Source organism: Carcharodon carcharias, chromosome 30 (genome assembly GCF_017639515.1).
Source record: "Carcharodon carcharias isolate sCarCar2 chromosome 30, sCarCar2.pri, whole genome shotgun sequence".
NCBI classification, from domain to species: domain Eukaryota; kingdom Metazoa; phylum Chordata; class Chondrichthyes; order Lamniformes; family Lamnidae; genus Carcharodon; species Carcharodon carcharias.
In genome coordinates this window covers 12,948,848-13,012,490 of record NC_054496.1, presented here as the reverse complement: position 1 = coordinate 13,012,490, position 63,643 = coordinate 12,948,848, and the positions used below count along the sequence as shown (strand labels likewise).

Genomic DNA, 63,643 nt, shown 5'->3' with positions numbered 1-63,643 from the left:
GATAACATACCAAGACCTTTGTCCCTCTTCTACTTCCCTTTAAGGTCCCTTTAAATTTTCCTTGTACACTTACATTTTAAGCTGCCTTTTTGCACCTGGAACTATCCGTAATTATACTGAGTTGGCAATCATAGTTCTGGCGAGATTTGCACCAGCTCTTAATGATTCAGAATGGGCGCTTTAGCACACGACAATCTGTCCCAGTATCCATCTTAATCAGTTGACACCAAAGCCAGCAGAATTACATTTAACTAATCTGTTTCTCCTCCACTCAGCATCACTCCTGTAATCACCTTGTCTTTATAAGTGAGCTGATTGTATTTTTTTTCCATGTATATTCCATTGGACAGACTGGGGCGTGTTATTCCAATAGATTGTCATTCCAATTTTTAATTCTGTAGCTGCGCCCTCGTGTGGTTGGCTTACCTTCTAACCAACTTCCACCACCAACACCCCCACCACCCCCAAACAGTATATATATCACCACACTTTTGCGTCTCTTTAGTTCTGAAGAAGTCATACGGACTCGAAACGTTAACTCTGTCTTTCTCTCCACAGATGCTGTCAGACCTTTTCCAGCAATTTTTGTTTTTGTTTCAGATTTCCAGCATCCCCCAGTATTTTGCTTTTACCTTGATATTGGAGCTGGGCTGCTGGTCTGATATTGGGTGGGGTGGGGTTATTGTTAACATATCACGAGGCGAAAAGTTCACAACTTCTGAAACACCGATACAGAAAAGGACACGAGTGTTTGGCACATCTCAGAGATGACTTACTTTACCACCTCATTCGGGATCATAACACATGGTGCTGTAAGTTTCTCAGCTCCACTGCTGAACACAATGGTCGGGAATGTAATGAGGACCTCTCTTTAAAAACATACACACCATTACAACTACTCTCAACCAAGCTGCAGATCATTCCACTGTGATTTTGATATCCCACACTCCTAGCTCCATCGAGGCCTCATTTGCCTTCCGTTATATTAAGGGTCTCAAGATACCGATTTGGTGGTTTGTGAGCTCAGTAACACAAAAGCTGTTTACAACACTTTTATTCAGTATCAAGGATGGCCAAAAGAAAAGATCGTTCAGCACCTGAAGCATGGTTCTTTGGGTAGTGACTGTGGACAGTACAATGTAACGACGGCAGGTGCAAATGAACGGGTTGGAGAGCAAACTAAAGAATAAAGAATAGGCGAAATACAGTGAATGATACGAGACCAGAATGAAGGGAACACAACAAATTGATGCTTTCGACTACACTCTTTATGCACGCCCCTGGGTTTTTTTAAAAGGATACAGTATATAGCATACAACAGTGCGCGCTAACGTGTCTCCCAGGCTGTGCTGAGTTACCTAATGATTATTCTGCATTCAATCACAACCTCCTTAGCGAGAAATGGCTCTCATGATACCCATCTGGGTGAACTCTTACTGGAAAGTGCAGCTTTGTGGACAGCCGATAACAGAAAGGTGAACTGCCCATTAAAAGTAGGGATTTTTTATCTGCCTTCCTTCTCTTACTCATTCTTGGTTGGAAGTAGTTATGCACGTAACACCTAAGGTTGGCAGGGATGTTAGCAGGGATCACTGGAGTGGGATCAGCAGCTTGAATCCCTAGTTGATTGCCATCAACCTCAGCGCCCGATCGCTGTCAGATCAGCCAACTCAGTGGGGAAGAAATCGGGAGCCTTTGACCCATTTGAGCTGAGTTCACACACTGCCTCTTTACCCACTGGGACATCGGGGAACCTCAGGCAAAGGTCTTGGGTCGTGGGGCCAGACTGGATAAAAAGCCGTTAAAATTATTTCATGGAGCCTAGGTGTCAATGACAATGTCAACAGGTATTGCCCACCCTTAACTGCTCTTTGAGGGCAGTTCTGTGGGTCTGGAATCACACGTTCCCTAAAGGGCATTGGTGAACCAGATGGGTTTTTAATGACAATCAATTCATGATCACCACTGAGACTAGCTTTCAATTCCAGAATTTATTAATTGAATTTAAATTCCACCAGCTGCCAGGGTGGGATTTGAAACCTAGGCCTCTGGTTTACTGATATTACCACTACGCCACCCTCTCTCCATAAAACTAGAGGCAATCAATTTCCAACAATAAAACGCAAAGTGGAGTGCCGTTATCAGCTCTTCCTCTCAACTCCACAACTTTCATTACTCATCAAAAACACAACCGTTGGCACACTTATCATGCAACAGGGAGTGCACCACTCCAAAACAAATGAAATTAGATTCATGAAAGTGCAAATTGTGATCCATACTATTGAAACCAACTGTGCAGTACTGTCACAAGTTTAAAAGCACTGTGGCAGATTTATATGTGGCACAAGGCAGTGCTCATTGAAAGCTCAATATACCGCGTAGGGGGAGGGAAAAGTCTATTCTATTAAGTCATTGTTCATCTTTTTGCAGAAAGGTATTTTTGTGCATCAAATGTAAATTCCAGCATCAAATTAGCTAACATCATTAAATGAATTCACGTTAAGCGTTAATTTAGTTGGTGGTCCAATGCTGCACGTAAAACATCCAAAAGTACCAGTTATTCGTTAAATATAAACAGCTACAAGTCAAAGTTTGTGCAGTGGTGAGGGGACGTTGCAGATTGGAAAGTGCTTGTGAATTTCGGATTTCCAGGCAGAAGAATCCGGCATTGTGACTGGCTTTTTTTTTTATTTTTTAAGACTGCTTTGCATGCAAAACATATAGCATGGCACTGCAAAATGTCACTGATACATTAGATACTAGACATGTACACCAATGGTTATGTGACACAACCATCAGCTGTTTTGTAAATTGTAGGCAAGTACTGGATTTTAAAAGGCAAACGCTTAAATATCAGCAAAAGTTCAATAGCCAAATGAATGAACCGGGTACTGCCTTTACTCAAAACCAAATGACGGCGTTCCAGAACGTTCCTTTTTCCCCACACCTCCCCAAAACTTGGTTAAAGATCTTTTATGGCCGTGCAGTGACACTGAATACTGAAGAGTTGGCAGCGATGTTGAGCTAAGTTAAACTGTTACATTCTAGAAGTAAATGTTCAGGAATGCCAAAATGTTCCGGGGCAAGGAGGGAGTGGTGGAGAAAACCACACTTATGTCTGTGAATTACAAGGGAAAAGTGATCTTTAATTATCTATCATCAGATTGGAATACCAGCACCAAATGAAATCCCAAGTTACCCAAAATTCAAATTAGTCAGTGAGTGTGAATGACAGTCTAAATTCTTCACAGCCAATGGCTTGCTCAGATTTCACTTGGGTAAAACGGCATTGATTCTGGATAAAGGAAGGTTTGAATTTATTCTGTGGCTGGTGTTTCCATGATATATTTTACATTTGTCTCACCACCTTACCCGCCAAAGCTAAAAGGTCCAATTGTTAAAGCTGTCAAGAGATTGAGAATCAGTTCATCCAAGTTTTGGCCTAAATATCCATGCATAAGGAGCAATGGGAAACAATGTATCCTCAGGGTGTACAGCATGGCCAAGCCAGTCACAGATTTGTCCATTTATTACAAACTTCCAGAACCCCTCATTGATTCAATTCAATTAACTACTGCTGTTTGCACATAATCAGGAAGTTCAGATTCAATTCCAATCCCACACACAATGTTTATAAAAAAAAGCTTTTTCTCTTCTCCCACATGAACTTACATAGCGCCTTTAGCCTCAGAACATTCAAAATCGATTCATAGCGAATTTGCAAACTGTAAAGCCCTTCTACACAAGAGATAACTGATCAAATAACCCAAACCAACACAAAAAACAGATTAAGAGTTGGACAGCACATCAGAGCTCCCCTGCTCTTCCTTTACAAGTGCCTTGGGATCCGACACACTCACGCGAGTAGACATTTAACGTCTCACTCAAAAAATGGCACCTCTGACAGTGCAGCAGTTCTTCGATCTAAACTGAATTCTGTGCAGTTGTGTGCTCAAGTACCTTGAGAGATGCTTTAGCCTACAACTTGACTCAGGTGAAAGTGTCACCCATTGAGTTAAAAGACTGACACTCAAGGTGTTGAAAATTTGGGTTTTAATTCCATTGGATTTTGACACCCTCCAGTAACTCTCCCAAATTGCTATTCACAAACCAGTCTGGATAGCAAGGAGCAGACTATTCAACTACCAATGCATCATATTATATCTGAACCCCATACATACAAAACAGGAATGGGAAAAGTGCCAAATTTCCTCCTCCCTAACACAGGAAGAGCTGAAGGGAACTGTAGTGCTCTAACCTGGCCATGAAGAGCTAATTCAGCAAAGCCACAGGATTCATGACATTGCTCAGCTATTCATCACTGAACTATTTAGGGGGTGAATGACATGGTTTCATTTGATAGTGGGTACTTTTTGGTCCCTTTATTTCAAGTTAAGATTGAAAACAAAAAAACTTAGCTTTTAAAACAAAGTTGTTAGTGTTTCTTCGGTCTGCCTTCCATCCAGAGAGTGCCAACTCCTGTAGTGGCAGGTTTCTAGAAACACTAGCAAGACATATCATCATAACAAGATATCATCCAAGTGGTCATTCTTCATGTGAATGCATACAGCAAACCCTGGCTACTTGACCATGAGAGGTATTGCTAACACTCTCAGTAAACACCCAAATGTGTGCATCTCTCAGTGGAGGCAGTTAAGACAGCGATCAGAAGCAGGAGCCCTAGATGATTTTTCAGCTTCCCAGCCCCATGTACCAAACAATACTGTACATCTGAAATCACCTAATAAAGCATAGACCAGAATGAACTTTCTGGCTTTGATGGCTCAGTCCCATCGAGTTATCAGGGGAGAGTCTGCTTCTAATGTCAGATCCTTAAACAGCACATTGGAGAGAAAAGGTGAATGACAACTCAATCTCCAAATCAGTCAGTCCCTCCCCCAAACTAAATGAACTAGTAGAAAAAATATCAGGTGGGTTACACTGTGCCTGGGAATACCTCACATCTGCAAGCAATTGGCCAGAAAGGGTGGTGAAGATCTGGGATAAACAAAGGCACACCCAGAAAGACTGAACTGGGAGGGGGACAATTCAAAGAGGGGAAATTTAAATATCAGTCAAAATTACTAATTTGTTAAATTCAAGGAAACATCTAATATTCTACAATCTAGTTCTATTCTATTTTATCTATTTTTGTCCCATTTAAGATCCATTTCATTCCACATCCAAATGTCTATAAGTGTAACTGATATTACAGATAAATCCTATATAAGTCAGGTGTTTGCAGTAACAGTCCTATGGAGATCCAGCATGAACCTGCAGTTTGAACTACACTTCAGGCTAAAGTGAGAGCTCTGCCTGACTGAAAAAAAGACAGGAACCGTATAGCCGCCTGCTTTGCAATTTGTAAGATACAGCCAGCGTCGAGCTTCTAGTTCTTCCCTCTTCATCCCGACTACTGTCAGCAGTATGCAGCCACTACCATTGCCCAGGGGTTCTACCGAATCAACTCTTCTGCTTTCCCCATTTCACCTCTCTGTAATCTGAGGAAGAGGTGCTCTTTTCACTGCTCTGATAAATCTTTAACAGTTTTGAACCAACTCATTCTATCTTGACTTAAGCGGTCATATAGACCATTCCAGCGTCCAGTAGGCTGTGGATGTTGCCACCCACACAGGCTTAGTGGTCACTAATGGGAAAGGAAAATTCAAGCATTAGACAAAAAGCGGGGTGTCTCTCGCTAGCACTGCTGGAAGATAAGCAATACCAACAAGGTTAAAACCTAGCTGGGTAGGTTGCAACAAGAACTTTGTCATAATGTTCCACTGAATACATTTGAGGTAGTTTTAAGAACTTGAGAAACATTTCCTAGTCCGGTCCCATTTTCTGTGCTCACTTTAGCCACCTGCATCCACACTGCCCATTCCCACTTTCTGTTGGGGCAATCCCACTCATTGAGCCACTTGTTGGCTGTCCCATCAGAAAACCCACTCAAGAGGTACAGCAGTGGTCACATTTGCAGCTTTGTCCCTCTGGATAGACTCATCCCAAGGAAGAAGCTCAGGCCAGTCAAGGCTACGATTCAAATCATTGGTCTCCAGCATTAGTGCTGTAGCCAAAAGACCACTAGAAACAAGTCCTACTACTGTGCCTCTTACAGTTCGGTTCTTAATGCTAGTAATGTAATACTTCTGATCAAAAACAAATACCTCACCAGCACCAGTCAGGCACTGGGATCCTCCCAACACTGAAATGTTGGGAGGCATCTGACCAGCCAGAGATCAAGCTAGCTGCTCCCTATGTTTTAGCCAGCTCGGCCAACACATGCCAAGAGGCCAGCAGAATGTACAATATTGGATACAAGTTTCAAAATTGGCTACGATTTTGTAGCTAATAACTGGAGGCACAAAAGAGCAAATATGCATGGAGTTCTTTTTTACTGACAATTGGAGCTATATCGTGCATGTTATAAAAAATAAAGATGAAAAGTGCCTGGCTACCAGGTTCTATGTTGAAAACAGGATGTGGGATATAACTCTACAGAAACTGTACACTATAAATCACCCTTTGAACGTGGACAGGATTTCAATATTGAAAATTAAACAATGCATTGGATTTTTGTTTGCAAGTGTTGTTTTCAAACCACAAATCCAAATAAATATGTATTTCAGGCGGTCAAAAGAAAAAAATTCTCATACTGGCTGTACAGTGAGGGCAATGGGTGGAGGACTTGATCTTAACGATTGTAAAATATAATACAGTTCTTGGCTGCATGAGCACGCAAATACGGCTATTTAACAAGAGGCCGAGTTTTGTCGTCGTCGCTGCACTGATGTGCTTTGTATTTCTTCACCTCTGCCATGTATTTGGCCCACGCATCTCCTCCACGCGCCTCAGCCTGAAAAGAGAATGGGAAAAAAAGATAGATTGAACTGGGAGTTTAACAGAAGCTGCACTGAGGCAACTGCAGGACTGAACTTATAGTACTATAGACTGGGGTTCAGGATTCTAAACCAGGTGCAATGCCAGAAGGAATTTGTTGGCTGTTTGAACAGACCAAACTGTTTTGATTTTGTTTTCCCTGTTTTCCTGAAGGCACTGACTTGCTACAGTCATGGTCTTTGGTACCTCATCCAAGAAGGCATTCCCAAGCCTACCTTGGGAAGACCCAAAGGTATTTGTTAGTGGAGCACCAATAGTTGATCTGCCCTCAGCCAGTGGTGACCAGGCTAACAGCAATAATCCTTGGCTGAGATTAGGAAACAGAAAACAAGTATTCACCAGTTCAAAAATGTTGAAATACTTTTAATACTTAAAAACTTTATTAAGGTTCAATAGTATACTGAAGAACAGACAAACAAGGATTGTGTTTAATTCTGGGCACTGGATTTTAGGGGGGGATGTCAAAGCCTTAAGGAGACTGCAGAAGAGGGTCATTAAAATGATAACCTGGACTGAGGGACTTCAATTATGTGCACAGACTGCAGAAGTTGGATTTTTCTTAGAAAAGGTTAAGAGGACATTCAATAGAAATGTTCAAAATGATTAATTGTTTTGATAAGAGTAAATAAGAGAAATTGTTACCACTGGAAGGAGAACCAGGAAAATATTTAAGGAGATTAGCAAAAGAACTAGGGGTGACATGAGAAAACCTTTCAAAAAATCACAGCAAATTACAATGATTTGGAATGCACTACTTGCAGGGCTAGTGGAAGCAGATTCAATACATCTTTCTGAGGGGAGTTGGGTAACTACTTCAAGGGAAAAGTGTTGCTGGGCTATAGGGAAAAAGCAAATAGTGAGTCTAGCTGGATAGCTCTACCAAAGAACCAACACAGGCACAATGGGCAAATAGTCTCTCTTGTGTTGCATCATTCTATAAAGTGAAAATATTTAAGCAAACGAGTACAAGGATTGCGGACAGCTTAACGACCATAAAATTTAGCGACAGGGCAGCCTCAGAGGCTGCACGGAGACTGTGTCTCCTTTTAAGTGATAACGTGTTGGAAGAGACTAGCCGGCTTCCATTGACATGATTACAGTCAAATGCTTTATGAACACACAAAGCAGTACATGCACGCACAGTTTGAGACAATTCAGGGTAGACTGCACAGAAAGTATCACCTTACCTCTTCTTCAGCCTTGTGTTTCTTGGCTACCATTCCCGTCTTGAGGGCTAGCTTTGCCCCACCTCGCCGCTTTCCCACCTGGGGTAAGGGACAGAAGACTGCAACCATTACACGAGCGCTTGGAGCTGCAATGTCAATGCTGCCCACTATGTAATAAAACAGGGATCCTGAAATTAGACCTCATTCCACAACAGAATGCATCTCCCACGTCAACGTCTCAATGCACTTCTAACATACAGTACACAAGCTACTGTGAGCGGAGGTAGGCCATTCCTTATACTCCCCTATAAGGCAAAAGTGACAGTGTGGGTGTTATCATTTTATAAACCACCAATAGCTCTTTAAATCTTTTCGGTACTGAATTAGCCAGAGACTTAGTGTGAATATTTGCAAACTCATCAAGATATCACTAACAGTTTTCTTGCAACAAGAGCTAGGTTGCAAATTGAATTTTGCGTTGCAATTTTAAATATTTCTCAGAGATAAGAGTGAAAACAGATCTAGTGGCATTACCTACATACATAATTATGAATAAGCAATGCTGTAAATCAGATGGTTTTGAATCTTCTCTTCTAAAAGAATCTTAACCTAGAAACACGGAATTAAACAGAAAGGGGGTTTAACAGCTTTACAGCCACTCAAAGCTTTTCTATTGGATAAGTTCTTTCAACTTTAGAAAAAAATCTTAAGTTTACTTCAGTACAGATGCACATAATTACATTGCACACCTCTTCTGACACTCAGTGCAAGTGGAACTAAATTCACTCGTGCAGAGTTTAAAAGGCTTTTCTGCCACTGCTATGCTTTGTGGCCATTACTTATGGAATTTCCGACTGCAATTTCCCACTAACAAGCAGGTTCAAAATACTTCAACCCGAGGATCTGCATGTTTGACTCAGTGAGTTTACAAACTGATACCTCTTGGATTCTGCACCATTGCAGCTCCATTTATTCAGCTGGGGACCCCTGATGAAAATGTAAAATCAAGAATATGGTCATCGATCAAGCGGACTGATCACCAAATTCCATATGTAGGTGCACTAGTTTTTAATTTTGCTAACCTTGTAACAAAAATGATCACAGAATGGTCATTTTTCTTTTCCTCCAAGAGTGATCTCAGGAGCTTCTGTTCAAAACAATCCCAAATGCTTTGAAAGTCAGAGCTAATTTCAAATCCACGCTCAAAAGTTATAAATGGGAAGCATGGCCTGGAGCGTGCTGTGTTTAGATCACAGCACATAATATCAGTGGCAGGTCTGTACTACAACGATCACACCCTGACTGCTCACCAGTTTCAGGGCTTGAAATAAAGGCTGCAGAATAACTAGCAGCAGAAAAGCCTCTGCTCTGCCAACACGCTAGAACACAGCAATGAGGTCTGAATGATTATTAATAATGGGTCGAGCTACCTCTAACCGATGAGTCAGATGTCAATGTGACCAAATATTTGAAAACAAAACTCTGCATGTCTTGCATGACTAGATGCTCATGTCAGAAAGGAATTCAATAAGGAGTCAAAAGTTCCACTTTATAAGACACCAATGCAGCTCAGATGAAGGGTACACCCTGAATTAATAATAAAAACTTTCTTCTCCAGATGCTAACTGAGCTGCTGGTCATTCCCAGCTTTTATTTCAGATTTTCATTTACTTTTTAACAGGACTGTACTTCACTTTACCCAAGGAAAGCACTAATATTTAGAAAGTAATGGATAAGACCAACTAATTGAAGCCATGCTTGGTAAAACACTTTAAACCTGTTTTGCAATCTGCTGAAGACTCAGTTAGCATCAAGGATTTGTAGATCAAATGCAACATTGAATCACTGCTTCACTATCATATACAGCACCAGTAACATTTCCATTGGGAAATAAAGCTGCCCAAGTCCTCACATTATAGGGCTGCAACAATTATAAGCCTGGCTGTTACTATTTTAACAAGAACTATTCCCTTGTTTTGTATCCTCATGAATACCATAGAAGCCAACTGCCTCATGGATAGCTACAATGCACCAGGCTTTAGTATAATCTTTACATTAGATACCTGCAGAAGAATTATCAGATACATTCCCAAACTTATTTTAAGTCTATGTAATAAGTATTTGGTCTCTGTCTAGCTGACATCATGAACACAGTGTAATATTTTGAGTTAATTAAGATCACATTTTCAATAACTAAATTTAATCCTGTTTTCTTGTAATTAGTGTGGACAAAACAAACCAAATACTATTAGATCATCTCGTCCCATTAAATGCACTTTTTATGAACAGAGCAATGATGTGTTGCTGCTCAGAAACAAAAGTCATATGGTTTCATACATCACATCACCTGGCTAAGCTAACAGATAACAGCCCCAAAATAAGTCCAACATTCATATTAAGGCATGACAGCTTCTTGAAACTGTAAAATATATAAGGGGACTGAGACACTAACATATTGCTATCTTTCTGAACTAGGTACCAGCAGTAATTTTCTGGTTTTAATTTTTTTTGTAAAATATAGAATTGAAAGCATACACAGCCAGATCTAGCAATATTTGTTTATCTTTCTGATCTGAAATGTCTTCTAGTAGTTGTATGATTTGGTAGCTGGGATAAGAGAGACAGGTTTATTTATGTAAACACCTGGGGCTAGTACCTCTATGTTGCTCTCCCACAATGCAAACTAATGCAACATTGAGTGTTTATTCCAGAAGAGAAGTCTGCTTCTGAAAACCTTAAAAATAGTTTTATGCTCTGAAGATGAATCGTCCAACATCGTAATTTAAGCCGAAATTCCTGGGATATAATACAATAGTTAACAGCCTGAATGTATACAGTTCTACTCCAGGTAAACCTTTGAAGGAATCTTTTGACCCAAGATTTAAAATCTTAATAAAGACATAGAATCTTGCCAGCAACCAAAAGGGTAGCTGTAAGAACTGAAATTACAAAAGTCATTCCCTCACATACACCAGCAGTCTCAACAGAACCAGAATTGGGACAAAACTGGAACTATAATCACCGTTTCTTCACAGCCACTGGGTCAAAATCCTGGAACTCCCCTCCAAATAAGTGTACCTACATCACAGGCTGTGGAAGTTCAATGGCAATTAGGGATAGGTAATAAATGCAGGCCTAGCCAGCGACATCCACATCCCATGAGAAATATGAAAAAAAGTCTTCTTATACGTGATTTCCAGTGACTTTTAATCTTTAATTGATGACACTCCACCTGCTCCAGAAACTAATATCCATTCTTATTTGTTCCTCAATCAACTGTGATACTGTTGTTCACTCCCAAAGTCAACGAATGGCCAGGGTGTGACACTGCCAGTGTGAAAGAAAGTGAAGGAAAAAAAGAGCTGCATTTACATTAGGCTAACATCAGTGCAAAGTGGCTGTGACCCCCCAAGCTGAAGTTAAACTGTGCTGTGTAAACTGGGCATTGTAGCCTGAACTTAGTCCAAAACAAAACAGGGCAAACACTCTTAATTGAAGCTATGCCCATCCAAGTTATTTTACTTTTCTCCATCCTACCCCACCCCTCCACCAGCATGCTGACAGGGATGTAGAAGTTTGCAGGGAAACATACATTACTTAGTATTTTTGTAACAACTTTTGAATTATTGTATTAAAAAATATTACTGAGAAATTGCTGGAGTCGGCATCGAGCCATACCAGATCAGGCATTACAGATACTTGAAGAATAAAGCTCTCTTTAGTCTGTATCAATCTATTCAGTTCAAATGTCCAAAGATATTCTATGGCACAGGTTATGACATCTTTTCATTTCGTACACTAGCCTTTCAGAGCCAGATTGCCAAGTAGTGCTTTTTGGAACTGGATTGAGACTGCTCTAAATCATTTCCCATAGGATCCTAAACATCCAGCAGGCAGGAGAGGCTTTTACCCTGTCAGTGTGGGCCAGATTTGAACCCAGGCCTCAAAGATGAAAATCATTCAATCCATTGGGCCACTAACAAAAAAGTACTTTCTACAGAAAAAGAGAAATTTTAGGAAGCCATGTGTAGACTTCTATTGAAACTATGGGGTCATGTTAAACAGAATGCTAGTTATGTCAAACATGCACTTCTATAACAAGAGTGATTAACCATTTTTGATCAAAAAATGAAAGAAATGGAGGAAAAGTCTGACAAACAGCATAAAAGGGAATTTTCAGATTTGCAACTAAGGTACTCCAAATGTGGAACTGTGTTACATTCTCACTCTAATCATAATGACAGTCGTACCAGAAGCATCAGAAAACAGTGTGCTTACAAGCTTCTCTAACAGTAATTATAGTTTAAATGTTTTATATAGGATACAGGCAGGATGTGTCCACATTTTCTAAATATTTAAAATACCAAGTAGCTTTAATAAGTTGTGGGGCCAGGGAGATTGGGACATGTACTCAGAGACAGCCCTACAGTAAGTACCTAAGGACAATTTGACACAGCAATGGCGTTACATTCCTCCTAAATGGAGCCTCACTCACAGCGTTTCTTAATGGTGAGAGTAGTGCTGTGGAGGGACAATGGGATTTAGGCACCCATGTACACTAGTCACTGGTGCACAGGTACAAAAAAAATAGAAAGGCCAATAACACTTTGGCTTTTATCTTAAGGGAGCTGGAATTCAGAACTGAGGAAGTGGTGCTTAGAAGGTAGACCAATTGTATGAACTTGGCTTGTATTTCCGTGAAAATTGATGGGTAATCTAATCTAGGGTTTTAAATGAGATTCAATAGATACAGAAACTATTTCCTCCATTGCGGAAATCCAGGCAAAGAGGACACAATCTTAAAATCAGAGCTAGACCATTTAGGCATGAAGTCAGGGAGCATTTCTTTCACACAAAGGATAGTGGAAGCCCGTCTCACTCCAATAAAAGGAAATGGATGCCAGGTTAATTGAAATGGAGTGAGAGATTTTTGTTAGGCAAGTGTATCGAGGGATATGGAGCAAAGGAAGGGAAATGGAGCTGGGGTTCAGATTAGCCTTGATATAACTAAACGGTGGAACAGGCTCAAGAGACTCCTGTTCTTATGATAACAGGGTAGATGCTAAGATGGTGGTCTCATAGCAAGCAGTCAACCATTTAGGGATTAAATGAGAATTTTCTTCACTCAAAAGGGCTGTGAATCTTTGGAGTTCTCTACACCAGAGGGTTGTGGATGCTCCATCGTTGAATTTATTCACGACAGGAATCCGATGAATTTTTGGGTACCAAATCAATCAAGAGATGTGCAGATAGCTCAGAAAGGCAGAGCTCAAGTAGGTCAGGCATAAACTTGTTGAATGGCGGAGCAGATTTGAAGGAGAAAGTGGTCTACTCCAGCTCCTATTTAAGTTCTCCAAGTTCAGTAACTCTGTATTTACACTGCAACTTTAAGGATGATAAAGTTTAAACTTAATGATAGATTGCAGAAGTCTTAGCATCCATAGCAAGAGAAGAAACCAATAGAGAAATGTGTTTGCTTTAGAAAACAAGGTCATATTTAAAAATGACCAACAATTTTTAACTTTAGTGAGACAGTTCCTGCTCCCGCTGCGAAAATGTTCCTCAAACAGAACAATTCTCTGTAAACTCAGTCCGACAAAGAGGAAAGAACAATTGAAAATTTTATGAGAACCCATTAGAAAAGGTCCCCATTGAATGGGAGTATGTCAAGACAATTTAAACATTGATATCAAAAAACAAAACATGCTGGAAATGCACACGTCAACCAGCAGCTCAAGGGGAAAAGAATATTTGTATGTATGTGTTATAAACCTTTATTTTTGGCATCATTGCCACTGTGTGGTGCCCAGAATTGGAGATGACATTCCAAGCTGAGGTCATACCAGTAACTTCAAAATTTCTACATTTGTGCACTCCATGTCTCTATTTATAAAGCCCAGGGCCAACTACGCTTTTTAAAAACAGCTTCATCTTGTCCTGTCACCTTCAAAGATGCGTGCATGTGAATCACCAGTTTTTACTATTCCTGTATCTCTATAAAAATTAAGAGCACTTCATTTATATTGCCTCTCCTTACCCACTAAATGCAAGGTTTAATATTTATCTGGAAGACAGTGTAGCACTGAGGTATCAGCCTGGAATACTTGCTCAAGTCTCTGAAGTAGGGCTCAAAGTCCCAAGCTCCTGACTCAGGAGGCAAGAGCACTACCCACTGAGCAACAGCTGGCACCATGCCAATCCATCAGTCCAGAGGAGCATCACACCTTTATCCTTCCAGGTGCTGACTGACCCTGTATTTCCAGCATTTGTGACTTTTATTTCAGGCTTACAAACCTTTGGCTGAGATTTTTGCTTTGAAAGAAAAATTCAGGGCTGGATTTAAAATGCTCTGGCGATCACGTGAAACTGCATTTTTGCTTTTTTTATATAAAAGGAGCTGTATTGCTTCTACAATTGATGAATGAAGGAATCAAAATGTAAATTCAGGCAAGATAGTGGATAACTGTTTTTGGGGGGGTGGTGGTGGTGGTGGGTTGGGGGGAGGGGGGGTGAAGAGGGGGAATGAACTAACAGCATCTTCCAATTTCCCAGCCCTGCTCATTAACCAGGAGGCAAATTGAGAGCAAAATCTCTCGCTCTTACAATATTCAGCACGCTTTTCTTCCTGTCGCTCTGGGCCTCATTACTTTGCTCCTGGCCAGCGGCCACACTCCTCTTGCCTCCATTGTCTATATCCCCGCCGCTCGGCGCGGCTCCCCCTTCACTCCTCAGCTTCTGCTCTTCCATCTTCTTCTTGAAAAGCGCCATGAAGCTACCATCGTTGGCGAAGGCGTTCACCCCTTTGCTCTCCGAGCCGCCGCCACCGTCCGCGTCGCCCGCCTCGGAGCTTCCAGAAACTTCGCGGCTCCTCCGCCTGTCCGCCATCTTGGGGAACAGAAGCCGCCGAGGCTTCTGGGAGATAGCCACCTCAACAAATCTCTTTCTTTGAATGCGCGCTAAACAAGACAGAGGACGGCTCCGACCCATTACTGTCAAAAAATAAAAACTTTGATATGCTGGCTGGGCAAAAGTTTTGGCGGTAATTAAACGTGAAAAAAGGTTGGCCAACAGAAAGGCGCAAAGCATGACGGATCTTTAAACAGTGCTGCATCAAAAATAGATTTTAATTACTTAAAAAATGAACAGTTTAATTTTAATAATCGTGGAGCGTAAAGTTATTTATTTTAAAATAGGATTTTGATTATATTGTAGCCTAACCAATTGGAACGTACTTTACTGACCAGGCCCGCACCAATCAGCGTTGACGATGGAGAGGGGTCGTGGTGTGAGGAATGCTTGTAATGTAAAGTAAAACCCTGTCGGCCGATGTTCCTTCCCGGCTGTCACTGGCACTAAAAGTTGTTAGATGTTCAGGACGGTTGTCTTTTTTAAATTATCGATAAATAAATAGAAAGGGAGGAAGTTCGAGGCCCGCCCCCTCCCCTCCTTCACGTGATTCTATCGGAGATGGCGGCGGCGGCGGCGGCGGCGGCGATGGACGAGGAGTTTGAGGATGCCATAGACGTGGAGCCTCTGGAGCCCACCCTGGCTAACATCATCGAGCAGAAGTCCCTCAAGTGGATCTTTGTGGGTGGGAAAGGAGGGGTGGGCAAAACCACCTGCAGGTAAAAGCAGGGAGGGAGCTACCCCAACATTTTATTCACATTTTTTTTCCTTCCCAGTAGTGTTTTATTCATGGAACACGTTCGCATCCCCATAGATTGAATTGCACTTCAACTTGCATCTAAGGAAAAATCATATATGTTCGGGTTAAAAACATGCAAGCGTGTAACAGTCATGTAGTGAGAAAAAGAGCTGAACGAATTCAGCTGGGAACTGTTGGATGGGTTATAGGAAGGGTAGTGTTGAATTGAGATTGTATTACAATTACAAACTAATACACTATCCTACAGTACAGGCAATGGCGTACATATAAATGTCATTTTTCATATTATGTTGAACATAGAAAATAGGAGTAGGTTTGGACTCTATATTCTCTTGATCCTACTCTGTCCTTCAGTTTGATCATGTCTGATCTTCTATATCAACTTTACTTTCCAACCCTTGGTTCCCTTAAGAATTCAAAAATCTATCAACCTCAGTCTTGTATATGCTCAAGGACTGAGAATCCATTGCTCTCAAGGTTCCAAAGATTCACCACCCTATGAGTGAGGAAATTTCTCCTCAGTCTTAAATGATTCACCCCTTATCCTGAGGCTGTAGCTCCTAGTTCTGCACACTCCAGCACAACTTCTCAGCATCTAACTTGTTGAGCCCCCTAAGTAACTTGCACATTTCAGTGTAGTCACATTTCATTCTACTCAACCTGCCCACATGGTTCAACCCTCATCCTGAGAATTGATCTACTGAACCTGTGTTGTTATTTGGGTACAGACACCAAAACTGTACAACTCCATGTTTTGCCTCACTAAAGCCCTGTACAATTTCAGCGAGACTTCCTTATCCTTGTATACTCCTTTTATCTCCTTGCATTAAATATCCTATTTGTCTTCCCAACTGCTGAAAATTGTGGCAAAATTTAATTGGATTATTTTTAAAGTTTTTTTTTTTGAGCGAGTTTCATTTGATAGGATGTATTTTTTTAAAAAACCTTATCCCTTAGTTTTTCCTGTTAAAGGGTTGCTTTGCCAAATCTGAATTGGGAAAAATTGCTTGACCTAACATCTTGTTTTTGTTATTAATGGTGAACTTCATAAGGAAAATGATGGGGATTGTGTAAAATGTTCACTTTCAAAGCTTATCAGTGCTTGTGCTATTTTCAAAGCTTTTCAATGGTTGTGCTGGTTGCCAGATTTGAGGAATAACAGCTTCATTTTCTCTTAGATGGTGATTTGATAGCAAAAGGGGACCAGGGCCATTTGTTGCAGTGTTCGCTGAGGTACTGAGGATTATTGGAGCTAGTGTCATTGGCTGCAAAAGTGAGTCAGAGGCTGGGAGTTTTGTGGATAGTAACTCGCCTCCTGACTCCCCAAAGCCTATATGCATCTACGAGGCACAAGTCAGCAGTGTGATGGAATACTCTCCACTTTCTTGGATGAGTGCAGTTGCAGCAACACTCAAGAAGCTCAACACCATCCAGGATAAGGCAACCCAATTGATTGCCGCCTCATCCACAAACATTCCCTCCACCACAGCTAACAGTGGTAGAATTGTGTACCATCTACAAGTTGGGGCTCCTTTGACAGATCCTTGCAAACCTGCGACCCCTACCACCTAGAAGGACAAGGCCAGCAGATATGTGGGAACAGCACCACCTGAAAGCTCCCCTCCAAGTCTCACACCATCCTGACTTGGAACTATATCACTTCCTTCACTGTTGCTGGGTCAAAATCCTGGAACTCTCTTCCTAACAGCATTGTGGGTGCTACACCACATGGACTGCAATGGCTCAAGAAGGCAGCTTACCACCACTTTCTCAAGGGCAATTAGGGATGGGCAATAAGTGCTGGCCTAGCCAGCAATGCCCACACCCCATGAATGAATATATATTTTTTAAAATCACGCCTGATCCTTTTCTCTTGTGTTCCATTATTGCACCAAAATCACTCAGTATAGAGTGTTGTCTCTATTCAATCTTGCAAGCTACATGTGCTGTGGGAAGAAAGGAAGAAATATATGAGGACCTCTCTCAGATCTTGCTCCAATGATCATTTTTAATGTTTCGTATAGTTGTACCTAATTTGTAAATGTGTTCTCCAAAACAGCTGCAGCTTGGCCGTGCAGTTAGCGGAGGTTCGAGAGAGTGTGCTGATCATTTCTACAGATCCAGCCCATAATATCTCTGACGCATTTGATCAGAAATTCTCCAAAGTACCAACCAAAGTGAAAGGCTATGACAATCTGTTTGCTATGGTAAGTACAACTACAAGCAATGCAGAATAAAATAGTACAAATTAAATATTGTGTATGTGGCTCAAATCATTTATTTAGCAAAGCAAATGAAGTAAACCAAGAATTGATAATTCAGATGTTGCTGTAATTTTTGTAGTTAGAGATTCCATATGTGAACAGTCAGTAGGGGAAAAATGCTACAGCTACTTTGTAGTAAGAGTGCTATTCAAATCTGTTACACAGAAGATTCGACTATTACATTTGGTAACGTGTCTACGTGCTGCAGTTAGCCTGAATGCCAAAGCAATCCTTAACAATATTGCAGCTTTCAAACCTGCAAAAGTGGTAAATCTGATTGGGAGGACAGTTTTATATTAAAATAAAAATAATGTTTTGAGCAAGAAAAGACCACTGCTGCCCCTGTCCCTTTATGATCATTCTGGTATAGCTCATGGTTTACCCATGCTAACCAACACCAGTTTATAAAAATCCTAAGGTCTCCTCAGAAAGGAATCTGGCCTCAATTACTGTTCTCAGCAGATGTTAATTCAAATTTCAATTTCCCCCAAGTCAGCTACCTGCTCTGCGGGTTTGATCTAGCCAGTTCACTTGATTGCCATCTGCCAAAGGTTAATACCAAGACAAAAAAAGGACATTTTAAGATAGGTGATCAACAGCTTAGTCAGAGTTGCAGGAGGAAAGGGAGGTAAGAAATTTGTGAGGAAATTCCAGAGCTCAAGGCACAGCGAATATTGGGGTGTAGGAAATGGGAGATAAGCAAGAGGTCAGACTGAAGGAGTGGAGTGTTTCTGGAGGTTTGTAAGGCTGGTCACCCTTAAGCTATAAGCATACACTAAATGTATAATTCACTTATAAGCCAGATTGGCTGCTTTGAGGGAGATTTCTATTCATGTTTCATGCAAGAGTGTTCCTGCAAATGAGGATACCTGGTCAAACATGGGAAATTGTATTGAAAATCCAGCTGGACAGATATGACTAGATAATGTGCACTAGACAAATAGCAACCTGCATTCAGGAAGCTGAATCATAATACAATCCTATCTGTATTTATTTATTTTCAGAGGAGTTAAGTACGTGACTAGACAATTGCACCTTGTAGTAATATTGAAAATAAGTTAATTGTTATATACAGATGTGTTTTAAGTATTTATGCCTGTGATTGTATCTTCACCTTTTTGAAATCCTCCATCTTACAATAAACAGCTTAACAGTTCCAGAGCTTTGGTCAGACCCCATCCGAGAACTGAGTTCAATTTTGGGCTCCACGCTCAAGGAAAGATATATTTGCCTTGAAGGGGTGCTTATTTATTGGAATGTTTTTCTTTTAGTCATTCATGGGATGTGGGCGTCGCTGGATAGGCTAGCATTTATTGCCCATCCTTTGCTCAGAGGGCATTTTTGAGATTCAACCGCATTGCTGTGGGTCTGGAGTCATGTGTAGGCCAGACCAGGTAAGGATGGCAGGTTTCCTTCCCTAAAGGGCATTAGTGAACCAGATGGGTTTTTATAATAATTGGCAATGGTTTCATGGTCATCATTAGACTTTTAGTTCCAGATTTTTATTGAATTCAAATTTCACCATCTTCTGTGGTGGGATTTGAACCCTAATGTAGGTTAGGATTTTATTATGATTCAGCTTCTAACATAGGATAAGATTTTATTATGATTCAGCTTCTTGAATGCAGGTTGCTATTTGTCTAGTGCACTTTATCAAGCCATATCTGTCCAGCTGGATTTACAAAATAATTTCCCATGTTTGACTAGGTATCTTTGTTTGCAGGCACACTTATGCATGAAACATGAATAGAAATCTCCCTCAAAGCAACCAATCTGGATTATAAGTGAATTATACATTCAGCGTATGCTTACAACTTAAGGGTGGCCAGCCTTACAAACCTCCAGAAACACTCCACTCCTTCATTCTGACCCCTTGTTTATCTCCGATTTCCTACACCCCATCATTTGCTGTGCCTGGGTCCCTGGAATACTAGTCCAGTGACAATACCACTATGCCACCGCCTCCCTGTTACTGGGGCTTAAGGGTAAAAAAGTTTCATAAACTTGGCTTGTATCCTTTAGATTTTAAAATATTGAGGAGTATTCTAATACGTTCTTCACATGTGAACTCAGGAAGCCCTTTTGATTTTACAGAATGTGTGTTAGAAATCTGGAATCCTCTCTCTCAAAAGGTTGTGGATGTTAGGTCAATTGAAATTGTTAAAACTGAAATCGATAGATTTTTATTAGGTAAATGCATTAAAGCCAGGCCAGTGGAATTGGCGTCCAGAGCAACCATGATCTGATTGGACATTGGAACATGCTAGGTGGGCCGAATAGTCTACTTCTATTTCTACGTTCTCAATCCCTCTCTTGAACAAAACTTTACACCATGCCCGCTAATCTTTCTTTCAGCTCAAAGTCAGCTTTATTGTGCTTGTTTGTGAAGTGCCTTGTGTTTCTTGACACTTAAAGGTGCTGTAAAAGTGCAAGTCGTTGCCTTGTGTTTAAATTAGCTCTGATTTATACAGTAATTAAAAAAATTTGGGCAGAATACGTTTCTGGGAATGTCACAGAGCAGAGAATTGTTGGAATGAGAAAACTAGGCTAATGTGTCGGATAGGACCTTTGGCAGTAAAAGGTTTTCAGCTTACCTGCCGTTTGGAGGGGGGTGGAAAAGCAGCTTTTGGGAGTTTTGTGTCCTGTATGAAATTGGATTCTGAGGATGAACACACTTAGGTTTGTTGTGGCTTTACCCTTTCCTCATGCAGGAAATCGATCCAAGCCTGGGAGTGGCCGAATTACCTGATGAATTTTTTGAGGAAGATAATATGTTGAGCATGGGTAAGAAGATGATGCAGGAGGCGATGAGTGCGTTCCCAGGCATCGATGAAGCTATGAGCTACGCCGAAGTCATGAGGTAATGTAAAAGGGAAAGGAAGATAGGAACAGAAGGAGGCCATTTAACCCCTTGAGCCGGTTCCGTCATTTAGTGAGACCATGCTGATCGGTGACCTAACTCTATGCATCTTTGTCCCATATCCCTAAATACTTTTGATTAACAAAAACATCTATCAATCTTAGTTTTAAAATTAACACTGCATCTAGCACCATTTTCTGTTTGAGCATTCTAAACTTCTGCCACCCTCTGCTCGTAAAATTTGTGTGTAATTTGACTCCAGAAAGGTCTGGCTCTGATTTTTAGACTATGCCCCCTCGTCCTAGGCTCCCTAAGCTGTGGAAATAGTTTCTCTATCCTAAGTGTTTCATTTAATATCGTAAACTTCGATCTAATCGCCCCTTAACCATCTAAATTCCAGGAAATACTTGGACCCAAAAATATGTAAAGTTGTACAGCCTTATTTTCATCAAAAGATAGAAGGTTGAGATAACTTTGTTTGAGAGATCTGATTTAAGCTGCAGTTCTGTTTCTTTATTTAAATCTGTAATATTTTAGTATTCTAGATGAATTAAATTGGTGGAATGGTATCATTGGTGTTTTTTTTATTTTTGAAGGATAAGATGTTGGTTTCTATGCGTGGCTTCTCTGTGAATTGGGTTTCTAGCTCCAATTATGGAGAATCCAGGGCCCTGGCTTTCAAACAGGATTGTGGTGGAGCTGCTAAGTGTGAACAGGGGCAAATCTGAGGAACTGCCATAATTGCAGACAGAAACTATTGTGGGATAAGGTGCGAGTGTGTTCATGGTAACTTAAAATGTTCCCATGCACTTTGGCCCTTAATGTGTACTGGGTGTAGACTAGCAGTAACTGATGTGAAGACGGTCTTCAAGAGTGAGCAGTGGATTTCCTGACCAACTAATGGAGAAGAAAGCCCTGGAACCATTTGAGTTGGATGTTGTACTTGGGGTGAGGCATAAGGGCAGAGGGGCACTGTGTATGAGCTAACTATGGTTGCATCAGCTAGGATGAAGCTTCTTTAGCCAGAGAGTGGTTACAATCTGGAACTCACTACCACATGGAGTGGTTGAGAACATAGGAAAGCTGGATAGACACGAGAGACAGGAATAGGGTGTTACGCTGATAGGGTTAGATGAAGCAAGGGGAGCTGCGTAGAGGGGAGACTCATGGAGCATAAACATCTGCATGGCCAGTTGGTTTGAATAGCCTGTTTTTATGCTATAAATTCTGTACACTCTACGTAATGTGTTTATCCCCTGTCTGTTGTGCAATCTATACTTTGCCAGACGTGGAGATTTTATCTTTTCTTTATTCAGGCGATCTAAATTAACCTTCATAACTTGTTTTTTGTTTGAAAAATGTGGTGTTTTGGAGTAGGGGGGTGGGAATACTTCTTCTGAGCTACTTGCTGATCTGGAGCTAAATGTGAATGTCAGAGCTATATAGATAGTAAATCCCATTGTGCGCTGAGCACTTAGCCCACTGTTTATCTCACTAGATCCAGAACACAGCCTTTGAAAAATCTAAAAAGGTGCTTACTCATATTCTAGCTGTGTTATATTAGTGAAACTCCGACTCTCAAAATTCTTTCATATAAGTGACAGGGTGGGTTATTGTGGCTCTACTTACATGTTAATTGGCACAGGTCATATTATAATAGATGTGAAATGTTTGATACAGATCTATATATTACAAAATTGGACCCTTTACATGTCTTGATGCAATGTGAGAACGTGTTAAGATAGAGCTGTAGAATTGGTGAGATTCTCAAACCTCTGTCCGGTTAATTGTTTAAGGGTATGAATTTGTGAGCACTGATTTGCAGGTGAATATGGTTCCATCGTGACATTTGCTGCAGATAATTTTTATAGCCTTTTGTTAAATAACTCATGTTTTACAGGTTGGTGAAAGGCATGAATTTCTCAGTGGTGGTGTTTGACACGGCACCAACAGGGCACACACTACGACTCCTGAACTTTCCAACTATCGTTGAGAGGGGGCTTGGGAGACTAATGCAGATTAAGAACCAGATCAGCCCTTTCATCTCCCAGGTAGTGGCTTCATCTGCTCTGAAACCTATTAGACAATATAATGAAGGCAAATTGGTGTTAAGAATGAGATTGTGGTTGCTCTGACGGTAGATAAAGGTGCTGGGTGTGGTACTTTTGGGCCTCTATGGGCTAGAAAGTGGGTGAAAATGAAATATGACAGCATTCTTGCTCTGTATACCATTGGTATCCACAACTGGAAAGTGGACAAAAATAGATATTTTCTCTGTATACAAAAAGCTTCCCAACACCTCATACCTATGTTATACATGTCACTTCAAAAGAATAGGGGGCTGTTGCACCAGAATTCAATTTAAAAAAAAAAATCACTGAGAGAAGGGAACAAGATCAGGTGAAGGGAAATAAGCATTAAACAAAGTCCGAGTCGTCTATGTATATTAAGTACAATTTTTATTCAGCCCCTGAGGCACTGTCTAATTGCAGGGTCTCCTAAAAGTTTATTTGAAGCTTGCATATGTTTGGGTTGTTGTAAAACTTAGCAATCACTTATGCCTTGGAATCTGCTGTATATCTCTGATGTTATACAACACAATGGTCTCAACTATACTTAATCAAATTTTTTTCTGTAAACAGATAAAAATAAAATACTGTGGACGCTGAAAATCTGAAATAAAACCAGAAAAATGCTGGAAAAACTCAGGTCTGGCAGCATCTATGGAGAGAGAAGCAGGGTTAACGTTTCGAGTCCTTATGACTCAGCTCTGAAGAAGAGTCATATTGGACTCGAAATGTTAACTCTGTTTCTCTCTCCTCAGCTGCTATCAGATCTGCTGAGTTTTTCCAGCATTTTCTGTTTTTATTCCGTAACAGATCCTGTGTGACACACTTATACAGGAGTTGGGTGAGGCTTTCCACTGGTTGACAAATATCCAGTTTGTTCTGGTTTAGCTGATCTTGGTGCTGAACAGCTGTTGCAGATGTGAAATCTTGCTGTGTACGTTGGTGAATCATTGGTGTGATACCTGCAAATTCTTGTTGTGCACAGGTGGTCTTCCACACTTAATAGCGTGCATTTTGAAAGTCAGTCTTTAATGTTAGAGCATGCAGTATTTTGGATTAAAATTAGATAGGATACCTTGCTTCAGAATAATTGTAAATAAGGCTGCATGCATTGACTTTTAAAATAAAAACAATTAAGGTGGCTGTGATGGTATGCAAACATTTAAATATGAATAATTAATACTCGAATTGTCGGTGATAAGTGCAATCTTTGTGCTGGTTGTTGGATCGAGCTGTGCACATATTTAATCATTGCCTGTATTTCAGATGTGCAGTATGCTTGGACTCGGTGACATGAATGCAGATCAACTTGCATCGAAGCTAGAGGAGACCTTACCCGTCATTCGTTCAGTCAGCGAACAGTTTAAAGACCCGGTAATTACTGCTTCATTGATTTTTTTTTTTCACTTAACATGAGATCAGTAGTGACTTGAGATTTAATGGTTTAGCTGAAGTCGTCATTCTACAGAATCTTCAATTTGGTGTGTGGAATTTTTTTTAACTCCTTGTGCACAAATCTATAATGCAGCATCCTTTACCAACCACATGCTTGCTCTCTTGCCTTCCCTCACAACATTGAAAAACCCAAGTTTAGTGTCAGCTCCTAGATTACAGGGGACACAGCCTGGTAAATCGGTATGTGTTGCCCGTCACCATTTGCCTTGACGCTATTAAGATTAAACCGCGTCGTGTGAGACTGGACAGGAACCCTCCCCATCCCTGCGAGTAGTTTTTTTTTAACCTGGTGGCAGCCCAAAGATTACTGAATTTATTGAATTCATGAACTCTGGGATGCTGGTCCAGTACTGCAACCCCTAGGCTGTCACTCCTATTAAATATTCTTACCCAGATAGTTCCAGTGAGAATATGACTATTTTGCACTTTATTTTGTGAAACTGCAGCATTCCTCCCCCATATTCACTCATCACACACTCATTCCTTTTGTTCCAGCGTCTTGGACTTGCAGTACATTCCACCCCAACCTGTCTTCACCTACTAGGGGATAATCTCAGTAAAAAGTGCAGCCAACACTCTGTAATTTGTTTTATGCTCTTTTCTCCACACCCCCCCTACCACCACCACCAAAATGCATTTCATTTGATCTTTTGTCTTGGTTCTCATTCCTGACTTTTATATATGCTTTGTACAAATGCAAAGTACTGATTTCTCTTCTATAAATTCCTGGCACTCTCCAATATTTATACAGATATTATTTTCAAAAATCTGGCAGCAATTGCAGTGATTCGGAGGTTTAGAGCTATGTGAATTCTGTGCTTAAAGGTATTTAGTATGTGTGTATGTATGTTGTACATATGCAGAGCAACTGAGTATCTCCAACATTTTACTACAAGCAATTGTGTTAGTGATTTTCTTACTGTAAGCTGAAAGTTATTGTGTAGATCCAAATTCTGATATTAAACCTGAATCTGGTACAGTATGGGTGGAGACCTGCAGTGGAGAGTTTTGCTGGACTGCACTAATACTACAACTAGTTGACATCTCCAGCAATTTCACATCTTAACATTGTAAAGGCACCCTTAATATTTTCCAAATAGGATTCATGAAAATACATGCCAGACACAGGCTTTCTTGGGAATGTGTGCTGTTGAATCATACTGAACATGGGAATTCTAATCTCTACTGAGTTAGCTAATCTTGTCTAGGATAGAGTGGGGTGCTGTGGTTAACCTTGAGAGGAGCTGTGAGTAATAATCTACCAGGGATTTTACTACTTTCCTTTGTTAAAGGATGTTTAGGGCAAGGATTGAGAATGAGAATAGGACAGGAATGCTTGTCTTGTTCCTCTGGCTAACATCTTTTGCTGACACACAAGGAGCAGCAAATTAGCAGCAGGGCTCCACACGCATGATACCTGTGAAAACATTCTGAGCAGGAGTGGCAGAAAGACTTGCTTTTATATTATGCCTTTCACTGCCACATGACCTTCCAAAACACTTGCAACCAATTAAATACTTTTGAAGTGTAGTGATTGTTATTATATAGGAAACATGTTAGCCAATTTACGCACAGCAATATTTCCAAAAACAGCAATGTGATGATTGAGGGCTAACATGCTTGCTCTTTGAAATAATGTCCAGGATCTTTTATATCCACCCAAGGGCTCAGTTTAGTGCACCATCTGAAAGACAGCACTTCTGACACTGGAGCACTCCCTCATTACTACACGAGTGAAGGCCTAGACCTTGTGCTCAAGACCCTGGTTTAGGACCACAACCACCTGAGTCATGGACACGTGTGCTACTGACTGAGGCATGTCTGACAGCCAAGAGGGATACCAGGGAAAGTTGGGATAAGTGAAAGAAAATGTATGAAATCAAAGCTAATGTTTCTTTTGCAGATGGTGAGATGCAAGATGGTGGTTGCCTACTAAACCTATTCTACGGCCTTTTCTGTTTACTTCTCACAGGAACAGACCACGTTCATCTGTGTGTGCATTGCCGAGTTTCTGTCCTTGTACGAGACAGAACGACTTATTCAAGAGTTGGCCAAGTGTAAAATCGACAGTCACAACATCATTGTAAACCAACTGGTGTTTCCAGATCCAGGGGAGAAACCATGTAGGATGTGTGAAGCTCGACACAAAATCCAATCAAAATATCTAGATCAGGTACGGTCATAATGGGCATGAATTTTCTACTTGGATGCAATATTATGCACAGAAGATGTGACCAGTTGACTTGTGACTACGTTAACCTCATGCTTGAAGTGAATCAAGTTTCTTTTTATTTTCTTTTTCGGAGAGGATTTAAGCACAGTTCAGACTTGCTTTGTAAGGGGATCAAAGGTTATGGGGAGAAGGCGGGAGAATGGGGTTGAGAAACTTATCAGCCATGATTGAATGGCAGAGCAGACTCAATGGGCAGAATGGCCTAATTTCTGCTACTTTGTCTTATGGTCTTTCAAGCTAGGTGCAACCAAGATGTAAAAGATACCAATCGGAGCATGAGTTGGTCATTCAGCCCCTCCAACCTGTTCCACCACTCACTTAGATTGTGGCTGATCTGTAGCTTGACTCCATTATTTCCCCCCTCAAACCCTTTGACCTTTTCCACTTGATATCCCTGCCTACTAAATCCCTCTTGAAAATTTCAAATGACCCAGAAAGAGTTCCAGATTTCCACTACCCTTTGTGTGGAAAAAGTGCCTTTAGATTTCTCTCCTGAAATTTGAAGATTGTGGTCAGTGTTTCCTGATATTTGTTTAAGTGCGTGACCCCTTTAAATGTTGTTGCGTGACTGCATATGCAAGATAATTTAAAGGGGTTCAATGTGTGCTGCCTGACTTTGGTTGAGCAGCTTTGAAGGAACATTGATTGTGCCCTCATGTCCTTGGTTTCCCCATAAGAGAAAATAGTTTCTCAGTAACTACTCTATTTAATCCCTTTTATAATTTGAAACACCTCACTTAGATCACCTCTCAACCACCTACGTTAAAGCAAATGCAATCCAAGTTTAAATGTAAGGATTCTGAGAGAGGTTGGCAGGGGAGTGGAAGAGAGCAAGGAGGAAGTGAAAGAGATAAATTACTGACCGGGCTGCGAACTCAAATATTAAAAACAGTTAGCTCTATTTCTCTCTCCACAGATGCTACCTGACTTGAGTATTTCCAGCAGTTTCTGTTTTCATTTTAGATTCCAACATTTGCGGTATTTTGCTTTTGTGTTGAATGAACTGACAGATTTTGCTTTGTTTTCAACAGCTATGAATTTAAAATGAGTACTTAATTCTGTTAAAATTAGCTTCTGATGCGTGAGTTCAGGATGCTTGTGATTGTTGAATCAATCAAAGCTTTTTGTTTTTAATTGGTTGTTCAAGCCTTTAGCACTGCCTGAATGAAACTGATCTGGCAGCTTAATATAGTTACAGCACATGAGTAATGCTGAAAAAAGACGTTATCAAAGCTTTTCGTCTTGTACTCATCCAGACAGAATGACAAGAATACCAAATTTCAAAGGGAACAACAAATTTTTATTGCCTGAGAAAAGGGTATTGATTGGTTGGCAAGTGGACTCAATTGTTAGAGGAGTTACCATGGAGAATGCACCAGGGAACAATTAACTGCCAAGCTTTTTAAATTCGAATCAGGCAAGTCGACTCTGTTCAAGGTCACACGCCATGGGGAACGAGCCAAGGAAAATGACTGTTCCCCTTTTCTCAACTAAACAAAAGTTTGGGGTCAACTTGCCTGGTTTGAATTGAAACAAAAACCTTGGCAGTTAACTGTTCCTTGGCACATTCTCTGTGGCAATGCCTGTACCAATCAGAGTTCACTTGCCAACCAATCAGCACCCTCTTCTCATGCAGTATAAATTGTTGTGTCCCATTGAGATTTGGTATTCTTGCGATACTGTCCCAATGAGTACAAGGCAAAAAACTTCAACAGCATCTCTCTCTTCAGCAATACTGAAGCTCTATAATAATGACTTCCTTGCCAGGTACTTTCAGATTTTTAGTGTGTCAAGCACATAGATGTTTCCATGTCTGTCCTTGCTATTATGAGGGTTAGTTCACCATTTACATCTTAAATATCTTTTTTGAATGAGATGATTTTAGCTTGTCTTTTTGTTTTCCTTTTAGATGGAGGACCTGTATGAAGATTTTCACATAGTGAAGCTCCCGCTGTTACCTCATGAAGTTAGGGGCACCGACAAAGTCAATACCTTCTCTAAGCTCCTGCTTGAGCCTTACAAACCACCCAGTAAATGAACAGACTTCCCTCATTCCGTTTTGAGACTGAAGCAGAGAAATCTGAGACTTGTAATTTATTAACACTACGTTTGTAGGAAGGAGCATGGGGAGGGGATACTTGGATGTTATTTATTGTACTGGCCAGATTTTTTTTTTTGGTTATTGTAACTTTAAGGAGGTGATTTTGTATTGCCTACATGTGGTTTCAACAGGTTGTGTCAAAGCGGGGGTTGTAGAACGAAGCATTATAGATCTAAAGCTTTATTCTGTGATTGATGACTTTAAAGGAAATGGCTTTTAAGCTTCGACTCCCCCCCCCCTTGATGTTTTTCCATCCTCTTTCAAGTGATCCCATGACTTGAGGACCCGACGCAGCCTCTGGCATCCCCCTACGATCCAGAGGTTCAGTCACAGTGGCATAGTTTTCTTGTTTCTCTAATTCAGCACCTCCAAAAGGAAGTGAATGGTTTACCACAAGTGCAGCAATTGTGTTAGGAAGCAACGGTGACCACCCCACCTCCCCCTCCCCTCCCCACCCCACCCCCTTCCACAGTTGCTGCTACTGGAGAATATGACCTTAGCGTTGTGAAACTAGCCCATTAAACACTTTGACACAGGCAACTCTCTTTCGTAGAACTCTGTTGTTTATGAATGGGAGCCTACTGCCCAATATTAGGCAACGAGTTCTCATTTTTGTTACTATTTCAGCACTCTTAATGAATACTATGTACGTTACATCAGCATGTTCCTTATTCCACCCACCTCCCCCATAAGGTATCTTAATATAAGCATGCTGACTGCATCTTCTATCTCTCGCAGGCCATGGGTTACAATGAGAAAACTATTCTCAACCTAACACTGACAAGATAACTGATTTTTTAAACGTAATACACATTTTTTTAACCGGTATTGCTTGTTCTGATGTTGTGGGGCCTTTGGTTTGGTTTACTGCATCCTACACTTGAGTCAAACTGTACCTGTGTTGATGTGCTTTATGGGATTGTTTTTTCCAATTGGAAAAGGTTTTATTTTCAATCTGAAGAAAATTTTAATGAAGAAAATGGTTTATGAAGAACCCATGCAGACCTGGTATTTTTCAGACATGATCCTGTTGTTGCATGCAGTCTACTTCCAGGTTCCCTTGTCGATTCCCTCTTTTTTGAGGTTGTTCATGGTCTGGGCCAGATGTGGTTGGTGGTCACTTGCCTCTGAAGATCTTTCCATGAGTTAGGGGTCAGCCTTACGAGTGGACTGTGTATACTTTCAAGACAATTGTCTTTTCATCTCCTGAGGTAGCTCAGCCAGTTGAAATAATGAGACACAGCAGATCAGAAAGATCAAATGATTGGGACAGTGCAGGGGCCAAAGAAATACGAGGTCTGCCAAGGCAGAAGTGGGCAGGCCACACTGGCTTTGAACTAAGAATGAGGGCAATTAACTGCGCTTCTTATTCCTGGTCCACATCTTTTTTGATAATGAGTATTTGATATCGCTCACTGATCTGACATCTGTGAATACCCACTTGGTACAAGAATACCGTTAAAGGGTGCCTGGTGCGCCCCCGACAATCAACACCATTTTTTGGGGCCAGGGGGTGCTCATAATTTGGGGGAAGTCAATAAACACCGAACTATTCATGGTGCTCTCACTGCACGTGTGCATTGCGATCGTTCTTAACAGTAGTTTGTGAAGCCTTTGGTGACTTGTTTTGAGTCCATAATCCTGGGAAGGTTAATAAAGTCACAAAGCAGACTAAATACTATAGGAGCATTAAGCCAGTAACTACAATGTGCATTTAGTTTCCCTCAAATACCAGGGACTGAAATTTGAATGAATGATCTGCTCTGACCCAGTTCGTAAGCCGACAGATAGCTCCCCAAAAGTTATAGTGACAGTTGAAGCTGCAGTTGCATTTATGTTTTAATGTTGCAGCTGCTGTGGTAGGGAGGGTAATGAAAACATGCCAAATTTATTTTAACGTACTAGATTAACCATCTCCTGCCTTCTGCTCACTTGAGGCGATTGTCTAAACTACTTCGGTCAATTGGGAGGCAGGTCCATTGCAATCGGTGTTGGCTGAGTTTTAACCAACCCAAACCTACTGCAGTAGACCGGGCAGAGAGAAGGGGGAAGGATACATAAGGAGGAATGGTTTGGTTTTTAAAAAGAAGTAAATTTATCCTAATCTGCAAGTGACGAACTTGACTTGTGCAATTTCAAGTTTCTTGTTTATACGTAGACTAGTTTCTGAGCCCATCTCCAAAAGTTACTTAATGCAGAGTGACCGTTTAGGCTCCCCCAGTGTAACTCATTTGAGTCCAAATAAGTGGCATGTAACTGAGTAGTTCCCAATCTGTATCACATTGGCTGAACTCGCCCCAGTTATAGGAGAGACCCGGCACACGACCTCGGAAAGTAGGGCTGGAGAAGAGAGTCAGCCAGGACCCCCGCTCCTGACGACCCTTGTTGGAAATACATATTTGTAGCTGACTGGTGAGAGTGGGATCAGGCATGAAACGACCATGCCTCGATGAATCAATAACTTGTGACACTGCGAAGAATGATCACAGGGACCGGATACTGGAAGGTGACGAATGACCATAACCAGACTCCCACCTTCAGGAGAAGAAAGAAAATTAGCAAAGTTAACGCTACCTTGTTAAAGTAGCAGCATTTCACACTAACAGCTATTAATATTCCTTAAGAGTTGCTGTAATGAGTTGAAAATTTGAAATACTACAAGGATTGAACTAAACATTAAATTGTTTGTATTGCTTACAATTCTTTGTGGGATGGAGATGGGGTATGATTAAAAATCTTGAAATATACAATCACTGCAGGTTGCTGTGTTTTTAGGAATTTTATTGATGGAAGAGGGGGCACTGTTGCAGCTAGCAAACTGGTGATCAGTAAGGGCGGTTACACTCTTGCTCTCTGCAGCATCAGTGCACAGAAGGATGTGGGAGTGATGATTCCTCACCCTGCTTTCTGGTGCTTCGAAGTTGCTTATCTTTACAACAACAACACGGGACCTCCTTAGACATCTAAGGAATTTGAATCTTCCACCATTGACCCGTGCCTGTCTCCAGAATAAAACAGCCATCTCATTGTCCATCAGCGGCTGCTTCTGCTGGTCAGTGCCTCTGGAGGGAAGTCATCCAAATTTTTGTTCAGGGTTGGTGGCTGTGTCCTTTCCCCCTCGAGATATGCAGAATTGTGGAGTTTTACAGCAGGGAAGGGAGGCCCTTTGGCCCATTTGCACCTTTGCCAACCCTCTGAAAAAGCAATCCACTTCATCACAATCCCCCTGCCCTTATTGAATTTCTTGCCTAAAGCTTTATGTGCTTGCCTTTTTAAAATTCACAGGTTGTGCTTCCAGATCTGGTGTTGGCAGGGCATTTCAGAAAGCTTTTCGTTTAATAACACTATCTAACCCGTCTCGTCTGCATTATAGTGATTACGTTTCTGCCCACTATTGACTCTCTGGCCAGTGGAAATCAGTTAATTTTCCTCAACTCTGAATGAGTCAGAAAATTGAAAACAAAATATATATGTTACCAACTTGTGTTTTCTGCTTCCAAATAGACTTAAAAACCCTGCACACAGGGGAAACGTTGGTGATTTCAGTGCAGTGCTTAGAGTGAACCCAGCCAACTGAGGTTCAGTGTGAGCATAGGTGTCAAAATCAGTCCCTGGAGAAGGCAGCTCTGAAGAAGAATCATACAGACTCGAAATGTTGAATCTTGTTTCTCTCTCCACAGATGCTGCCAAACCAGCTGAGCTTTTCCAGCATCTTGTTTTTTCAATGACAAAATCAGTTGTTGCCTCCCTGAGATATTGGGACTGCCTGATGCTAATCCACTTGTATGTACTCAATTTGTTTTTTAAAACAATGAGCTATAATTGTCCTCAGTGGATTACTGGGTAAATGCAACAGCAGCTTTGTTGCTTTGGTCATAGACACCGTGAGAGCAACAGGTTTTGTCTTGGATGAATTCTGCCTCAATGTCCGCATGGGTGGGTGACCAGTGAGGATGGACTCGGGTGGGCTGCCCTCTTCTAGTCAAATAGTCTGATGCCATTCACTAAGCACGTACATACATGTACAGCTACTTGGGCAGAACAGCATACTGATCCCTGAGGATTCCGAGTCCCAGCATGAATTGTGCCAGTGACAAGAAAATATGAAATTTAGGTGAGCCACATCCAATTGAGTTTTAAAATAGTGCATTTGCATAGCGCCAATCATGTCCTCAGGTCATCCTGAGATGATTCCTAGTCAGTGAAGGTCCTTGGCTATGCAGTCACTGATGAGTGAGACAGTGAAGCAGCCAGTTTGTGCACCGCAAGGCCTGAAAGAATGAAATCATAAAATAGAACATGGAAGGAAGCCATTTGGCCCGTTGTGTCTGTGCTAGCTCTCTGAAAGAGCAACATAGCCTAGTGCCACTCCCCGGCCTTCTCCCCATAGCACTGCACATGCTTCCTTTTCAGATAATAATCCTGCCTCCACCAAACATTCAGGCAGTGCATTCCAGATCCAACTCCCTGCATGAAGTTTTTCCCCTCATCACCAGTGATCAGTTTATCTGTTTTTAGTGGTGATAAGTTAACAATGTTTTAACATATAACCCTTGGCAACTGGAGAGCTTCCCCCTGCTCCTCGTAGCACTGTTCAACTCTTACAGAGTTGAACAAGCAAATAGTGCCACAATTTAAGCATCTTATATGAAAGCCCCATTTCTGACAATTCCTGAGCACTCGGTGATCTGCTGAAAGTGTTAATTTAGACAATATGCTCAAATGCTGTAGTGAGGGTTTGAACCCATAACCTTACATAGAGCATGTGCAGCTTCAACCTAGCTTCTAAAAAAACATTTTCCCTCTGTTTCTCTGCAGCGATTCAAATAAAACTGCAGCTTCTGGTCACTGTCTATAACCCCACCCCCCCTCGCAAAAAAACTCCACAAAGATCTTAAATTTTAATAATAACTAACCTGGCTGCAGTTTATATCGTGAAGTTGAAATTACAACAGAATGGTTTCTTAATCAAGACACCAGGGAGTGCTGAGTGTTCTCTGTTGCCACTTGAGGCAGATCTATAAGTGATTATTTTTCAAATGTTTGAGTAGGGATTGTAAAGTGTACTATTGTAAATTGTACTTATTTTGAATATAAAGGTATCCCAGATAGTTGAGATTTATCCAAAAGTTTGTATTTCTGCTTTCAAATTTCCTTTTTAATTGTTTAAATGTTGGAGTTTTTAGAAAAAAATCTACAATCAACAATCAGCACACAATGCAGTTCAATAAAGCCTTTAACACAACTATTGGTTTTTAGGTCTCATGCTTAAAGTACATTTCTGATGGAGTTTGGCTTTACTACAAGCTTCACCTGACGAGCAGGGGCAAAAGGTTTTAGATCTCTTGACAATGGCAATTGCAGCACCAACAACCATTACCCACAAGTTTATATTCACAACCTCCCATTGGGCTGCTCCAGATATTTGGCTGGTTACAAAGAAGCGCAAAGCAGATTACATCCAGCTAAAGTTGAGCTACTAGAAAGCTGTTAGTGTCAGTTGAACCACATCAGAGTGCTGCACTGTCGGAGGGGTTTCTTTCGGATGAGGTGTTGAACCGAGGCCCCATCTCCCCTCTCTTGTTAAACATAAAAGATCCTATGGCACTATTTCTAAGAAAGGCAGGGTAGTTCTCATGACCTGCCTGATATTTATCCCTCAATCGACATCATTAAAATAAACAAAAACAGAATTACCTGGAAAAACTCAGCAGGTCTGGCAGCATTGGCAGAGAAGAAAAGAGTTAACGTTTCGAGTCCTCATGACCCTTCGACAGAACTTGAGTTCTGCTGAAGGGTCATGAAGACTCGAAACGTCAACTCTCTGCTGAAGGGTCATGAGGACTCGAAATGTCAACTCTTTTCTTCTCTGCTGATGCTGCCAGACCTGCTGAGTTTTTCCAGGTAATTCTGTTTTTGTTTTGGATTTCCAGCATCCACAGTTTTTTTTTATCATTAAAATAAACATCGTCTAGCCATTATAGATAAAAACTGAAAATGTTGGAAAAACTCAGCATATCTGGCAGCATCCATGGAGAGAGGAACAAAGTTAATGCTTCGAGTTCGTATGACTCTTCTCCCTCCCCTCCAGATGCTGCCAGACCTGCTGAGCTTTTCCAACATTTTCTGTTTTTATTACAGATTTCCAGCAACTGCAGTTTTTTCCTTTTGTTATCTAGTCATTATCACTTCGCTGCTTGCGGGAGCTTGCAGTACAACAGTTGGCTGCCTTATTTCCTACAATTACAACTACATTTCCGAAGTGCTTCATTGGCTGTAAGGACTTGGGGGCATTCTGAGGTCATGAAAGGCCCCATATAAATGCGAAAGCAAATTGCTGGAAATCTGAATTGAAAATAGAAAATGCTGGAAATACTCACCAGGTCTGGCAGCAACTGTGAAGAGAGAAAAACAGCTAATGTTTCAGGTTCTGATGAAATGTTAACTCTATTTATATCTCCACAGATGCTGCCAGACCTGTTGCGTATTTCCAGCATTTTATTTTTGTGACTATATAAATTTTTTCCTCTCCTCTTGTACCTTCAGACAATCTCTGACTATACCAGCATCACAGTGGTACCTGTAGGTCAGTGCAGAGAATGGAATTTGTCTCATGTTCCCGCTGATCGTTCTCCAGTGGTAGACTATGATGCCTTCAGCCACTTCTCTGTGCAAAGGCAGGTCTGATCCACAGCATTGGCAAAGAAGCAGGTCCCACATCCACCCTAGCTGGAATGGCAATCAAGCCCCATGCTCCAATCTGGTCGACATTGGCCATCCAGCCAACTGCACCCTCCACTCCCCCCCAGTCTGGGTTGCTGTGGTAACATGCATTTTTTTTTAAAACAATCCAGTGCTATGGATTGTGGTGGTAGAGACTCCAATGTCCTTTCCATGGCACATGTTGCAAGGATTTGCAGATTGATACTCAACCAGTTTTGCCATGTTATGAACACACCTTCCTTGGCTATCAAGTCCTTGGGTGGGACTTGAACCTGGCTCTTCTGGCTTAGAGGCAGGGACATTACCCACTGCATCACAAGACTGTCACAATGACCACTTAGGAGAGGTAAATGAGTGAAGGTACCAGAAGACACTCAGAAGAAATGCTTGGGTAGCTCCCTTGGGAGGAGAAAATTAAGTAAACAAAAATGTTAAGGTTCCCTACAAATAATTTTTTCAATTAATATTTGTAGACAAAATGGAGTCAAAGTAATATTGTTGAAATTAAGAATTATGGAATGATGCCCTTGCACATGCAATATGAAGACCAGGCCTGGTGGGGGCGCAGTCTGCAGTGTTTGCTGCTGTACACACCTGTACAGATTTCAATGATTTGATGACAATTTCCTGCTTCAACCAACAATTTAAAACCAGAGTAAATATATCTTATTGAACACTTTGTCTTCAACAAATGTCTCAGTAGGTAAATATACTGTCCTGGTCTAAGCTGAGTCATATAAACTAAGGGAGCCCTGGGTTCAGTCTCAGGTCTGATGATCTAGTGTTTCTCAGCTAGTGCAACAGTGAAAATGCTACATGGATCAAAATGCATCCAGCCCTTGCTTCCCCACAGCAATATAAAGGGGAAGGGGGAGAGGGGAAGCAAGGTTTAACACTACTGATCACTGTCCTGTATTCAACTAGTATTCTATCCCAGGAGGTGTCAGCCTCTTTAAGAGATATTTGATGTGAAAGAAAATCTTTTGTTATGAGTTCTAAAGAACGTTCACGGTGAATATCAAGATAAGGAAGCCCACTTTTTTTTAGCTGCTGTGGAAATAATGTCAAGTGGGTGGTGGGTGGGGGTGTAGTGGGGGAGGTGTGGAGATGAATCACAGAGCCATAGAATGTTTACAGCTCTGAAGGAGGCCATTCGACCTGTCGTGCCCCCTACTGGTTCGATGTAACGACCACTCAGCGGGTCTCACTCCGACTCCCACCCTCTTTTCCCCGTGGTCCTGCAAATTCGTTCCCTTCAGATAATTATCCAGTTCCCTTTCGAAAGCCAAGATTGAATCTGCCTCCAGCACGCTCTCACGCATTACATGCCCCAACCTATAAGCAGTGGGGTTGTTGCGATCTGGAATGCATTGCCTGAATGAGCGTGGTGGAAGCAGATTCAGTAATAACTTTCAAAAGGGAATTAGCTAAATGCTTGGTAGAGGAAAAAGTTTTAGGGCTGTGGGAAAAAGGCAGAGCAGTGAGACTAATTGAATAACTCTTTTAGAGAGCTGGCAGAGGCATAATGGGCCAAATGGCCTCATTCTGTCTTGCGTCATTCTACAAGACACGGGGTCTTAACTGATACTCTCTGGCAATAAGTTATATGGGTGGGTGACTTACTGTGTGAAGTTTTACTTCTATGTAAATGTCGTGGGGGTCAGTTAGCTCATTGGCTAGACTTTGATGCAGAATGATGCCAACAGCATGAGTTCAATCCCTGTACCTGCTGTGGTAGTTCATGGAGACCCTTCCTCCTCACCTTGCCCCACGCTTGCAGAGTACGCCCCTCAGGCTGCGAGTAGCCAAAAATGTTACCTCTGATGCAGACGCGATACCTATGGTCCTTTGGGACTTTGACTAGATGCATGTAGACTTTGTGAGCAGATTAAGATTGTTGAACAGCATGTACACATTTCTGTGCCCAGCAAGTTAGGAATATTAGTGCTGGGAAATGGAACTCTCTACCCATTTCATTGATCCAGTGTCAACATCAAGCATTCCCAGCTCAAGGCTGTAGGATGGAAGAGAGAGAGAGAGAGAGAGAACATCAGCCAGTGTCCTACTCCTGGTTGCCACCTAGTGATCCCTTCCACTAACTGCACAATTATGGGAATTGGATGACTACAGGATTCAACAAAATTGAAGTTCATGATAGATTGTACAATGTCCATGGGAAATGTGCCTTCACGGATTGATTGGCTCCTTTTTTAATCCACTGTCTTCTAAACTCGTGTTGTGTAGGATCCTTAGAGTCACCGGAAAGAGACCTGTCATTCCATCAGTCTGGGCTGACTCGGGTGTAAGGGACTGTGGAATTCCAAGTCTTCATTCATTACAGGTGGGATGTATAAGATATTTCTGCTCATAGCTCACCGAGGAGCTAGGAACCCCTTCAAGCTGTTTGCCTGACAAGGCATGTGCGTTGTAAATATAATTGTATTGACACACCTCAGAGTGGAACATACTAATTGGAGATAAGTTGAATTTTATTTCACTTTCTTATAATTTTCAAGTCAAAATGTTTTGTAATGTACTTTCATGAATTTTATGAATATAGTATACTTTTGGGAAAAAAAATAATGTACGAGGTATTTCTGCTATTTAGTACTATGCACAACAATTTGCTTTTATGTTGCATCATTGACGCACTAACATGTCTCAAGGTGCTTCACAGGAGCGCTTATCAAACAAAACTTAACACTGAGCCAGACAGGGGGATATTACACCAAGACTCTACTTATCAGTAGTACTTCCCAAACCTCTGATCTCCTCCAACTATAGGGTGAATTTTTTAAAAATGGAACCATTGGAATCACTGGAACTGCTCCAGAAAAACAGCCAATGAAGATGGTCTTCCTCATATTCATTCACAGGATATGAGCATCAATGGCAACTATTGGCCACCTCTAATTGCCCTTGGGGATTCTTGATTCGCTACAGTCCATGTGGTGTAGGTACACCCACAGTGCTGTTAGGGAGGGAGTTCCAGGATTTTGACCCAGTGACAGTGAAGGAACGGCGATATGTTTCCAAGTCAGGGTGGTGAGTGGCTTGAGGGGGAAGTTCCAGTTGGTGGTGTTCCCATGTATCTTTGTCCTCCTAGGGGTAGAGGTCGCAGGTTTAGAAGGTGATGCCGATGAAGCCACATATATACTGCAGCCATGGTGCATCGGTGTTGGAGGCTGCTGATCAAGTGGGCAGTTTTGTCCTGGATGAGGTTGAGTTTCTTGAGTCATGTTGCAGCTTGCCTTATCCAGCCTCATAGCCAAGCATTCATATGACTGATATAAAAACAAAAAAACTGCGGATGCTGGAAATCCAAAACAAAAACAGAATTACCTGGAAAAACTCAGCTGGTCTGGCAGCATTGGCGGAGAAGAAAAGAGTTGACGTTTCGAGTCCTCATGACCCTTCAACAGAACTTGAGTGAGTCCAAGAAAGGGGTGAAATATAAACTGGTTTAAGATGTGTTGGGGGTTTGGGGGGGGGGGGGGGGGGGGGGGTGGTGGTGGTGGTGTGGTTGGGGGGGTGGTGGTGGAGAGAGAGAAGTGGAGGGGGTTGGTGTGGTTGTAGGGACGAACAAGCAGTAATAGAAGCAGATCATCAAAAGACGTCACAAACAACAGAACAAAAGAACACATAGGTGTTAAAGTTGGTGATATTATCTAAACGAATGTGCTAATTAAGAATGGATGGTAGGGCACTCAAGGATATTCATATAACTGGTCCAGCTTAGGTTCTGACCAATGGTAATTCTGGGATGTTGATGGTGGGGTATTCAGCAGTCGTAATGCCATTGAATGTCAGGGGGAGATGTTTAGACTCTTTCTTGTTGGAAATAGTCATTGTCTGGTACTTGTGTGGTAAAAATATTATTTTGACACTTAGCAGTCAAAGTCCGAATGTTATTCAGGTCTTGCTACCTGTGGGCTTTGATTGTTTCAGTATCTGAGGAATTGAGAGTGGAACTGAGCACTGAAATCATCAGCGAGTATCCCCACTTGTATCTTATGTTGGAGGGAACGGCACTGATGGTTGGGCCTAGGACACTACCCTGAGGCATTCTTGCAGCAATGGTCTGGGACTGGCGACTGGTCTCCAACAACTGTAGTCATCTTCCTTTGTGGAAGGACTCCAGCAAGTTTCCCCCACATTCCCATTGACTTCAGTTTTGCAACAAGAAGCCACACTCAGTCAATGCTGTCAAGAGCAGTCACGCTCACCTCACCTCTGGAATTCAGCTCTTCTGTCCATGTTTGGCCCAGGGCTGTATAGAGGTCTGAAGCTGAAAGGTCCGGACAGAATCCAAATGAAGCGCTTGATCGCACTGTTGATCACACCTTCCATTATTTTGCTGATGATCAGGAGTGGACTGATGGGGTGGTAAGTGGCCAGATTGGAACTGTCTTGCTTTTTGAAGACTGGATGGACCTGGGGACTTTGCCACATGGTTGGCCAGATACCTGTGTTGTAGCTGTGTTGGAACAGCTTGGCTTGTAGCATGGCTAGTTCTGAGCACCAGTCTTCATTGGCAGGGCTGGAATGTTATTGCAACATGTAGCTTTCGCTGTCTCCGGTGCACTCAGCTATTTAATAACATGCGTGGAGGGAATCGAACTGACTGTTTAAAAATTCATTCACGGGATATGGGCTTTGCTGGCTGAGTCAGCATTTATTGCCCATCCCTAGTTGCCCTTGAGAAGGTGGTGGTGAGCTGCCTTCTTGAGCTGCTGCAGTCCGTGTGGTGTAGGTACACCCACAGTGCTGTTAGGGAGGGAGTTCCAGGATTTTGACCCAGCTACAGTGAAGGAACGGCGATATATTTCCATCAGGATGGTGAGTGACTTTGAGGGGAACTTGCAGGTGGTGGTGTTCCCATCAATCTGCTGCCCTTGTCCTTCTAGATGGTAGTGGTCGTGGGTTTGGAAGGTGCTGTCGAAGGAGGCTTGGTGAGTTTCTGAAGACTGACACCCGTGATCTTCTCACTGTGTCACAAATCCTCAATTCTGATGATTCTTTGTGAAGTTTACGATGCTGTCTTTAAATAAGGGAAGGTGGAGATATTCTTTGCGTGGGGAGTATTAGGTTCATTCCAAACAGCTGGGTAACAATCCCAGATCAACAGACCGTATTTTGAGAACTCTGTTGATAAGTGGTTACAAAACACATAAATGAAGTCAACTCATTCTTTCCTTTGGTCAAAGCCTACTTTGCCTCTTATTTGTATTCAACACAACTCAATCTGATGACTGTATACATTTCCCCTGCACGGCAGTGCTGTGTGCCTGCCAGGCAGAAAGTCAAAAAAGTGGCCCTCGGACATGAAACTATCAATTTTTAGGGTATATTTGGTGCATGGCAGGAGTAGGCTTGCTGGGCTGAAGAATATTTTCTTCTTCTGCGCTCTCTTGGCAGTGAAATGCATTGGACTCATGCTGGTGGAAAGGGAACTCCACAGTCCCCATCAGTCTTTATTGGGTTGGGACCCGCACTCCAGATGCGAAGGGACTTGTACCAAACCAATTGCTGAAATATGCACCTTTTCATTTTTAGGTAGAATCTTGATTAACCTGCTTTTACCTCTTATTCTCTTCCCTTGCTAGGCCCCCAACCCTTGGCTGGGAAGGAAAGACTTGCATTTGTATAGCGCCTGTCACAACCTCAGCACATCCCAAACCGCTTTACTGCTAATGAAGCACTTTTTTGAAGTGTGGTCACTGTTGTAATGCAGGAAAGGCAGTAGCAACGACAGTAATGAGCTCGGTGACCTATATTCTGTTCTGGTGATGTTGCTTCTGTGATAAATGTTGGCTGGGACACATCTGATGGCACTGGGTGTTGGTTTGATGGGAATATCAAGCTCAGCGCAGGAGATGTTGAATTATCAGTGCAAGGCTGACACACGGGGTGCAGTAATGGGGGAATGCTGCTTTGTTGGAGGAGCTGTCTTTTGTATGTGACGTTAAACCCTCTGCCACCTCAGGTGGATGTAAAAGCTACTGTGGCAACATGTTGAAGAAGAGCAGAGGAGTTACTGCCTGTGCCCTGGATAATATTTATCCTTCTGGCCCCTAATCGGGTCGTTATCTCTTTGCTGCTTGTGGGATCTTGCTGTGCACAATTTGGCTGCCAGGTTTCCTGCATCGCAGCAGTGACTACACTTCAAACGTACTTCACCGGCTGCAAAGTGCTTCAGGATGTCTTGCGGTTGTGGAAGGCACTACAGAAATGCAAGCTTCTCTTCTTTTCACCGTTGAGGTAACAAGGTGGGAAACACAGTGAGCTAGACAACCTGCCCCTGTGGATCTCAGCTCCCTCATACCAGGGGTGGAATTTTTCCTTCTCCGTTGGCGTTGGCCACCATGGTGGGCGTGTGTGGACAATATGGAGGGAAGTCCAAAAATCGGTTTCACGCCGTCATCAAACCAATTTGCGATTGTCCGCTCCGCCTGTCGATAGCCTTTCCCGCTGACGGTGGACATCAGGAATGTCATTTTAATACCTGTGCATCTCATTATAAACCCAGCTCACTGGAATCATCCATCCCCCCACTGGATCATCTGGGCATGGCCGATGTGTTTCACAGCTGTATATAAGTGACATGCGCCTGACGAGCTGCACTTCACTCTGGACTTCGAGGTCTGTTTGCCCACCTTGCTTTGGACAGCACTCGCGGTCATCAACGCCAGGCTTCACAGGCAGCACCACGTCACTGTTAGGGGGGGTCTCACAGGCAGGTCTCTACCTACCAGACAGGCCATAAGGTGGGGGCAGCTTTTCAATGGCTGCAGGGCTGGGGCTTGTTTGGGGAAGGGGGGAGAAGTGGCCTCAGGCAAGGGAAGAGGCTGTAGGACGAGGGCTGTACTGGGGAAGGAGGGTATCCCAGGGTGTGTGTGTGGGGGACACAAGTTGATCTGTGCAAGTGGCCTCAAGATGGTGAGGGCTGAGGAGGCAGTCTCCAGAGGAGATGAGGCCAGATGGAGATGTGAGGGTGTGTGTGAGAGAGTGAGTGGTGATGTCCCTTGAGCTGGCAGTGAGTGAGATGCCAGTGAATGTGTGATGGGCTTATGAGTGTGTGAGTTATGAGAGATGAGATGGTTGCCTTACCCTGGTGGCATGGATGAGATCGTTCATCCTCTCTGTGCACTGGATGGCCAACCTCTTCTGTGCAGCATTGGCACTGACCACCACTGCCACCGCCTGCCAAGCCAGATTGGTGACACTGATGGGTCTCCTGCGGCCGGAGTGGGGGGTGGGGGGTAGGGGACATCGAGGCGGGCTCCAATGGTGTCCAGAAGGCGTCACAGGGGTGCGTCACTGAATCGGCGGCCTGCAGTCTTCTTGCCTTTTGGAGGCGCGTCTTCAGCACAGCAGGTCCTGGGCTGGAAACGCCGTGAGGTGTGCGCGCAGCTGCACTTTAAAAATGGCGCCCGGCATGAGGAAGCAGCGAGGTGATGGCGTGGTGGATAAGTCGGAGGCCACTCGCCAGCGAAGTGGCATGTCTCCTGGGAACGCACAATTAATGAGGCGGAATTGGGATGATACGCCATGAAAACCCACCATTGCGGCCAGCGGGTAAAACGCCCCTTTTCACTGGGGTGATTGCACCCGATGTGTCTGCAACTCTTCTCAATTGGCATTAGAAGCAGCATTTAACCTGGTGTTGAACAAAAGCTTTATAAGGAGAAAGAGGGGGACTTGCCTATCGATTTGCTGCTCTGATTTTAAAGACCAGGAAGATTCAATGTCCAGCCTGAGTTGTGGCTGCCGGTCTTAGCTCCAACAATAGAAAGGCTTTTACAACTGGCCACAGTCAGGGTGTGGTCCAAGCAGCTGGTGGAATTTAAAGATTCACTCAATACATCTGGACTATAGTAATAGTGACCATGACAGCCATCATCATTAAAAACCCATCTGTTACATTAATGCCCTTTTAGGGAAGGAAATCTGCTGTCCTTACCTGGTCTGGCCTACACGTGACTCCAGACCCACAGCAATGTGGTTGACGCTTAACTGCCCCTCTGAAATGGCCTGGCAAGCCATTGAGTTCAAGGGCAATTAGGGATGGGCAACAATTGCTGGCCTTGCCGGTGATGCCCACATCCCATGAAAGAATAAAGGGAAGTTAGGTAGCAATCATTATCAAAGATCACAAATGATCAAACAGAGTTGTTTAAAATGTCGAAAGGATTCGATAAGGTGGATACAGAGAAACTAATTCCTCTGATGGGGGAAGTCAAGGGGACATATTCTTAAAATCGGAGCCAGATTCGGAAGAAGGAGCCCATAAAGCATTTCTTCACACAAAAGATGGTAGAAATCTGTAATTCTCTCCTATAAGAGGCTGTGGAATCTGGGGGATGATAGGAACTTTCAAGACGGAGGCAAGTGTAACAAGGGATATGGAGCTAAGGCAGCAACAGACTAGCCAGGATCTAACTGAATGTTGGAGCTGATCCAAGGAGCTGAATGTCTCCTACAATATTCTCCCCTCCTCTGCTAATTGCAAGTTCCCAATAGTCAAACGGACAGAGCAGGAAAGGTCGAAGATTGAGAAAAGCAGGTTATACACCTTCACGAAGAACTAATAGCTCAGGAATAGGCCATTCAGCTCAACTGATCAATGCCGGTGTTTATGCTCCACAGGGAATGCAGGAACAGGAGGAGGCCGTTTAGCCCCTCAAGCCTGTTCTGCCATTCAATGAGATCATGGCTGATCTGTGGCCTAACTCCATATACCCCACCTTTGTCCCATATCCCTTAATACCTTTGGATAACAAAAGTCTGCCAGATTTAAAAATAGCATTGATCTAGCAACAATTTCCATTTGCAGAAGAGGGTTCCGAACTTTTACCTATTCTTTGTGCGTGAAAGTGTTTCCTCATTTCACTCCTAAAATTTTTAGACTATGCCCTCTAGCCCTTGGCTCCCCCCTGCAGAAATAGTTCCACTCAATCTGCCCTTTCCGCTCCCTTTAATATCCTGAAAACTTTGATCAAATCACCCCTTAACCTGCTAAATCTCAGGGAGTATAATCCTAGTTTGTGTAATCCTCCTTGTAATTTATTTCTTGGCTTCCAGGTAAATCAATACTGCACTCTCTCCAAGGCCAATATATACTTTCTAAAATTTGTTGTCCAGAACTGGTACTCCAGATGTTATCTAATCGGGGTGGCCCCGCATGACTGCATCTCACTCTTGTGAGCATATCTGTCTATCCCTTTATCTCTCACGTGTTTATCTAGCTTACCCTTAAATACATCAATGCTGCTTGTCTTAATTACTTTATTTTTTTTTTGTAAAAATATACTTTATTCATAAAATATCTTCAAGAACATTCCAAACCATTTCAAAATCACCATCACAAAAGTACAATCAGGTTCAACTTTTACAACGTGTATCATAAAATGCACAATAAATGAATATTGCAATCATTTGCAGACATTCATTTAGATTTATTAGTAACCACCTTTTACATATGACCTCAGTTTTGGACTCCCCCACATCCATCCTGTGAAACTCCTTCCTAATTTCAAAGACCCTTAGTCCATCCCTCACTCTTATCCAAATACTTATTCCTAGAAAAAGGATTACAGGCTGTACTGTCTTTCCTTATATTGATAGCCAATCAATTCTAATTTTTAAAATTTATTCTGTCATGGGATGTGGGCTTCACTGGTAAGGCCAGCATTTGTGGCCCATCTCTAATTGCCCTTGAACTGAGTGGCTTGCTAGGCCATTTCAGAGGACAGTTAAAAGTCAACCACATTGTTGCAGATCTGGAGTCACATGTAGGTCAGACCAGGTGAGGACAGCAGATTTCCTTCCCTAACGGGCATTAGCGAACCAGATGGGTTTTTACAACAATTGTTTCATGGTCACCATTATTGAGACCAGCTTTTAATTCAAGATTTGTTAATTAACGGTGGGTTTTGAACCCTTGCCCCCAGACCACAAGCCTGGGTTTCTGGATTAGTAGTCTAGTGACGTTAATGGAACACCATAGTCTTCTAGAATTATAAGAACAGAAACATAAGAAATAGGAGTAGGAATAGGCCATTCAGCCCCTTCAAGCCTGCCCTGCCATTCAATAAGATCATGGTTGATCTGCCCCAGGCCTCAACTCTTCTTTCGTGCCAACTCCTCATAACCCCCAACTCCCCGATATTTCAAAAATCTATCTGCCTCCTCTTTAAAAACTTTCAGTGATCTTGCCCTCTTCTCTCTGAGGTAGAGAATTCCAGACATTCACTACCCTCTGAGAGAAGAAATTCCTTCGCATCTCAGTTTTAAATGAGTGTCCCCTTATTCAGTAACTATGTGCCCTAGTTCGAGAATCCCCCCATTAGTGGAAACATCTTCTCAACATCTACCCTGTCAAGCCCCCTCAGAATCTTGTATGTTTCAATAAGATCCATCCATCTAAATTCTAATGAATAAAGGCCTAAGATCTTTCTTAAATCTTTGGTATTATAAAATGTGAGAGTGTACTTTTCTCTGGTACTTATCTGCTTAACATATTCACCATAGATGCCTTTGCAAATTATTTCAAATATGAAAGTTATCAATTGATTTGCAACAGCACACTGATGATTGTGTTAAACAGCATGCGACTGGCAGAACTAAACATCTGAGATACTTTGACAGCCATGGGGAGTTGAACCTCATCAACTATGCTCAGTAAGTCATCACCTACAACCATATCCCAACATGAGTCAACACCTTCACCTGGACCCAGGATTTGTTGACATCCTCAGATGACGAGAGGAGATAAACCTCTCGGTTAGGGTTGCCCGGCGTGATTAAATGTACTCTGGGAGGTTTAATCACATGATTTGCCCCCAAACTCCAGCCATTAGTTGTCCAACACATCCAGCCTCATTACCCAATTGAATGGTGCTCGATGGACTCCCTCTCCCCACTTTCAATATTTTAGAATCTGGTAAAGAGAAATGTTCAAAGAAAATGACTAAAAAAAAACAATCTTTTTTAATGTCCCGATGATTTTTCTCCACGGTTGCACCCGGCGGTGTCCTGGGGATTGATCTCCTAATACTGAAAAACGCCAGGCCAATCCTGGGGGGTTGTCGACCCTACCTGAATTAGCGCTGGGGAACACGACGCGACATCAGAACCTCCCAACGTCATTCCGTCCCTCCCTCCACCCCTGAAAACTTCCTGAGATGTTCTTGCGTTTTTCGAATTGGTTGTGACCTCGTTGCCCTTGTTATAAGATTAAATCACAGAAAGCCACTTTGCTCCTCTTGCCTGTGTGCTCCCCATTTTCTCCCTCTGGTTATGCAAAACGTTTCCGCATCTTTCTTTATTTTGCTTTTCGTGGTGTGAAATTCTTTGGCTGTGACTTTGTGTCGCTAATTTTTGTGATTGTAGCTTGAAATGAATGGTCCCCCCTCTTGCAGTACTTTTTGTCACAAGGACACTTCCCTGAGAGAGAGCGAGAGAGAGAGAAGAAAATATAACAGACCCGCATCAGTTGTGCTAACTATCGCTAAACAGACCTTCTGTGTACAAGTAATCAAAAGAAATTTGGGTGAGGCCCTGAGCAATGAATTGTGGAAACAAGTTAAATGTTTTGTCAAAATATCCATTAGACACAAGTCGCTTTGACTCTTTCATGGGAGGAAGAACAGCAGCTCAGTGCTGCATTCAAACTGGTAAGCAAAGACTCTCATTTTCCACATCCAGTTAGGCAACTTGGTAAAGGCTGACACTCAGCAATGTTACCTGCCTCTGACAGGAGCTATCAGGCACATTGTATGTCGGAATCGTTAATGCACCCAAGCAAAGCCATGTGCTCCATTTGTGAGATATTTGGAATTTTACTGCATATGAGGTTTTTTTTAAAAGCTTCCCTATGGATTAGCACTCCCTCTGGAAAAGCCAAGGCTGCGGGGGGTGACATAATAGCAGTTTTAAAGTTTTCATAGGGGATTAGCCCAAGTGTAAACAGGTGGGTTCTCAATGATTAGAATTTTTGAGGGAGACCAGAAGTAGGGGCCATAAGTGTACAATAGTTACCAAGAATTCCAATAGGGAATTCAGGAGAATCTTCTTTACCCAGAGAGTGGCGAGAATGTGGAACTATTTTTAAAATTCATTTTATAGGATGTGGGTGTCGCTGGCTGGGCCAGCATTTATTGCCCATCCATAAATGCCCTTGAGAAGGTGGTGGTGAGCTGCCTTCTTGAACTGCTGCAGTCCATGTGGTGTAGGTACACCCACAGTACTGTTAGGAAGGGAGTTCCAGGATTTTGACCCAGTGACAGTGAAGGAATGGCTGATATATTTCCAAGTCAGGATGGTGAGTGACTTGGAGGGGAACTTCCAGGTGGTGGTGTTCCCATGTGTCTGCTGCCCTTAACCTTCTAGATGGTAGCAGTCGTGGGTTTGGAAGGTGCTGACTAAGGACCCTTGGTGAGTTGTTGCAGAGCATCATGTAGATGGTACACACAGCTGCCACTGTGCATTGATGGTGGAGGGAGTGAATGCTTGTGGATGGGGTGCCAATCAAGTGGGCTGCTTTGTCCTGGATGGTGTCAAGCTTCTTAAGTGTTGTTGGAGCTGCACTCATCCAGGAAAGTGGAGAGTATTCCATCACACTCCTGACTTGTGCCTTGTAGATGGTGGACAGGCTTTGGGGAGTCAGGAGGTGAGTTACTGGACCTCAGGATTCCTAGCCTCTGACCTGCTCTTGTAGCCACAGTATTTATATATGGCTGGTCCAGTTCAGTTTCCGGTCAATGGTAACCCCAGGGTGTTGATAGTGGGGGATTCAGCAATGGTAATGCCTTGAACGTTAAGGGGCGATGGTTAGATTCTCTCTTGTTGGAGATAGTCATTGCCTGGCACTTGTGTGGCGCGAATGTTGCTTGCCACTTGTTAGCCCAAACCTGGATAATGTCCAGGGAGAAAAACAAAGTTAATGTTTCGAGTCCGTATGATCCTCCTTCAGGTCATACAGACTTGAAACATTAACTTTGTTTTTCTCTTTCCACAGATGCTGTCAGACCTGCTGAGTTTTTCCAGCATTATCTGGGTTTTTTTCACATTTCCAGCATCCACAGTGTTTTGCTTTTATATTCTGTGGATAATGTCCAGGCCTTGCTATATTTGGACATGAACTGCTTCAGTATCTGAGGATTGGCGAATGGTACTGAACATTATGCAATCATCAGCGAACATCCCCACTTTTGACCTTACGATGGATGGAAGGTCATTGAAGAAGCAACTGAAGATGGTTGGGCCGAGGACACTACCCTGAGGAACTCCTGCAGTGATGTCCTGGAGCTGAGATGACTGACCTCCAACAACCACAACCATCTTCCTTTGTGCTAGGTATGACTCCAACCAGTGGAGAGTTTCCCCCCTGATTCCCATTGACTCCAGTTTTGCTAGGGCTCCTTAATGCCACACTTGGTTAAATGCTGCCTTGATGTCAAGGGCAGTCACTCTCACCTCACCTCTGAAGTTCAGCTCTTTTGTGCATGGTTGAACCAAGGCTGTAATGAGGTCAGGAGCTGAGTGGCCCTGGAGGAACCCAAACTGCGAGTCAGTGAGCAGATTATTGCTAAGCAAGTGCCGCATGATAGCACTGTTGATGACCCCTTCCATTGCTTTAGTGATGGTTGAGAGTAGACTGATGGGGTGGGGGTTAATTGGTTGGGTTGGATTTGTCCTGCTTTTTGTGTACAGGACATACCTGGGCAATTTTCCACATTGCCGGGGAGATGCCAATGTTGTAGCTGTACTGGAACAGCTTGGCTAGGGGTGCGGCAAGTTCTCTTTAGTACTATTGCTGGAATACTGTCAGGGCCCATAGCCTTTTCAAAAATATACTTTATTCAGAAAATTTGTAAAAGCACATTCCAAGACATTACAAATTGAATATTACAGAAAGTGCAATAACATTCAACTTTCTCCATACAGCATCCTCTGAGTTGCCTCAATACAATTTCAATACTCTTAATATTCACAATATAATTTCCATGTCAGGCATACAGCCCAAGGGGCTTTTCAGTTTCCAGCCCCTGGGTATGCTATAGATGAAGGGCCTTAGGCAGAGGTCCTTGCCCATTGAATCTTTGCAGAGGCTGCCCCAAATTTAGTGCATCCCTCAGCAATTAGTTCTGGACCTTGGATTATGCCAGCCTGCAACACTTGGTTGAGGACAACTCTTTGCACTAGAAGAGCAGCAAGTTTCAAGCAGACCAAAAAGCCTCTTTCACCAAGTTGATGGCCCTCCAGCCCCAATTGATGTTTATCCCGGTGTGCATTCCTGGAAGCAGTCTGTAGGGCATGGAGTCCTGCGTCACAGAGCTGCTCGGGATGAACCTTGACAAAAACCATCTCGTCACAGACCTTCTTTGTAAAGGCACATTCCATCCTTAGCTTATCGCACTCCAGTGGTTAACAGGTTAGCAAATGTGTCTAGCCTCAGTTGAAAGGAAGCCCCCTTGCTGAAGCCTCCTCTGAGAAAACACTGGCCATGTCATGGGGGGAATGGGGGAGACCTTTAACTTTGACTGCCTGCATCAGCAAGGACTGAAAAGCACAAACAAAATCTCATTAGCAGCCTGTGCCTCCTGCAGCCTCCAGGAACTCAAACACAAAATCAGCTCAGCATTTTGACGTGTTCATTACTGCGGACTGAATTAGAGAATTCTGGTACATTTTGGCACTGGAGGATTGACATTATGTAACTAAATTATTAGGTGCAGAGAGACTATATATATTCCTTTGAAGTAATTTTAAAAGAAAAAAGGAATCTCTTTTTACATGTGACAAGCAGTTCAAAGCACATTTGTAAAATATTTCAGATATATTTAACATACTAAAAATCTGTATTGAAAACTGTGTGCCTTGCAGTTCAAACTCCAAGATTCAAAAAAGAATGACTGCAATGATTCAAGATTGGAAACAGCTGGAATATCTGTCATGGCCCTGGACCCGTTAGGACATAAAAAAGACTTGCATTTATATAGCGCTTTTCACATCCACTGGATGAATTAAAGCACTTGACAGCCAATGAAGTACTTATTAAATGTAGTCTCTGTTGTAATGTAGGAAACACAGTGACCAATTTGCGCACAGCAAGCTCCCACAAACAGCAATGTGATAATCACCAGATCATCTGACTTTTTTTTTGGTGATGTTAGTGGAGGGATAAATATTGATCAGGACACAGGGTGATAAATCCGCTGCTTGTCTTGAAAATAGTGTCACAGGACCTTTTACATCCACCTGAGCCAGCAGGCAAGGTGTCGGTTTAACGTCACATCCAAGGGCCAACACAGCCAGTCGTGCAGCGCACCTTCAACACTGCACTGGGGTCAGCCTCGATTGCTTTTGTGCTCAAGCCCTGGTGTGTGAGTTGAACCCAGAATCTTGTGACTCAGAAGTGAGAGTGATAGCAGCCGTGCCTTGCTGCTCCATGGAATGAACAGCCCAGAAAGAACAAGGTAGACAATATCAACAGTGACTCGTCACAGGAAGGACGATGAAACAGGTTTGTTCGGAACTGACAGCCATGGCGCTGACAGACAGGGATTTAGTGATAGAGTTAATATTAGCGGCCATTGAATTCATATTCATTGATAGTGCTATTTTTGGAAGCCATTGTGTAGTGGATAATTGTACTGCATGATTTGTGATGCAGGCAGTGGTGTAATGGAATTGTCACTGGATTAGTACTCCAGATACCCAGGGTAATGCTCTGGGCACCTGGGTTCAAATTCCACCATGGTAGATGGAATACAGACTCTTATGATGACTAAATAAATTGTAAAAACTCACCTGGCTCACTAATGCCCTTTTGCAAAGGAAATCTACCTGGTCTGGCCTACATGTGACTGCAGGCTCACAGCAATGTGGTTGACTCTTAAATGCCCCCTGAAATGGCCTAGCAAGCCACTCAGTTCTCAAGGGCAATTGGGGACGGGCAATAAGTGCTGGCCTAGCCAGCGACACCCACATCCCATGAACAAATTTTTAAAACAATTTTAAGTTTGATCTCCTGATCCTAGTCTATGAACTAGTTGGAAAGGGAGTGCATATGGACTGCAGGTTGGATAGGATTGTACACGATTGCCTTGCCACACACACAGGAAGAGCCCATTGCAGTGAGACTAGTGGTGGATTCCTTCCCTATCTCTGCAGCCTCCTCCAGCCCGATAGCCCTCTGAGATTTCTGTACTCCAATTCTGGCCTCTTGCGCCTCCCCAGATTTTAATCGCTGCACCACTGGCAATTGTGCTTCCAGCTGTCAATGCCCTAAGCTCTGGAATTCCAACCCCCACCCCCCCCACCCCCACTCCACCTCCCCCCTCACCCACCTAAACCTCTCCACCTCTCCTCCTTTAAGACACTCCTTAAATCAGCCAGGTGTTATGGTCATCTGTCCTATTACTCCTTATGTGCCTCAGTGTCAAACATTGTCCGATATTTCTCCAGTGCAGTGCCTTGGGAACGTTTTTAATTAAATGAGTGCAAGTTGTTGCTTTGCAAGGGGGCAACACAGACACGATGGGCCAAATGGCCTCCTCCTCCACTGTAAAGATCCAGGCTTCTGTAGCCTTGGCTTTGTGCATGTGAAGCATGGCGACTGAGTGAGATTGGCGGGGGGGGGGGGGGGAGTTTGAGGGGATTCTGCTACTTTCAGATCCATCCACCATTGTGACCGAGTGATGGGGATACCAAGCGTCGTTCAAACGGGATTGAGGTTGTGCCTCACTGAAGATGTGAGTTGCTGAAGCTGAGTATTGCTTTTTTTTTCTCTCTCTCTTGTTGTTTCACATCACCAGACTAGTGTTTAAAATGAGAAAACTGTGACTGGGTACCAATTACGAAACAAAGAGAAAATCCTAATGCACCAACCCAAGCAACAAACAATGCAGGTTATATCAATGTATGTGATACACCAAAGTATAATAAAGTCAGTGGAGCATCATCAAATAAGCATGGATTTGCACCTGCTCTAACACACAAGCTGCCTTGTGTGTGTCACAAAGCAGGGACACTTCAAAAAAGCGAGCTGATGTCATTACGTGTGAGAGCATATATCATCATTTTTTTTATACACAACAAAGTGGGGTACGCTAACACTCTGGAGCCTCATCAGGGAGAGAAACAGAGTTAACATTTCAAGTCTGTTCAAAACTGTTCTATGAGGCTTGGGAACTGAGAGCTGGAAAGTGGGATTAGGCTGGATGGCTCCTTGCGGGCTGGTGAGAACATGATGGGCTGAGCGGCCTCCCTCCGTGCTGTAAATTTCTATGATTTCTATTTCTGCGAGTTGGCTCTCCGGCTCCAGAGAGGGTGACCAACCCACTAACTCAGCAAGGGGGCATCAACGAGTATAATTATCACCCAATTCAGAAATTGAAACTGAAACACTTGGCTGCAAACAAATATTGGAAACTCAGTGTTGTGGATTTCTGTTCACTTACATCAGCAAGTAAATTACTAATGAAGTGTTGACTCATTAGGGGATAAATCGGTTCACAAGTTATCATTTTGGGCTAATGAATATTTTGAAGTGGTGAACAGCTCTGTTATTGTGTGTTTGTTGAAAATACAGCCTGTGTTCCCGTAAACTTGGCTGATCTAAAGATACTATTTAGTTTATTTTATATTAGCAGATAATCGACGGCGTGGCTCATACTGTGTTGTTACTGCTATTTTATGAAGATGGGAGTTTTCCACCTTGCGTTACAGCAGGTATTATTCTGTTGCTAAAATTGAATGCAATTTTTAAGTGCATCAGCCTCGGGTCATTCAGAGTTTAATTGTTGCATCAGGGCATTTTACAGATTGAAAATTGTTTGTACATTTCGAGTTGCGGGTCACTAGTGGTGCTCTTTAACTTTTTAAAGGATTGTTTTGCTTCTGTCTAAAAGCAAGGAGTGATTCCTGAAATACGACAGGAGTGTACTGGAATTGAGGGAAAAAAATCAGCTTGGCTCAGCGAGTAGCACTCTCGTTTCTGAGCTTACGATATCCATAGAAACTTCGCACAGTACAGTGGGAATATGGCATCAGAGAAACAAAGGCACAGGCGGAGGCCATTCAGCTCCTCAAGCCTGTTCTGCCATTCAATGAGCGCACGTCTGATCTCCACAGATCTGCCTTCATCCCAATATATTGCAAAATCTTTTCTTGAGAAAAGTTACCAATGTTAGATTTAAAACTAACAATCGATTTGACATCAGTTGCCATTTGTGGAAGAGGTTCCAAGCTTCTGCTACCCTTTGTGTAAAAAAATGTTTCCTAATTTCACTCCTGAAGGGCCTGGCTCTAACTTTTGGACTTTGCCCCCTAGGCCTACACTCTCCAACCAACAGATATAACCTATCCTCTAACTGTTCCCTTTAAATCTTGAAAACTTTGATCAAATCACCCCTTAACTTCAGAAATTGCAGGGAATGAAACCCTAATTTGTGTATTCTCGCCTCATAATTTATCCCTTGGAGTCGAGGCATCAATCTGGTAATGCAGTGCTTTCGAGGCCAGTAAGGTTGCCAACTCTCCAGGGTTGGCCCGGAGTTTCCAGGAATTGAAGATCAATCTCCAGGAAACTGTTGTGTACAACCCTGGACAAAAATCATGGGGACGTTAAAAAAGGTTGTTTTTTTTTTCATTTTCTTTGAACCTTTCTCTTCACCAGATATAAAAATATTGAAAATGGGAGAAGAAAAGGCTGTTTGGCTGACAGTCAAGCATCATCCCATTAGGAAATGGTCTTTTTGCTTTCCAATTGGCATAGGAAGTCTGCGTGTCACAAGGATGGATGTGTTGGCCGACTAATAGCTGGAGTGGGAGGGGGAGCGGTGGGTGGGGGGTTGGTGGAGGGCAAGTTACATGACGAATCATAGTTGGCAACTCTAATATATCCTTCCTCTGGTTTGGTACCTGTAACCAGGGCTTTGTATAGCTGAAATATTAGATCTTGGCTAATCTTCAGTAAGATTACAGCTGATTTTCAGCCTCCAGTTGACTTGCCCACCCTATCCCCATGTCCCTTGATTTCTTTAGTGTCCAAAAATCTATCGCTCTCCATCTTGAACATACTGAGCACCCACAGCCCTCTGAAGTAGAGAATTCCAAAGATGCACCAGCCTTCGAGCAAAGGAGTTTCTCCTGATCCCAGTCCTAAATGGCTGACCCCTTATCCTGAGACGGTGCCCTCTAATTTCCAGACTCTCCAGCCTGGGGAAAGAGCCTCGCAGAGACTGAAGATGCCAGAATGTTGAGGGAAGCCTCTCTCTGTTAGCTGAGGAAAGCAAAGATGGTTTCTATGACGACGCCAGCTGTTCGTAAATCCTTCATCATTCCTTCCCTTAAATTACAGGCTTGCTTCCTTGTTGAGTATGTGTGTTTGGGAGTAATGGAAGGTTGTGAGCTGCCCCAAGCTTTTCTCTTTTAAGTATTGTTTTTCACCACACACTGGAGTGCTAACCCGTGCGGGTCAGAAAGTACCAGGTGCGATTGCCCAGTCTATGTTGAGTTTGCTGATCTAAGCCAGGCTGCATGTCGCAGTGTTAATTATCTTTGCTTACATAACAACGGTCTCTGCACTTCATAGCGAGTCAGTGTGTGCGAGACGCTTTGGGGTGTTTCTGAGGCCGGGGTAGGGGGTGGAGAGATGATGCCTATAAACACAAGCGACCCTTTGGTCTTTCTCTCTGAGGCAATTAAGTCCTCGCAAGGGGGGAGAAAGAAAATCATAGGGACAGGAGAAGACCCTCGAGGGCTTTCAGCGCACACACGCTGTCATCATAACCGAGATGCCGCGGCTACTCCATGCTCTTTTCATTGAGTTCAAAACGCCCGTGACCCTTGTTAAGGCTAGCCCGAATTTCTGTGGTAGGCTCTACACCTTCCGTGACGAACGAACCCAAGATGGTGGCTGCGGCCCTGTTACCGCTGTCAAAGCCATTCATAATTTCGCGTGGCCGGTGACAATCTGCGGGCGTGAAAGCTGGGCCCATCAAGAAGAGCGACGAGGCTCTAGTAAGAGCGTTCGAAATGAAAGGACTCATGACGGATATTAACGCGTGTCACGGGCGGCCGAACGGACAACCGAGTGGGTGCTCGAGGAAGCCGGGGTTAAGAGGAGCTTGTCTGGGGCAGCGGTGTCGAGGAAGCTCACGTGTTCTGGACACGTGATGCGGACAGGAGGTGAGTGTTTGGGAGAAAAAGAGGCGATGCCAAGGCAAAACGCCCAGGAGACGTGCACAAGGAAGATCCAAGGGGGCAGGGGTGGATAAATCAGAACGCGGACTGGCCTCCCTCTACAGGACAGGCAGTGAGGGCAGCGGAGGAAGGTTGTTCACAGTGCGGCTAGCCCTCAGAACGAGGATGGATGAAAGATGAGGCGAGACTGCAGCCAGGGCCTATAGCCAGGGATTAGCTACCCTGATGGGCACAAGGAAACAGAAAAGAAAACTGCACAAGATATCTTCCTTACGCTCTGGTGCTGCCTGGTATTGTCAAAGCATGAGCCTAGTCCCAGCTGCAGGCCAAGCAGAAAACTGCTGGGAGTTGCTGGCCTGCACCATCGCTCTACTCAGAAGCCCACAGGAAACAGACCAGTCTGCCTGAGACATGGCCGAGCATCTGGCACAGGACACAAGCGATATAGAAAGCTGTCTCAGGCAATCGATTTAAAAGCACATGGACTCTGTGCCTTTAAAATTCAATCCTCCCCCTTCCCAGTCCTCCAGGGATTGAGCTCTTTCATCTTATTCGTCTAAAAACAATTGCTAACTAGACTAGTCAGACACAACTAATCTTGTGCAAAGCAGTGAGAGGCCAGCAGAAACTGTCCCATTAGTCATGCACCCTAATGTGAGCACATCCTGACTGCCAGGAGCTGAACTTGAACCCAGTTTGGCAGGCTGCTTTGGGTAGCGACAATGCTACCTCCTATATGACTGTGGTTGCGGAGGAGGTGGGGTGAAGCCTAAAGTAACCCATCATTTTATACCACTCGACTCTTTTGACACTTGTCGCACTCCCCCCTTCCCCATACTCGCCAGAAACATCCACATCACGAGAGTCAGGAAAGAAATAAGGTTCATGTTGGATCACTTGCACCCACCCCCCCCCCCCCCCACCCACTCCACCCCCTTGCGGGGGAGCAATGGTGTAGTGGTTTTGTCACTGGGCTAGTAATCCAGAGAACCAGGTTTGAATCCCACCATGGCAGACGGTGGAATTTGAATTCAATAAAAATTGGGAATTAATGATCACCATGGAACGATTGCCATAAAAACCCAGCTGGTTCACTAATGCCCTTTAGAGAAGGAAATCTGCCATCCTTACCTGGTCTGGCCCTACATGTGACTCCAGCTATGGTTGACTTTGAAATGGCCTAGCAAGCCATGGTTTGTCAGTTTTATCAAGCTGCTAAAAAGTCTCAAAAATAGCAGTGTTGGTGTACCTGCGCCACATGGACTGCACTGAAGCAGTTCAAGGAGGCAGCTCACTCCCACCACCTACTCAAGGGCAATTAGGGGGATGAGCTGTAAATGCTGGCCCAGCCAACGACGCCCACATCCTGTGAATGAATATATATTTAAAAAACGTGGCAGCGGGATCAGGTTCTGCTCACACAATCTAGGATGACACTGCAGTGGAGTGCTGCACTGTCGGAGAGTCTTTCCAGAGGGACAGCACAGTCCCATAGTACTAATTAAGATCAGACAGAGAACACCCCCCCCCACCCCCACCTTAGGCTTTCAATGTCTAATATTGAATATGAATACAAGAGTGTTGACATTGGATTGAGGCACCTCAGAACATGCTGTGTGGAAAGAAAGTTGAATTCTATTGCACTCTTTGTAACTTTTCAATTTGAAATGTTTTGCCCCCAGACTTGGAATTCATATTGAAAATATCAAAAGAATTACAATTGTATAGAGGCAACTAGGAGTGGAACACACTGTATGAAAACAAGTTGAGTTTTATGGCACTTTATGTAATTTTCATGTTGAAATGTTTTGGAATATACCTTTACAAATTTTATGAATAAAGTTTATTTTTGGAAAAAAAATCTGGCAGTTCTGGTGACTAAGCCAATCTGCATTCCAACACCACAAATCTGACACCCGAACTGGTCATTCATCTCAATTCCTATTTGTGGAGTCTTGCTATGCAAAAAACACCTGTATTGTTTATCTGTACAACAGAAACTGCAATTCAAAATCAAGTAATTAAATTGCTTTTAAGTTCAAGTAATATTTTAGTTGTTATTAAATGTAAATTAAATTAATTTTATTAAATTAAATTAATCTACATTATAAACTAAAATTATAGAATTAAAATTTGAATAAGAACAAGTTGCAAAAAAGCTTTGGGATTATCCTGAGAATTTGGCTATGGTGCTACAGAAATGCAAGTTCTTTCCCAGATTAATCTACATGCTCTCCCTCGGAACGCCCACCAATTAATTTCTTTACATTGGACGCCAGTATTCAGGCTCAAGTCTATTTTTAGGTACCTACGCTGTAATTTCTTAGTCAGAGTAGAGCCTTTCCCCCTTTCGTTATTTGGAGATGTCACCTCAGTCTGGACCAGTGTGGGTTACACATGGAACAAAAACAAAAATAGCTGGAAAAACTCAAGTTCTGATGAAGAGTCATACGGACTCGAAATGCTAACTGTGTTCCTCTCCGCAGATGCTGTCAGACCTGCTGAGTTTTTCCAGCTATTTTTGTTTTTGTTTCAGATTTCCAGCATCCGCAATATTTTGCTTTTAGGTTACACATGGGATGCGTTTGCCACCCTTTGCTATAACAAACTTGATACTGCAGTGTGCATCTGGAGTACACATCAGAGGTTACTGTGTACACAGGGAAAGCTTCACTGTCTTTTTTAAGGAGGGTGCCCCACTAGCCAGAATATAAACATAAATTTTGTCAAGACTCTGGCCTTGTGGTTTGTTTGTAGTCAAAGGATATGAAAGTCTCACGGGGAGCTGTTTTCCCTCGAGCTGAAGAGGCAGCTTTACATCTTCATGTTCAATATTAAGTGAGGAACAAACACTCAGGGTGGCTCGTGGGCAGGATCAGAAATTCCCACCTGAAGTCAATGGAACTTTCGCTGATCCATCAAATTTTCCATCCCGCCCATGACGATTCCCATGGTGGGACTGGAAAAATCCCGCCCTCTATTTCCTTGAAACAGTCCTGTTATAATTTCAGTATCTATCACTGAAGAAAACAGCTTCCTAACTACTAACATGGGGGGAGGGGGATGGTATAGTGGTCAATGCCACCAGACTAGCAATCAAGAGGCTCAAGCTAATGCTCTGGGGGCATGAGTTCAAATCCCATGAAGGCAGCTGGTGGAATTTAAATCTAATAGCTAAATATGGAATTAAAATCTAGCCATCAAGTAGCCCTTGCTGATTGTTGTAAAAATCCATTTTGTTCACTAATGCCTTTTAGGGAGGGAATCTTCTGTCCTTATCCTGGCCTACATGTGACTCCAAACCCCAACTCTTAAAATGGCTGACATAAGGCGCTCACTGTACAAAGTCTGAAAGGAATACCTATTAGCACTGTGGGTGTACCTACCATATAGAGTGCAGTGGTTCAGAGAGGTGGCTCACCACCATCTTCTCAAGGACAATTAAGCCAATGACTTGAATGAATAAAGGGAAAAAAAAATCTTACTCCATGACAAAGTCCTTGATTAGGATTCAAGCTATGTTACATTATAATTGCTCCTTCCTTGAGTCTAAGTTTGTGCTGGAATTAGACTGTGCGGAAGCTCTGGACTGATGTATTTGTCTAATTCATCTGACAGCTTTTCTGAAACCTTTTTCATTCAAATCGAGTGAATCTTCATTTTTAGCACAAATAATACTTTTCAAATAATAAGTTGTATCAAATAATTGTCCCACCCGTGTTGCCACACTTCACCAATTCCATCATCTCATCCAGCCCTCCCTCACCACCACACCCATGCTACCCATTCCCACTCTGGCCACCCCCTCCCTCTGGGGTTGCCAAACCTCCAGGAGTTGAAGATCAATCTCCAGGACACTGCTGTGTGCTCTCCTGGAGAAAAAAATAATCGGGACATGAAAAAAGGATTTTCTTTGCCATTTTCTTTGAAGATTTCTCTTTACCAGATATAAAAATATTGAAAGTGGGGTGTGGGGGAAAGGCTGTTTGGCTGACAGTCAAGCATCATCCAACTGGGTAATGCGTCTTTTTGCTTTGCAATTGGTGTAAGAAGGCAGTGCGTTACAAGGATGGGTGCATTGGCCGAGTGGCTGGAGTGTGGGGGGAAATCATGTGATGGAACCTCCAGGAATACATTTAATCACAGTTGCCAACCCTACGTCCCTTCCACGTCATCCCCATCTCTCCTCATCACCATCCCTCCCATCATCTCATCATCTTCTCATCATCATCTCATCATCTCATCCCTCCTCATCACCATCCCTCCTCATCACCATCCCTCCTCATCCCCATCTCTCCTCATCACCATCCCTCCCATCATCTCATCATCTCATCATCATCTCATCATCTCATCCCTCCTCATCTCATCCCTCCTCATCACCATCCCTCCTCATCACCATCCCTCCTCATCACCATCCCTCCTCATCACTATCCCTCCTCATCACCATCTCTCCTCATCACCATCCCTCCCATCATCTCATCATCTCATCATCATCTCATCATCTCATCCCTCCTCATCACCATCCCTCCTCATCACCATCCCTCCCATCAACCCCATCTCTTCCCCCTTGGAAACATCCCTCTGCAGCCAGGGCAACTTGTGTTGTTGGGCTCCTCTTACCTTCCGCTGCCCAAAACCCTTCACCCTACTGCCACCACCAACCGTTGGCCGCCGCATGTGTGCCCAGGCGCACCAGCCCTCTGTCGTGCCCCACGTGCCTTCACATGCACCAGGCACTGCCCACCAAATAAACTCAGTAACAGACGCACCCCTTAATCTGACCGATAAAATGCTGGAACTCCCTCCCTAAAAGCCCGGTGGGTGTTACCTACACCACGTGGGCTGCAGCGGTTCAAGAAGGCAGCTCACCCACCACCTTCTCAAGGGGCAATTAGGGATGGGCAGTAAATGCTGGGCCCAGCCAACAATGCCCTCATCCCATGAAAGAATAAGTAAAAAGTCTGGACAAACAAAAATTGAGTATTATTATTACAGACAAGAAATAACCAATCAGTTTTTTAGTAGCGAGAAAAATAATTTGCAAGTCTGATTAGCAATGATCATAATGCCACTGGACTTGTCCCTGTGCTATCGACTGAGGCATGAAACAATAAAGCTAGTGTTCCTTATTTCAATACTGTTGGATTTTAAGGGAATGTTACCTGTGAGTGTGAGAACAAGTTGAGAAATAAAAGTCAAGAGGGCACTAGACAAACGTGGAACGTTTGTAATGGAGAGAGGATGGAATTGAGGTAAAAAAACATTAAGACTTCAAGGATAATAGCAAAACCCAGACTGATTAAACAGGGAGTGTAGAAAAGGGAAAAACTAAAGTGGTCCTAATGGAACAGGGAAGGAAATAAGATATAAAATGCATTTAAAATCATGCAGGCTGACCAAAGTAATAATCAAGGATGAAAATAAAAAGCAAACACAAACACAAAAAGAAAACACAAAGCAAAACAAATTGAGAATCTTTAAAGGAACCATACGTTTATAGATTCCACAATAAGGGGGAAAAAAATTGTACTTATATAATATCTTTTGTATCCTCAGGGGAGTAAATTATTTTAAAGGACAGTCAGTGTCGTTATGTAAGCAACTGCGACAGTTATTTTGTACACAGCCAGGTCCCACAAATAACAATGAGACAAATCAATACTAAATACTGCAGAGGCTGGAGATCTGAAATAAAAACAGAGAAATCTGGAAAAACTCAGCAGGTCTGGCAGCATCAGTGTAGAGAGAAACAGAGTTAACGTTTCAAATCCAATATAACAATCCTTCGCAACTGAAACAAGGTAGAGATGTGAAATGTAGAGACAAGTAATCAATTTGCCATTTTTTTCTTGGTGATTTGTTTGAGGAATGTTAGCTGAGGCACAGGAAGAGTTTCCCACTCTCCTTCAAATAGTGTCACAGCATGTCTAACATGCACTGAGATTAATGCACTCAGTTTAGCATCTCATCTGAACCCTCTCTCAGTACTGCATTAAAGTGTCAACCTAGGTTATGTGCTAAGTCAATGAGTGAGGCTTGAATCCACCAACTTCTGTTCAAACATGGAGCCTGCTACTACTGCAAGTTCGGAGGCACCATCTTTTTGATGAAACTTTCCACCAAGAGCAGGGTGGAGAATACCCCTCATTCTTCATCGAAATAATGCTGTGGGATCTATCGCATGACGTACCATATCTGTCATCAGTGTCCCAGCTGTCGACATCAGACTAGGACTGAATTGCTTTTAACTGTGATTCACTCCATGGCCGATGATCCCTGGCTGTGCCCATCCATAATGACATTGAAATGTAGCCGAGGTATCAAGGTAAGGTGCCTTTCCAATGTGTGAGTCAGCACCTTCAGGAGAGGAGGGGAGAAGATTGTGATCAGGAGGAGGTCTGAAATCCCTACAGCTAAATGTGTAACACCAACAACCACTTATATTTATATAGCACCTTTACCATAATTAAATGTCCAGGGGCATTATAAAACAAAGCATGACATCAAGCCACTTGAGGAGGCATTAGATCAGGTGACCAAAAGCTTGGTCAAAGAAGTAGGTTTTAAAGAGTGTCTTCAAGGAGGAAACTGAGATAGAGAGAGGGAGAGGTGTAGGATCACTATTTCAGATCTTGGAGTCTGGGCAACTGAAGGTACAGCCACTAAAGGTGGAGTGTTTAAAATCAAAGGTACATTAGAGGCCAGAATTAGAGGAACAATTATCTCTGAGGGTTCTGGGGCTGGAGGAGATTACAGAGATAGGGAGGGACAAGGTCATAGAGGGATTTGAAAGCAAGGATGAGAATTTTAAAATCAAAATGTTAATTGACAGGGAGCCAATGTAGGTCAGCGAGCACAGGGGTGAAGGGGGAATGGGACTTGGCGTGAGTTAAGACAGGGGCAGCAGAATTTTGGGTGAACTCAAATTTACGACAGTAGAATGTGGGAAACCAGCCAGGAGTGCGTTTGAATAGTCACACTGAAAGGTAACAAGGATATTAATGAGGGTTTCAGCAGTAGATGAGCTGAGGTAGGGGCGAAGCCAGGTGATGTTATGGAGGTGGAAATGGGTGGTCTTAGTGGGGCACAAATATGAAGTCGGAAACTTATCTCGGTGTCGAACGTGACACCAAGGTTAGGGGGGCAGGTACAATAGTGCATCCCCAAACCTGGGTCCCTCAAACACAACCAGGGCTTGTTTACTGGGCCCAAAGCAGCCTTCTACTCAAATCCTCTTATTTAGCAAATGTTTGTGCGTGCGGGTCCATTTTTAATTACAGGCATTTCTCCAAACTGAAACCACCCTAGGATCCGATGGAGCAGCCACTGCCTAGGACTGTGCAGTGGGTCCCAGTCACTGAGAGGGGAGGCTTGGTGAGATCACTGTCTGTGGCTGCCTGTCCACTTCAAATTAAATGGGATGTTTCATTGCTGAAACCAGTGGAAATTTACTGGAAGTCATTGAGAAGGCTCCCTCAGAAACGTCTGTGCCTTTCATGATGTTTTTCAGATCATAGTTACTGACCAGCTCTTGAAGTGAAGGAGAATTATTATTTTTTTTACATGCCGCCTGGATGACTGGCTGCGTCTCAAACAATTATAACCAGATCTCGGAACGGGCTACTGAGAGAGGGAACTTTCACTGCTGGGCACCAAACTGATCTAGCTGAGGCAGGATCAACACTTCTCCCTCTGGTGCCCATGAATGTCCTAAAGGATAGTGAGTGTGAGCTCGGACTTTATTACTGATCTGTCTGAATCGACTACAAGTGGAGAAGGAAACTGGCCTCGAGTTAACTCAGAGGTCACAAAAGGAAGGTTGGTGGGCTACCGGTGCTTTAATGGAGAGGAAAAAAAAATTGAGGTGTTTTAAAACGCTACTTTTTTTTTCATTGGGGCAAGACCAGAGTTTGTTGCCCGTCCTGAATTGCCCTTGAACCGAGTGGCTTGCTAGGCCATTTCAGAGGGCAGATTGCTGCAGGTCTGGAGTCA

General features: G+C 42.9%; 2 protein-coding genes across 2 annotated transcripts; one reads left to right on the top strand and one right to left on the bottom strand.

The window, feature by feature from the left end:
- Positions 1-3,514: 3,514 nt before the first annotated feature.
- trir (telomerase RNA component interacting RNase) lies at positions 3,515-14,984 on the bottom strand. Its single transcript, XM_041177115.1, has 3 exons — positions 14,670-14,984; positions 8,088-8,165; positions 3,515-6,856 (listed from the first exon to the last, which is right to left on the bottom strand). The coding sequence occupies exons 1-3, from the start codon at positions 14,949-14,951 to the stop codon at positions 6,749-6,751; spliced, it is 468 nt and encodes a 155-aa protein (XP_041033049.1). The 5' UTR covers positions 14,952-14,984; the 3' UTR covers positions 3,515-6,748.
- A 347-nt stretch (positions 14,985-15,331) lies between these two features.
- get3 (guided entry of tail-anchored proteins factor 3, ATPase) lies at positions 15,332-31,461 on the top strand. The gene is made up of 7 exons (XM_041177278.1): positions 15,332-15,691; positions 17,792-17,939; positions 20,708-20,856; positions 22,757-22,907; positions 24,192-24,299; positions 26,353-26,553; positions 28,523-31,461. Exons 1-7 carry the CDS (start codon positions 15,534-15,536, stop codon positions 28,649-28,651), a joined length of 1,044 nt encoding a protein of 347 aa, XP_041033212.1. The 5' UTR covers positions 15,332-15,533; the 3' UTR covers positions 28,652-31,461.
- Positions 31,462-63,643: the final 32,182 nt, after the last annotated feature.

Bases quoted from the DNA above. Each gene is read 5' to 3' on its own strand.
- get3 (XM_041177278.1), top strand. From the start codon at position 15,534: ATGGCGGCGGCGGCGGCGGCGGCGGCGATGGACGAGGAGTTTGAGGAT. The intron at 20,857-22,756 runs GTAATGTAAAAG...CATGTTTTACAG, and splicing joins AGCTACGCCGAAGTCATGAG to GTTGGTGAAAGGCATGAATT. The intron at 26,554-28,522 runs GTACGGTCATAA...TTTTCCTTTTAG, and splicing joins AATCAAAATATCTAGATCAG to ATGGAGGACCTGTATGAAGA.
- trir (XM_041177115.1), bottom strand. From the start codon at position 14,951: ATGGCGGACAGGCGGAGGAGCCGCGAAGTTTCTGGAAGCTCCGAGGCG. The intron at 8,166-14,669 runs GTAAGAGCGAGA...CCCTTACCCCAG, and splicing joins AGAAAAGCGTGCTGAATATT to GTGGGAAAGCGGCGAGGTGG. The intron at 6,857-8,087 runs GTAAGGTGATAC...TTCTCTTTTCAG, and splicing joins AACACAAGGCTGAAGAAGAG to GCTGAGGCGCGTGGAGGAGA.